Genomic DNA, 72,089 nt, shown 5'->3' with positions numbered 1-72,089 from the left:
ATTATATGTTAAATTATAGATATAAGATAATTCTGAGCACATTATAATTACCTAATAAAAACACATTTGTGGATTGGTCAGGCTAGGTAAAAACTCCACTTGCATTGAATAAGCAAGGATATGAAAATTGTTCACATCACTTAATTTAAATGAAGCTGAAAATTATTGGAATTAATAAGATTCACAATGAACACCTGGCCTAAGGTTAAGAAATTTAGGGGTTTCACAGTATTTGGTTAACTCTTTTTTGGTTCAGTTTCCCCTTCAAATCGGCTAAAGAACTAAAACAATTTAAGAAAGGTTCTTTTCAAAGTGTTTCTGTGCCCACAAATCTTACCAGTATTAGTAACAACCTTACGAGCACAATCAAATGGAAGCTATAAATAAAAGGAACACAGTCTAATAAGAATTCACAAGCACATGTTGACCTCTAAGAAGACACAGCTCAACTTGAAACTCTGTCTACACATGACTCCATGGTCGACCCCAAAAAGCCCAAAATTAATTTTAAAGTTTCCCATCCTCTGTTGTCTCTTGATAGTTTATACATCTGAACTAAATCTTCAAAATCCATTAAAAGTCCCATTTCTTCCAGCAAGCTCTCTTCTACTCCAAAAGGTAATTACTACCCCTGTCTTCTACAAACCGCAATTAAGATTCTACACTACCTTAAAGAGTATTTGTTTTCATAAATGCTTTACATTTAGTCCTTATTTTTTAAAAATTTGGTATATCTGTACAGAGCTTAACACGTAGAGCTAAACACATAGGCACACAAGAAAAGTTTGCTAATCAAATACGATAATTCTATCACAAATAATTCTATCTGCTAATCAAAGAGATATACTGACTAAAGAAAAGTAATTATGTGCTTATATGTAGTAAGACAGGATGGAGAAGGCAATGGCACCCCACTCCAGTACTCTTGCCTGGAAAATCCCATGGATGGAGGAGCCTGGTAGGCTAGAGTCCATGAGGTCGCTAAGAGTCGGACACGACTGAGCGACTTCACTTTCACTTTTCACTTTCATGCATTGGAGAAGGAAATGGCAACCCACTCCAGTGTTCTTGCCTGGAGAATCCCAGGGACGGGGGAGCCTGGTGGGCTGCCGTCTATGGGGTCGCACAAGAGTTGGACAAGACTGAAGCGACTTAGCAGCAGCAGCAGTAAGACAGAAAGTTTTGGAAGTAAAGTCCTTACTGATAAAAGTGAAGATTGGGGAATGTGGGATAAAAATGATGTGATTTTGCATCTCACAAATGTTTGGGGTCATACATTTTTCTGAAAGTAGTCAGGATAAATTTAAGATGCATATATGAACACACCAGCTTCTATGTTGAAGCATCGGCTCTAAGGAGAAGGCAAATGATCTGTATTTGTAGTGCAGAGTCAGTCTAGTAAGTTCAACTCAGAGTTACACATTTCCAAAATCAAATGCCAAATCCTTTCACATCAGCCTCCAAAACCGTCAAACAGCCATCAGTCTATCAAATATGATGGAAGAAGTTTTAAAATTCCTGTCATAAATATCATTCTGGGTATATTTTTTTCTTGTCCTATGGGAAGACAACACAAGACTCAATATTATTAGACAACCTAACATTCCATATTTCATCACAGTCAACTCATCCTGAGTGCACAGACAAGTACCACACATCTCACCCCACAACCTATACTCCCCAGTTCCCAGTGATTAAAAAAAAAGAACTTCACCCAAGTTCTGCTGACGTCAATGGTGTGTTTGCGTGCAAAGACAGTCTTGTGGATGGATTGAAGACAGTGATGTTGTAACTTTTCTTAAGGCCTCAATTATTCAAAAAAAACCTCACTTCTAAAGGGAAGTGTCAGAAAGTCCAGAACTCTATTTCAAGGAAAAGGCAGCAAGTAAATCTTAAAAGAACTAAATGTGTTTCAAAGCATGTCCTTAAACTGAAAGTTGACATTCATGTCTTGGCAATGTCCTAAACCCCATTGTAATAAAAAATGATAATCACACCTCCTTAGGGGGAAAAGAAGGTAAAGGAAAAAAAGCATAAATAAAAATAGAATCACAAGGATCCATAACTTTTCATATTGTGGATTTTTCCCTTTGTTTCTTCAACATTTTACTTATGCAAAATATCATCTATGAATCTAAGTTCTCATAGAGTTTTCTGACTAATCAGAAAATTAATACTAGACATTCTGGTATCTACAAAGAGCCAGTTGCTCAAATAATAAATTAGTACTTATTAAGAAATAAAAATGTCACATGTTGGACTTTGCACTACATGGTGGGGAATGGTGAGTATCTAAAAAAAACTAGAGAGAGAAACTCTTGCTCTCAAACATTCACAGTCTACCAAGAGGGACAGGTATAAATTCTGCTTTTTGTTAATTCAGAAAACATTTGCTACCAACCAGATATGTAGTACAAAATAACTGAATAAAGCTTTAAACATCAGTTGACCAATAAAAAGCAATGAAAGTCAGAGTCCCAAGTGCATTCTAAGAAGGGTGCACAGAGGTTAGTGGATATCTGGGGGCAGGAGTGGGTTGCCCCTCAAAAAAAGTTGTATTTGGTCCATCCTTAAGATTGTTTATTTCTTGTACTCTACCCCCTTATAAACAACAGGGTGGGAAAACATCTCTGCAACTTGGAACTGATCTTATTTACAAAATTCTGTCAACCAGAAGTTCAAAATAAGAGTGTTCTTTTTCAATTTCTACATGAAGAAAGGAATCCTTTCATTCCAGGAAAGACAGTGTTACCCAAATGAATCACAAAATTGTTGCTTTGACACACTTCCAGATTTGTGGTTGTTAAAGGCAAGTTTCAAGTAGAAAATGCTGTCTAATTGTCAAGTAGCTTGTTCCTCAGAGCCTTTTCTGAAGCATAGGGTACAAATCAGCTGACCAGTTGTTTCAATTCATTTCAGTCCCATAAGCCATGTAAAGATCTGTTCTCAGGGCTGAAGTGACACATACAAAATGAAGACAGAGCCTCCACCCCCACCTCCCCAGTGGACTCACTTCCACATAGAACCATGTTTGGTGCCCCCACACAACAGGACACCAGCCAATCTGGTTATCTTAGCCACTCTAGCTCGATTTTTTCATGCATAAAAAATGCCATTAGAGGGGGATGTGATAATCAGATAGGCTATGCATGTGTGGGGACTTAGGGGAAATCTCTACCTCCAGCTAATTTTGCTGTGAGCCTAAAACTGTTCTAAAAAATAAAATGCCATTAGATAAGCTAAGTGTTTATATTCATCATTTGAATTTTACTACTTTAGTCAGAAAGGATTAACCTATCTACACAGGTGTTCTCTGAATGCTCAGGAGAGCTTATCTAGAATTCTCACCAGATGTTGACCTTCTCTATACTTTCCAATCACTATTGTCAGGGAGGTGCTGTGTTTGCAAGTTCACTGTCCATATCCTCCATTAGAACATAAGCTGCATGAGGGCAGGGCCTTTGTTTTCTTCACCATCACAGCCCCAGAGCTTGGCACAGTGCCTGGTACTGAGTAAGTATTCAATAGAGTTAACCACGATCTGGCAAAGAGAATGAACAAACTATTGGAGAAGAACCACAGAGCCACCCTTCCTGATTCTACTCTCTAAGGGCAGGATGCCTGTGGGATGATTCTCTAAAATCAGAAAAAGACATAGTAGGGATTCAGTAAATGTGTGATGTATCAGTGAATTAAATCACAGCATCTTAGAGTCCCCCTAAAGGATAGGCAGGTATCCTTATGCAGCACCCCATCTGCACAATCATTCAGCCCCTCCTGGATGCTTCCAGTGATAGGGAGTCAGAACTTCCACTACAATTTCTACCCTTATGTTAGCATGACAAATAAGAATTAATTATATCTTTATTCAAACACGGCACTGTTCAAATGTCAATTCATTTGACATTTTGGGGCCTCCCTAAAGAGGCCCTTTTCTAGCTGAGTATCATCCCTGAGCCCAAGTTGATGATTCCTCTGGGTATACCCTGGTATGAGTGGATAACCTAAGGCAGTGTCCTCCACAATGTGTGTGGACCTCTGAATCCTCTACGAGCCTCAGAAAAATACAAACGCCTATATTCCTCGTTAGACTTCCCGAATCAGAGCACCTGGGGGAGGCCTCCAGGTAGACACAGTTAGTCAACCAGAGCTGAAAAACACTGAAATAAGGACAGTTTTAGTTTCAGGTTCAAGAAAGAGAGATGTCTGTGGCAGAGATCCTTTAAATCTTGAGTGGGAGAGAAAAGGGCTTGAAGACATTTCTCTGCCCTGCTCCCAAGATGGTTTGGGCTCCCACGAGGACAGCAGAGGCAGAGGTGGGAAGGTTGAGGAGACACTGTGATACAGGGAGGGAAGCCAGCATGCTGAGGCAGCACAGACACTGGAGGCAGCTGCTGCAGCCTCCAGGGAGGCAGGGCAGGGGACTCAGAACAGCCAGAGGTCACAAGGGGACTGTGGTTGACAGATGGACTTGAGCACATGGTCGACACCCTGCTGGGGACTTCCAGACTGGCTGGGGAGAGAAGAACCCTGCAGGCAGTCATTCTTTCACCTAAAACATCTTTGCTGAGCACCTACTATTTCCCAGGCACTGTCATAGGTTCTAGGGTTACAGGAAAGAATGGAAATAAGTATAGAATCAACCATAGCTTTGCCAAGTGAGGACCTCAAGAATCAGGAATGCAGTCTTAATAGCTAACATCAGATTAGATACACAAAAGTTCAAAAAAAAGGTCTGCTTAGTGAAAAGAAGTTAGAGAAAGACAAATACTCTTTGTCGTCACATATACTTGAAATCTAAAAAATAAATCACATGAATATAGATAACAGAAACAGATTCACAGATGTAGAGAACAAACTAACAGTTACCAATGGAGAGAGAGAAGGAGATGGGGGCAGGACAAGGTATAGGATTAAGAGAAAAAGTCTGCTATGAATAAAATAGATAAGCCACAAGGATGTATTATGCAGCACAGAGAAATTTGGCCTCATTTTGTAAAAACTTAAAATGGAATACAACCCCAAAAATAGTGAATCACTCGGTTGTACACCTGAAACTAACATAACATTGTAAATCAAGTATACTTCAATTTTTAAGAAATAGATATACATGAAAAGATCTAGTGAGTATTTCTCTTCCTGGCCTCTTACTTGAAGAGAAGGGAAATCACTCTTTGGCTTGCCTATATTTTTATAAAAGTACACATCCGCAGCACACCCTGGCAGTTTCTCTGGGATTCCAGGCATCCCTTCTACACAGAGCCACCCTCAGTTCCCACTCTGCCCCACAGCACTCAGGAGAATGGCAAGTGGGGTGCAGCCTTCCCTTTGTTCTGGCCGCAGCTGTCTCTACGGGGATGAGCCCTCTAAAAGCCCAGGGTAACGGTCTTGCCCATAACTGCTCAGGAAAAGCTATGAAAGGCTAAACAGGCCGCCACATGAACACGATGCTCTTTAATTACGAGGTCCCCCCATGGAAGGAAGGCCGGCAGACAGGCAGACACATTCCAATTACGCTAATACACCTTGTAAACATCAAATATTTTTATTCTAAGATTAAAGAGAGCCTGTATCCTCACAGCGCTCCTGAGACGACCGTGCATCTCAGGGCTGTTGCCAGTACTGCTGGGGAAACAGGATTTCCTCTGGTTAAAATAGACTTTCACAAAAATAACAGCCTCGAGTCTGGAGGTGGTCAAATGTGACTTCCACTGCAAGCTGTCCAAAATTTCAATCACAGTACTCAAAACGCTTACAAAAGGACTGAGTTCACATTCTCAGAGGAAACTGATCAGCCTCCCCAGTGTTGTCCCAGCCTTTACCCCAACCATGCAGAGCCTGTGGTCAGTTCCCTTGGTTAAGCCTGATGGTGGTAGGCTTTCAGGCTTCAGTCTGGTTGCCATGTGGGTCACTCACCTTCATCAGTGTCAGCCCCTCCTGGGCAACACACACACACACACATACATGCACACACTGATGTAACTAACTCAGCCACATTCTCACATTCAGGTCAGCTAGCAACCAGTAACCTGAATGTACCAGGTGAATAGTCGGAGTCATCAGCCACTGGTTCCAAGCTAATCTGAGAAGTGGGTAATGAGATTGGAAAAACCCACACATAAAACTTTCTGAGAGCAGGCCTTTTGGTGGGTCACCATATGAAAAAAAAGTCCTTGAAATTCCTATTCTCTATTACAAATAAGTGTTGTAACAAATAAACTCCCTAAGGAATAGGTTTTTCCATTTGAACCAGTAAAACTCAACTCCTATAAAATGAAAAATCCTACTTAGCGCAAACAACTCCACATTGCAACAGTAGCTGTTTATGGTCTGCTAAACAGTTGCAGGCAAATCAGTCTTTATAAGGGCATCACAGTTTCAACACCTAAGAGAGTTCAATACACAGAGAAGAAGGCAGAGAATCATTGAAAACTCTTCTCTGGTGACGTGAGCAATCACTCCTAATTTCTCTATCACGTTAGTATGAATTTTTATATACCAGTCCCTCAAAGTGAGTGTTCCTGCTACACACTGGGGGAAAGTAAACTTTATGGGTCCCTCTACAAAACACAGTCTCTCTGAGGCGAAGGAGGTAATGAGAACCAATGACTTTCACTTTAAGGGGCTCTTACAGCAAAACCCTGTCCATGGAGTCGCAAAGAATCAGATATAACTGAGCAACTAAACACACATATATACAGCAAAACTCTAAGATACTGGGGGGCTACCTGAGTGGCTCAAAAAGCAGGAAGTGGGCAAGTTGACCAAAGACAAGTCTGTTCACATCCTCCTGTCCTCCCATCCCCTCCATTTCATCTTGGGCTTTTATACAGATGCAAGGGAGCCTCTGAAGGGCAGGTCAGTACTCAGGGCATTGAGGAGTAAGAGTGAGGAAGGCAGGGTCCATTCCCCCATGTACCCCACATTTGGGTTAGGGAGAACATAATAGTGGGGGTGCTTTAGGCTCATTGCTGGCACCCAGGAAGCCAGAGCATTCACGGCTTTGTTCACTCAGTAAACACCCTGACTACTCAGCTACTATGGAACTGGCACCGGGGTGAGTTCTGGGGTTGGAAATGTGAATTGGACAAAGCCCTCAGCCTCAAGCTGCTGAGAATCTGGTACAACAAATATATAAGGAAGCACATTCAAAAATAAACAGTATAAAAGCTCATCCTAACATGATGTGAAGAGAATATAAAGTACAGAAGTGGCATAGAGGAGAAAAAGATCACCTGGAGCTGGGTGGGAGCAGAGTGGTTGCGGTGGGAGGAAGGGGAAAGGGAGGTGTCTTGGCTTTGGTGATATGAGCCAGACTTTAAAGAATAAAAAAGGACCCCACCAAGGCAAAATGAGAAAATAAAATTCTAAGCAGAGGGAACAATCTATGGAAAGTGCTGGCATGTACAACAGTACAGAGCACTTGGGCAACACCACGGCCTTCAGGATGGCTAACTGTGCTGAGGCTAGATGCAGGAAGCCAGGCCATGGGGACCCTTGAACCTCACGCTAAAGAATCTTGGCTCTAACCCACAGTCTTGGGGAGCCACAGAAAGCTGGGGGGCAACAGAGTCACTGAATCTGCAATGTGCTTTACTAAGATCACTCCGGCGGAGGAGGAGAGAACAGATCAGAGCAAGGCCAGACTGAGAGAAATGAAGTTATGGCACAAGCTCAGGGTAAAGCAGCAGGAGCTTGGGCTAGGGCAGTGGCCATGGAGACGGAGAAAACAAGAGAGGTCGGAGTCAACTTTACAAGGTTGAACAGGAGTTAAGGAATGAGGAGGAGGAACTGCATCTAGAAAGACTCCCAAGTTCTTGGGTGCTGGAAGAGGAACACAGGGGAGACATTTTGAGGGGGTCGTGTAGGATGAGTCAAGATTGGGATATTTTGAGTCTGAGGTTCCTGTGGCTCGTTCAAGTTTGAAATGTAGAAGAGAGGTCAGTACTGAGTAAATATCTCAGAGCCTCATCTCTTCCAAAATTGGGCAGAGCCTCAGCATAGAGGCACCCAGAATATATTTTTTAACTAGAGAAGAGTCTAGTGGAAAAGTCTGATAAAAATGGGAATGCCAAAGGAACACCAAAGATGAAGAGACTGTCCACTCAAGGACTGGGTAGATTTCTGCTCAGATTTACTGTATTTGAGTACAAATACCAAATTTTCACTGTCTAGGAAACTTGGTAAACCTCTTCTAGGTAAAGAAAAAATATATATATATACAGAAATATATATATATATATACAGAAATATATATATATACATACACATATATTTATGTTTCCCTTTTTCTTAAACTTTATGTGGAAATCACTGCATTAAGACTGACAAGTTACTTCACTTTCAATTCCAAACTTGTTTTTACTTTTCATAAAAACTGAAAGTGATGCTTCTGAGCAGAAATGGATGAGCATTTTAAGGATTGCCTTCTTTTATGAAATCTAGCCCATATCAAACATTTTTTACTAGAAATTACTAACACATTACAAAGACTCACATTTCCTTAAATAGAAAAATAAAAGTCCACTTTCCCATAACTTAGATCAGAAAGACTGCTTCTTGTTTGCTGGGGGGTTTTCATAGTTGCAGCTTAAATTCGGGATGATTTTTATGAGGCAAGGAAGACGTAGATCCTTCTGCAAAAAGAGGAACTTTCACAATTAGTGAAAACCAAGAGTGCTGACATGAGGGGCTGGGGGGGAAGATGATGTGACCACAGCACTGTGGCGAAGGGAAGAAGAGCGCCAACCCCCCTTCCCAGCCTGCATGCCAGCCCCACACGTGCCCCCATGCTTATGGATGCTCCTCTGTGGGCTTCATCTGATTCCCAAAGCAGGTACCACAATAAAGAGCCGAATGCCTCTCTCTGCTTCTAATATTGAAACCAGCTGTGTTTATATCTCCCTGACCACCTCTTCTGTCTCCCCTCATAGTCTGCACAGACAAAATGTTTTCAGGCCAGCCAGGCAACCTTTCAACTTCATGGAGCACGTAACTTCTTAACAGCAAAAGCCTTTTGTAAGCTTGTTTTCAAAAACTGCACGTAGCCAGTAGAAGCCAAAGTGATATACAAAAGGACGTTCTCCTCTTAGCAGGAAAAACTTCAAAGCAATCCCTGACATACTAGAATTCACTGCTTTTCCAGTAAATATTATCTGTTTTGGCCAGAGAATTCTAGGTTTGGGGATAAATTCAAAGATGAAGAGCCTGTGTTTGGCATAGTCTTTCTATTTATATTCTAAGCTGAAAACGTCATCCACTGGCTATGTATAACCTAACAAGGTGGCCACTCAGGGGGAGTGGAGTGAAAGCTCATTTTGGCTTTGCAGACTCTGCCCTTAAAGAGCCATTTTGGCAAGTACATGGGCAGGCGTTGTAGCAACGGAAAGAAAAAGCAGGTGCGAAGGGAAGTCTGTTCCCAGGAATGTTCACCACTCAGAAGCAGGGCAAGCACCCTTGTAGAAAGGGAAGTTAAAGGATTATCCAATCCTTGGATAAAGTTGCATAACTTTTAAAGATGAAAAAAATACTGTAAAATAATTGCCATATTATTATGAGTATTTTATACATATTTGTTAAAGAATTTAATTAATGAACCACAGGGGTTTGGGGCTTTTGTCTGTTTTGTGTGTTTACTCAATTTGTGTCCTCAATTCTCATTCATAAGATGTCCTTTCTGTCTCCAGCCGAGGTTCCAATTTCACACACTCACCACAATCTTCCCTATAAGCTTTATCAACAGCTCTGTTTGACCATTGCTAGATTTTGCTGCTGACACAAAGTACCTTCTGTACTTTGTATCATTCTACAGAGCACCAACCTCAACAAAGCCCATGAACATCTTTTTCATTTTTTTTGATGAGAGGAGGGGGAGCAAACTTTTTACTCTTTGACTTAGAGCTTTGACCAGGTGAGATCTCTAGCTCTTTACCTCTTTATGATCATAGCAAGCATGTCTCACAAACTCTGGTCTACCATATGCAAAATGATATCTCAACATCTCAACACAAAGGAATTCATGAGCCAATCAGAACCAAGGCAATAAAAAGACAATGTCTAAAGGAACAAAATGTAGATAGAGCCACATTGCCAATTGGAATAATTGAGATTTAATTGGGCTGAATACAGGATAAGAAGTTAGAGATATGGGCATTTGAATCCCACTTTGCCATCAATTCACAGGGCACCTGTTCACATCCCCTTTGCCTCAATCTCTCCATGGTGTAATTCAAATTACCTACCTATCTAAGACACACAAAGTTATCCACTTTTTTGGACCAAGTTTTATATGTGGTTTTAGTGTGAAAAGCAGCATTTGGCGGGGGAGAGGGAGATGGAATATTTACTTCCTAGGAGAAAATTTAAGTCTGCAATCCTCTTAGTATCCAAAGAATAGGGTTACTTGGGAATAGACGCCCAGAGACCCCCGTGAGCATCCCTGAGCCCCCTAAAGCCCAGACAAATGATTCTTTTCAGCTTCGAAAGCCTAGCTGGGAGTTCCAGATTGAATCTCACAGGCATAGGTCCTTGATAGATCCACTGTGGTTTCAGAGCTCAGCCTTCAGAAACTCAGCTTCAATCAGCTGAGCCAATGGGGATCCAGCTGGAGGCAGTGGGCTCAGGCTGTCTAAACCCATGAAGAGTAACTGCTGCAACAGCACACAAATGAAATGGTAAGATGGTCTCATGTGACGAATGAGTCCACGCATCTGTGGAGGTTTCCCTTTCCCGGATGGTTAGCCATCCAGTAGGTTCACGAGGAAACTCCTGCTTAGCAAACTCCATTTTCCATCAAGAGCAGCTGGTCTTTGTCAAGAACTAGTTCCTACTGGAAACACTCTTACAGAAACTGCTCCTCTCCTCCAAGGAAGCTTTCTATACCAAGAACTAAGGCTGGCTGACCTGAAATCAAACACATTCTTATCTGAATTCAGCTGGATAGATTTCTTCCTTGGTTTGCTTTTTCCTAGCCCTTCTACGTAGCACACCCTTCTATTCTTGAAGCCTAACAATTAGTCAAATTGAAATGCAGCTGAGTAGTTCACACTTTCTCAATGTGCTACATTTCTGGATTTTTCTGATAACATCTTAGAATCATTGGTAGCATTTTAACAAACCATCTCTTAAGTCTCCTTCATTTCCTGTTGATCCTTTCCAACTACGGTTTCACAGGACAGGGGCCCTCAATAGGGCCCCCAATTTTGAGAATCTGCCTTCAGAGCCTGCTACTTTCCAAGAGATTGACTGTGTAGGCAAGCCTCTTGGCATGAAAGAGAATCAAAACAAGTCTAACATGTGACACATGCAACTAGGCATTCTTAAATGACTTACACTGTGTAACAAGAGAAATCAGACCCACCAAGGCTATAGTTAACTTTGTCTCAGTAAAGAATGCTACCCTGCAGCGTACCAGTAATATACTGTCCTTTGGGAACAGTAAAGAATGTTCCCAAAGGACAGTCCTTGGACCAGTTGATTCAACTGATTCAAAATCTATACAATTGTTCAAAATATATATTCCCTAGTCCCCACATCAAACATACCAGTATTAGAACTTTTTTGGCAAGATCCAAAAACCTATATTTTTTTAACTTTCCTGAGCATTTCTTTTTCTTTCCCCTTTTTTAGCTAGAATCTTAGCTCTGCCATTACTTAGGAACATACACTGGGGAAGTTACTGAACCTCTCTGAGCCTTAGTTTCCTTCTCTGCCAAATGTTTATAATAGACACAACTTAGGATTTTAGTGAAGAATAAATGAGATGATATGAGGAAACTCCGATACAAAGTAGGCACTTTAGACTTGGGAGCTATCAGCAACAGTAATAAAGGAGCAATGCAAATAAGAATGGCCGTGTGTCTGGGGCAGGAAGGAAACCAAGAGGGACCAAGCGAAACACTGGCTCACACACTGAGGGGCAGGTTCCCCTGAAGGTGCTCGGACGCCATTCATCCCAACAGGCACAGCTGTCAGCATCCAAAGGCAGGTCCAGCTGTCAGCGTGAGAAGCACAACAGGAAAGAGCAGGGATGTCTTGGGACATCCTAGGGAGAAGCCCTTGGGACTAGAGGGAGGAGACCAGAAGCAAGGAATCCGAAAGTCTCAGAAATCAAGTCCAACAAGTAGCCTCAAAGCAGCAGGCAGTCATGTGATCTGGCAATCCCAATTCTGGAGTTATATCCAAAGGAAATAAAATCACTATCTCGAAGAACTATCTCCTCTCCCATAATACCACAGCATTATTCACAATTGCCATGATTTGAAACAATCTAAACATCTGTCAGATGAATGGATAAAGAATATGTGATGATATATACATGCACACATCTGTATACATGTATACATATTTAGCCATAAAAAAAGATTCTGTCATTTTTGACAACATGGAAGAACTTGGAAGACTTTATGCTAAGTGAAATAAGCCAGATATGCAAAGACAAGTATCACATGATCTCACTTATATCTGTAATTTAAAAAATAGGTTGAACGTATAATTACAGAACCACTCCAGTACTCTTGCCTGGAAAATCCCATGGGTGGAGGAGCCTGGTAGGCTGCAGTCCATGGGGTCACAAAGGGTCAGACACGACTGAGCAACTTCACTTTCACTTTTCACTTTCATGCATTGGAGAAGGAAATGGCAACCCACTCACTCCAGTGTTCTTGCCTGGAGAATCCCAGGGACGGGGGAGCCTGGTGGGCTGCCATCTATGGGGTCGCACAGAGTCGGACACGACTGAAGCGACTTAGCAGCAGCAGCAGCACAGTTACAGAAAGCAGAATTGCAAAAGACTAGAGGATAGGAGGAAAAGACATTAATCAATATTGATCAAAAGGCACAAATTTTCAGATATATGGAAGTTGACTGATTGATATTAAGAATCAAGTGTACAATAAAGCCAATACCCAGGGGATGGGAGGAGGACAGAAATAGATGAGGGAGAGGAAGAGGTACAAACTTGTAGTTGAAAAATACATGAGTCACAGGTATGAAATGTACAATGTGGGGAATATAGTCAATAACCAAGCAATGTCTTTGTGATGACATGTCTAACTAGAATTGTGATGATTATTTTCAAATGCATACAAAGAAAATCACTATGTTGTGTAATGGGAACATTGTGTTCAACAAGCATATAAACAAACTCAAAAAAAAAGAGGTCAGATTTGTGCTTACCAGCAGTAGGGGGCTGGAGAAGGGGAGACTGAAGCAGACAGTCAAGAAAGGTACAAACTTCCAGTTATAAGATATATAAGCACTAAGGATGCAACATATAACATGATAAATATAATTAACATTGCCATATGTTATGTAGGAAAGTTGTTAAGAGACTAAATTCTAAGAGTTCTCATAAAATATATTTTTTCTACTTATTTAATTTTGTATCTATAAAGATATAAAATTTTAAAAAATGGCAACCCACTCCAGTACTCTTGCCTGGAGAATCCCATGGACAGAGGAGCCTGGTAGGCTATAGTCCATGGGGTCACAAAGAGTTGGACACGACTGAGTGATTTCACTTTTCACTTTCTATATAAGATGATGAATGGTCTCTAATCTTACTCTGATAATCATTTCATGATGTATGTAAGTCAAATCGTTATTCTATACACTTAAATTTATACAGTACTGTATGTCAATTATATTTCAATAAAACTGGAAGAAAGAAACCCAATACCTATATTCACCATTGTATGTAGCTTGCTTGTACTTACAAAATCTTTAGAATTTCTTTCGTAAAACATTCACAGCAGAAGTGTTCATTTTACTTGCCTATTTCACCTCTAAATTCCACCACAGCTATTGGGATTATGTGAGGTAAAGAAATAAACACAAAGACTATTAGGTCAACTTGGCCACCTGGAATTCTGATAGGAAAGTTACCTACAGCCATGTCTTACAAAGTGCTTAAAAGCTCAATCTAAGGACTTAAATACATAAATTTTAGATGTACAGCATGGTGACTATAGTTAATAATGTATTATACACTTGAAATCTGTTAAAAGAGCAAATCTCAAGTAGCCTCTACACACACAGAAAAGATAAGTATGAGAGGTGATGGATATGTTCATTAATCTGGTTGTGGAAATCACTTCACAGTGTGTACATATATCAAATTATCACGTTGTATACCTTAATTATATACAATTTTTATTTGTCAAAAATAAATAAAAATTAAACCAAAACCCACAAAAGCAGCAGGCCGCCAAGCCGGGGTGACCCCCTAGGTGACCCCACTAGAATCCACAGCAGGATTCCGGGCCCTTAAGTCAGAACAGAGGACTGTGGAGCAAGCTTCTTCCAAAGACCGAGACTTAGGAACAAAGAAAAGGACAGAAGCCAAGATATCAAACAGCTCAAAATAAGCGACAAAGGACAGGGCCTAGAGCCCCACCACCTTCTTCAGAGAGCGTCAGCGTCAGTCTTTGTCATAAATTGGTTTGACTCAGCTGGAAGCCACAGTATGACTGCAGCAGCTGAGACGGTGGGGCCGGATGGATCTAGGCAGCAAGTCACTGGGGCTGTTACCCTGCAGAGGCAGCTGGCAGAGCAAAACTCCTCATCCCAACAAGTGCAGTGAGGAGGGCAGGGAGGGGAAGGCCGAGAGCAGGTGAAGAGTGCTGAGATGGGGGAAAATAAAGGATTTCTCCTTCCCGGGTCTAACAGACCCTTAAAGTGTTTCTTCATGTGAGGAGAAAAAGACAAAAAGCGCACCCATTTATGTTCTCTAGGGAAAAGCAGAACAACTAATTACACTGGCTGGAGGGTGGCCAGTGTGACAAACTGGGAGGCAGACACTGCAGGGTCTGAAGCAGACAGGAGAGGGGATCGTGAAACAAGACAGCGGGTACTAAGTGAATGTGGTCAGCAGTCGAGGGTGGAGAGTGAGGGGCTCGCTAACGTTTGGGAGGACTTGAGAAGAGGGCAGGGCATGTACAGAAGAATTTTGAGCTATGTTCTAGAAAACGTTCCAATGTTAGCAAGCTTAGAGAAAGATGGAAATTCCTGTCTGTGCTTCTTTAAACACAGAGCTCAAGACTGACCCACGTGGCTCTCAGCTGTCCAATGGCTGCATTATAAAGAGCAGTGCAGGACAGAGAGCTTCGCCCTGCGAGACCTCTCCCGTGATCACATCTAGGGAGTGTAAGCTGGATTTGTTGGGGAAAAGAACAGGCACCCCTACCACAGCCTTCTGGGCTGAAGAGGCCCAACCTGCCCAACCTCAGCTCAACCTGGAGTGCCGGCCACACTGGCCACATCCAGTCCTGTTGCATAACTTCTTGCCTCTCCCCCATAGTAAGTGTCTTTAGGTCTGAGAGCCAGCTAAGCACCCATCCTCCCCAGAAGGGAAGTCTGAGGATTGATAACCTCAACCTCAACCTGAACCTGCCCCAGCCTTTCTCCACTTCACCCTGCCAGCAGCTTCCAGCTTTGGCTTCACTCATTTTATTCATAGCCTCATCCCAGCAACCCCTGGGCACCCCAGGAGTTGGCCCCTCACCACCCTTGTTATGGGATTCTGCTTCAATCAGACAATCAACAAGGAAACCCAAATCCAGACCCAATGGAGAAAATAAAGGGAAAGGAGATCAACTATTCCAAAGGCCAGATCAGCTCAGTGCAGTGAAGGAAGGAGGAGGATGCAGGCTACACCAGAATCCTGGGTTCTCAGCTGGACCACAGACACCAGATTGGAGGCAAGAAGAGTGGCAGAGGCGTTAATTTCCTGCCTCGTCAAGCATGGCTCACGAAGTCGGCAGCTTAAATCCCCAGCAGCAGTAGGAGCTGGCAACAGGCAACCTGCTGTAAGGGATAAAGATGGCAATGTCTGAGCACCAGCAACTTGGAGGGGCAGAGGTCAAGGAGGCCAGTCCCGGGGAGAAGCTGCAGGAGTTGGATAGGAGAGGAGAGATCTCACGTTTGTCAAGGCCCTACCAACTGCAGGGCACTGGGAGATGCTTTACATATGTCATCAACATCAATCCTTAGGCAACTCTGGGAAGCATCTCCACATCACAGCAGAGATGCCTGGACCTCAGTTTCTCCTCAGTCACAGCTAAGGAGCGATTTAACACCTGTGTCTCATTCTACATCCTGGGTGTGTTCCCACAGCACCACTGAGCGTGAACCAGACACCACAGCACAGCACAGGAGCCTGCCCCAAAGTGCACCTTGGGTGAAACCAAATGACATCTGAGATCTATGTCAAACATCACCTGGGGGGTGGTGGGTGGTGAGTGGGAGGAGAGGAGAAATAAGACTGGCCACGTGTTCATAACGGTTGAGGCCAGAGGAGGGCTGAGCCGAGGCTCAGTGTACTATCCTATTTTTGTATGTGTTTGAAATTTTCCATAACACAAAACAAAGTCTCTGCTGTATGAAGTCAAGTTAACACATCATTTCCCCTGGCCTTACCCATCACTAAATGCACACTCTTTGGTTTGGGGCTTCCTTTTGGTTACAAAACTGAATATTCACTTTAGCAAAGAATTCTCACTTTCCTAGGAACTTCCTTCTGTGTGGAGTAAGCAGAAACAGTAGGCAGAGTTCCGCTGAAGAAAATGCTTTCAGGAATTTCTTGTTCCATGAAAATAAGAGACTTTTCTCATTAAAATATTAAAGGGGAAAAAACAGGATATAAAACCACAACTGAATCTTAAAAAGGAATTTGATGTAAATACATATATAGAAGGAAAAGCACTAACATGAAAACCATGGAATTAATTTTCTGAATTTTACACTGGACATTGAACATGCGTTTGTTTTGAGGAAATATTTTTAAAACAGTTTTTTTTTTAATGGGCTTTAGAGAAACAGAACTGGACTAATTAAAGTCTTTGGTCTGTGTTGTCATTGGTCTAGCAGTACTTTTCCAGTCATTAGTATTGAAAGGTAACTATTAACAGCTATCACGTGCCAGGCAAGGCACAGGTTATTTCTAATCTTTACAACAATCCTGCAATCTGGATGATTTTGCACTGATTTTGAACTCAGACCTGCTGGTTCTGAAGCCTGTCTTGGTCCATCACACCTGACCTCCTGCCTCTCAGCTCTTACCTTCTAGAGTGAGAAAACACCAGAGGCAGATTCCTGAAACAATGGAACTAAAGGCTTATACCTGCAGCTGTGTCTTGGGTTTCCCTATGCCGTCACAACCCATATTGCCCAGTAGTCTCGGTCTGGCCAGGATGGAGCTGATTAATCACTATCTGCCTAACAAGACAGACTAGACTAGCCTGTTTCTCCTTCCCCTGAGCTGAGAGAATGTAATCCCAGCACTCTGTGTACCAATGACTTCTGATTTATATTGGAATGTGACCATTCTCTCCAAATAATACTCATTTAGCAATTTCCCTATGATTTAGTTATGGTCCTTGGAAGGGTGAATTCTTATCACAAAAAAATTATTTCATTATGGAAGAAACGGCCAAGATTACCTCTCCCTCCATAAGACAGCAGAAACCGTGACATGGCAACCATGATGAAGTACGAAGAAGGAAGAGGATTCTCTAAGGGGGCTGGGGGCAGACGCTAAAGCCAGGGGAAAGTCGGGAATCTAAGCCAATGAGAAAAGAGGTTTCAAACAACCATCTGAATGGGCTATCGGCACTGGCAGCCTCTTGAGGTAAGAGGGCAGAATGAGCTGTTTGAAACTGGCCATCAAGGAAATGATCCAGTCGGCAAGCCAGGTCGGGGAGCGCATAGGCTGGGAGTTGTGAGAGCTGCTTTCCTCCAGCTATCCCCCCACCACCATCACCACAATCTGAGTGACTGTGAGGCCTGTGAAAGCTGTTCAGTTGTGTCCGACTCTTTGCGACCCCATGGACTATACAGTCCATGGAATTCTCTAGGCCAGAATACTGGAGTGGATAGCCTTTCCCCTCTCCAGGGGATCTTCCCAACCCAGGGATTGAACCCAGGTCTCCCATTTGCAGGCGGATTCTTTACCAGCTGAGCCACAAGGGGAAGTCCAAGAATACTAAAGGGGGTAGCCTATCCCTTCTCCAATGAATCTTCCCAACCCAGGAATCGAACCGGGGTCTCCTGCATCACAGGCGGATTCTTTACCAACTGAGCTGTCAGGGAAGCCCAATGAGGCTTGAAGCAAACTTAATTCATTTTTCTGTTGGTGAAACATAGAGACACCTGCTCCTTGACAGGAAGGTTTCTTGTTCTATGAAGTGTATTGAGCAATTCAATAAAAAGTATTCTATACACAGCTCTATTTTACAGCAAATTTCCCCAGAAATGGCCAAATCATTTCCCCTGGTAACTAAGGCTGCCCACCGCACACCAATTCCCCAGTGGTAGGTTAACCACTGTGGCGGCACAGCTGTGGGGGTGGCCTCTCACACCTAAACAGCCCTGGCGGGCGCTCCGCCAGATCTGTTCTCGGGCAGTCAGAGACTAGGGTGTTGTGTGCTGCCTATTCTTGGTCTCTTCTTAGTTCTACTCAAATGACAGTAACCAGAAGTACATCCACCCTTCACAGCCTCCTCAGCTATAAGAATAGGTAGGGATCCAATTTGGGAGGAAAAAGAAAAAACCCAGGAAAATATTCAGAACCACTTTCTCATGAAAAGAAATGGAGATCTATGAAGGTGGCATCTCTTATAGAAAAAAATCATCCACCTAAAACAAAGTTATTGCTGAAGACACTGGCGCCTGAGTCTCTGAGAGTGGGCAACGAGAGAGACGTCAGCAAAAGGATTAAAGGAATTCATTGGTTAATGTTGAATGATATGGCTACTATAACCTTAATTGTCAGGCTATTTGGATAACAGTCTTAGTGGCCGTTTACCTCTTGCAGGTTTCCCGGGCAGCTGAAAGACTTCCATCCACTTTGGATTTGATCATCTCACCTTGTATTTGTCTGTGATCCCAAACACTAATCCTGCAATCTACTATGTCATAAGGTAATTAGAATAAAAAGACATTTGAGGCTTAGGAATTCCTGCTTTCCACTATTTTGCCAAATAAAGTGTTGCTTGCTCTATGTTTAAGAGGCAAGGTATTTTCTAAAAGATCTAAGATAACTGAAAGGACTAGGCATCAGTTTTGGTTTGATTTTACCTTTTAATGATTCAAAAATTACTAGCCACGAAAATAATGAGTAGACAAATCAGGTGCTTTTACCTTCAGAAGCACCTTTGTGTGTAGTGGTTTTGGTTTATGTGGGTCTTCTGTTTTTGTTTTGAGGGTTGTTTTTTTAGTATAAAGGGAAAATGGTGGGGAAAATACATATTGTATTTTATCAAACCCCAAATGTGAAAAATAGTTTAAAAGACTGCTGACGCAATTGCAGCTGGGCTCATTGAAGCCTAATTAAAATGCCGGTAACACATGATCCTGCCCAGAAGTGCTGACTACCGCCAGGCAGAAACCAGGGCCATTTGGCTGTACAATATTAATAACAACAGCAGCCAGAACATTATCATAAATGTTTTGAGTGAAGCCCCCAACCTCTATTTCAAGGTTTACAAAAATCAATGATTTTCCAGGCAGTGGTAACCACAGAGAAACCAGACTTAATTACAGAATAAGAAACCAGCAACTGAACATATATCTTAGACTACTGGACTGCTCAATCACTATGATTCCATCCTTCAGTCAATGTTGCAGCAATGCACTAGAAACTGGGGATACAAAGTTAGGATAAGGGCATGATTCGTGTTCTCAAGAAGGTCAAAGAGTTAAAAATCTTGAACTTAAAGCTTATGTTTTTTGAGTCACAAAAAAGCTCCTAGAGAAATGAAAAATTAACTCCAGACAGAAAAACAACATGAATGATAACAGAAGATACAGGAAAGGAGTTATATACATACATCCCTCTGCTGTGTGCCTCAGTGTACCTGGCATTAAACTGGTAACAGTTGAAACAGATTTTCTTCCTGCTCTAACAGTAAGAGTGAACTGAAATAGTGTCTACTATATGCCACATGATATTCTAAGCACTTTACAAATATTAACTTATTTAGTCCTCAGTTTTGATGTAAATAACATTATCATCCTCATTTTACAGATGAGGAAATTGAGGGGATAACAATTCATCCAGGTTTATCCAGCTAATAAATGATGGAGCCAGGATTTGAACTGAGGCAATCTGGCTTTATAGATGGTATTCTCAACTATGTTATGCCTCTTCTCTATAAAAATGGTTATGTTTAAAACAAAGGAACTGTACCTAAACACTGTACCCTAGTTGCTAAATTTGTTTCTCATGGGGATATAGGTTTAACAATTCTGAAACTGTTTTACATTTATGTTGCGGTGGTTGTTGTTGTTGTTCAGTCACTCAGTCGTGTCTGACTCATTGTGACACCATGGACTGCAGCACGCCAGGCTTCCCTGTCCTTCACCATCCCCCCAAGTTTGCTCAGACTCATGTCCATTGAGTCGGTGATGCCATCCAACCATCTCATTCTTTGTTGTCCCCTTCTCCTCCTGCCTTCAATCTTTCCCAACATCAGGGTCTTTTCCAATGAGTCAGCTCTTTGCAACAGATGGCCAAAGTATTGGAGCTTCTGCTTTAGCATCCATCAGTCCTTCCAATGAATATTGAGGTCTGATTTCCTTTAGGATTGACTGGTTTGATCTCCTTGTCATCCAAGATTCTCAAGAGTCTTCTCCAACACTGCAGTTCAAAAGCATCAGTTCTTTAGCACTCAGCCTTCTTTATGGTCCAACTCTCACATCCATATATGACTACTGGAAAAACCATAGCTTTGACTATACAGACCTTTGTCAGCAAAGTAATGTCTCTGCTTCTTAATAAGGTGTCTAGGTTTGTCATAGCTTTTCTTCCAAGGAGCAAATGTCTTTTTATTTTATGGCTGTAGTCACCATCTATAGCGATTTTGGAGCCCAAGAAAATAAAGTCTGTCCTTGTTTCCATTGTTTCCCCAGCTATTTGCCATGAAGTGATGGGACAAGATGCCATGATCTTAGTTTTTTGTATGAAGAGTTTTAAGCCAACTTTTTCATCTTCCTCTTTCATCTTCATCAAGAGGCTCTTTACTTTCTCTTCGCCTTTTGCCTTAAGGGTGGTGTCATCGGCATATCTGAGGTTATTGATATTCCAGCTTGTTATTCATCCAGCCCAGCATTTCACATGATGTACTCTGCATGAAAGTTAAATAAACAGGGTGACAATATACAGCCTTGATGTACTTCTTTCCCAATTTGGAACCAGTCCATTGTTCCATGTTTGGTTCTAACTGTTGCTTCTTGACCTGCATACAGGTTTCTGAGGAGCCAGGTAAGGTGGTCTGGTATTCACATCTCTTTAAGAATTTTCCACAGTTTGTTTTGATCCACATAGTCAAAGTCTTTAGCATAGTCAATGAAGCAGAAGTAGATGTTTTTCTGGAATTCTCTTCCTGTTCCTATGATCAAATGGATGTCGGCAATTTGATCTCTGGTTCCTCTGCCTTTTCTAAATCTGGCTTGTACATCTGGAAGTTCTGTGGTTGAACAAATATTAAATGGACAATGAACAGTGGGAGCCAGGTTTCCTACTATTGGAGAAGGAATTATAGATAAGCAAGAAAGACTGGAATCAAACCTATGGTGCTGTATTATAGTCAGAGACACCACTATAAACTTATGTTTAGCTTAACATGTATCAGTTCAGTTCAGTTCACTTCAGTCGCTCAGTCGTGTCCAACTCTTTGTGACCCCATGGACTGCAGCACACCAGGCTTCCGTGTCCATCACCATCTCCTGGAGCTTGCTCAAACCCATGTCCATTAAGTCAGTGATGCCATCCAACCATCTCATCCTCTGTCATCCCCTTCTCCTCCTGCCTTCCATCTTAACAGGTATACAGATGGTTAAATGCAGAAGTAGCTATAGACATGTGTTTATACAGCTAATACATGTACATTATTCCCAGGTCTGTCTGCTGACAGGGCCTGGAAACAGTGGGGCTCCAGAAGCAATGAACACACCCAGTACCAAAAATGGTGGTTTCTAAACACCACTTTTTCCAGTTAAAGGAAGCAGAGTCCCTTGAATAAATGGCTATTTCTGGGAGTGGGGCACGGATATACCTGAAACATCTTGCAGTACCAGAAGAGAGAGATGTGTTCAAAAAAACAAAAGGATGGAGACATAGAAAAGGGAGACAAGAGCCAACCTGAAAGAACTCCATGGGAAAGCTTGAATAACGTAAGTAACAGAATAAATAACATTCTATAGAATTATCCTCCAAAGTATAAAATAAATATATGTGAGTCCACACTGACACAAGTAAATGGTTAAATAGACAGGCGAATGAAAAGTGACTTATCTTCCTTATAGAAGAATTCTAAATAATTTATGTAGATACTCTTCATTCCAGGAGGTACAGCTTTATCACTCCCTATTTGGAGAATGAGTTAAACTTAGTGACTGGCTTCCAAAGAATACAGTTGAGAAGTGAAAAATATACCAGTGAAGAAATCTGCCATGCACATGCTACTTTAACCAAGTCATGGAGGTTAATATCCTCTGTGATATTATGTGGGTATCACGTACCCTGTCATAGGATGTGACAAGAACACTCCACTGTCGTATTCTTTCTAAAAACCCATAACCCTGGTCTAATCATGAGAAAATATCATACAAATCCAGACTGGGGGGGGGCACTCTATAGAGTATCTAGCCAGTATTGCTCAAGACAGTAAGATTGTCAAATTCATAAAAAACAAGGAAAGACTGAGAAACTGTCACAGACCAGAGGAGACCAGGGAGACATGTCTCATTGCAATGTGGTTCCCTGGATTGAATTCTGGAACAAAAAGAGAACATTCATGGGGAAAAGTGGTGAAAAGCAAATAAAATCTAGAGTTAGACTGGTAGTAATGATGTGCCAATGACAATTTCTTCATTTTGACAAATATAACATGGTAATATAAGATATTGGAGAAGGCAATGGCACCCCACTCCAGTACTCTTGTCTGGCAAATCCCATGGACGGAGGAGCCTGGTAGGCTGCAGTCCATGGGGTCACAAAGAGTCGGGCATGACTGAGCGACTTCACTTTCACTTTTCACTTTCATGCATTGGAGAAGGAAATGGCAACCCACTCCAGTGTTCTTGCCTGGAGAATCCCAGGGACGGGGGAGCCTGGCGGGCTGCCGTCTATGGGGTTGCATAGAATTGGACATGACTGAAGCGACTTAGAAGCAATATAAGATATTAACATTAGAAGAACTAGTAATGGACATTTAGGAACTCTCTGGGCTATCTTTGCAAATTCTTTGTAAATATATAATTTTTCCAAAATAAAAAGTTTAAGAAAGTATTATATATTCTAAAATAGCCATTCTATGTAAAATAAGTAGAGGAGCAATTAGGTATCATGCCAGTGAAAGGAAGCTAGAAATAAGAGCATAATAATTTTTATATTAATATTAGTTTTCTGCTCCCCAGAACTACTTATAGTACTGTTGTTCCTTTCCTATGATACTTTGGGAGAAACACTAAACTCATCTGGAACTCATTTAGTTCACAAATGCTTACTGGGTAAATAAGCACCAGGCACTGTCCTAGGCTCTACAGATGCTCTGATGGACAAGACATGCTTCCTGTGTGCAAAGAACATCCAGCTTCATTGATGTCAACACAAAATAATACACAGCATGATAAATCCTGATGAAGAAGAGGTAATTTCAAGATGATAGGGGAACACCCAGGAGGAGCATCCGACCAATTCAGTACCATGGCACCATGGAGGACAGAGACAGACACCTGGAAAAGCCCATGAATGATCTATGTCTTATGACCATCACAAGGATCCCTGGTGATAGTGATATACACCAACCTCCTGTCAGCATAAAATGCATTTTGGAAATGCAAATTTAATTATATTACCTCTTCCTAAAACTCTTCAAGGGCTTTCCATTACCCCAATGTGTGGCACATCCTCACCCTGTGTGATGGGTAGTTTTATATGTTAATTTGGCTACATTATACCTCCCAGAAATTATCTACTAATTGAGGTGTTTTTGTGAAGACATTTTAGATATGCTTAACATCTACAGTTAGGCCTTCCCTGGTGGATCAGATAATAAAGAATCTGCGGGCAATGCAGGAGACCCGGTTTTGATCCCTCAGTCGGGAAGATTCCCTGGAGAGGGAATGGCAAGGCATTCCAGTATTCTTGCCTGGAGAATCCCATGAACAGAGGCTACAGTCCATGGGGTCACAAAGAGTCAGACACAACTGAACGACTAACACTTTCAACATCTACAGTTAGTCAACTTTAAGTAAATTCCTTGATAAAGTAGTGGGCCTCATCCAATCAGTCGAAGGCCTTAAGAGCAAAAATCAAAGTTTCTCAGAAAAGAAAAAACTCTTAAGAAGAAATTCTACTTCAAGATTGCAGCATTATCGCCTGCCTGAGTTTATAGCGGCCTGCTTGCTTGACCTACAGACTTCAGACTTGCCACCTCTCTTTATTTAAATATATTTCATTTGGGTTATATTATACATAGGATTTACAGAGAGAATTACATGTAAGGTATACATTATATATATATATATGTATCCTATTGATTCTGTTTATATATATATATAGTGATGTGTGTCTTTTATTGGTTCTGTGTCTCTGGAGAACCCTGACACACCATGGTCATGGGCTCCAGGCTTCACGGCTCTTACCCTTCTCATCAGCCACACCTTTCATCCCACTCCTCTCACTCTCTCTCCCACTCACAGTGGCTTTTTCTCATCCTTTTCTCATCCTGCATCCTTTCAGCTCCTCCTCCTGCCCTCTCCTCCCACAGGCTCTTATCTCTGTCTGGGCCACTCTTCCTTCTTTTCCTGATTGACACCTACTCTCGCCTCAGTCCTTAGCTCAACTACTGCTTCCTCAGGGAATCTTCCCATTATCAAATTCTCTTAGTAAGCCTTCAAAGCACTTCACATCCCTCCTGGGTAGTTGGACAAATTGCCACCTCAGTCTTCATGATACATAAGCCCCATGTAGGTGGGAACGATGTCCAGTTTTGCTCATTTTTTTTGTAATTATATCCCCTAGCACAGTTCTTGGGACATGAAAGCTTTCAATAAGTAATTTTTTAATGAATGTCCACACAAATGTGAGAAGAGCAGAAAACTGCCCCTCTCCACAGCCACAGCCTCTGAAGCTCTCACAGGTAGAATCCAGTGACCCAGTCCTTTTGACAATTCATAAAGCTGAAACTTAAGGTCAGAAAAAAAGGGGAACTTGGAAAGGCAGTCAAAGCAGGCAGAAGGAGGGGGCTTTACTAGCTGGAGACAGAAATGTCTCTGCAGATGGGTTGGAGGTGGTCAGTGTGGCTGCAGCCTCAAGTTGACACCGACTTCTCCAAAAATACCACCTGCCTCTTCACCCAAACTGGAGTTTATGTAATCACATTTCCCAGTTATTACCAACTGCCAAATGTTGAAACTCTCAGAAGCACCTTTTTTAAGTCTTAAATATCAACTCTAGCCTATTAAAGAAGAGAAAAAGGAAATGAAGATATGTTCTTACCAGATTTCTTTTTACAAAGAAAAACTCAAACCTGAAAAAAAAAATTCCCCAAGTTTAAGTACTAAGATTTTATTAGGAGACACAATCCCAGGGTAACAAGGGTGAAGGGAAAGGCAAAGCAAAGCAAATGATATACCCAAATGATCAATACATTTCTTCTTTAGGTTATTTTTACCATGAATGACCTGCACTGAACAAGCTGGCAAATTTCTCAAAACATCAGGCCACTAGATCATGTTTCTAAAGGCAGTAGCCACAGCTGATTTCTTGATTCATATATATGGCGATTTTAAAGCATATCTTCAATTTTATTGACATTTTTCCTAGTGACAGATGGGGTCTGTATCTTGCTTTTGAACCTGGGAAGTTTGTGACTTATACTTATATCCAATAACATGTGTTGGAAGTTCTGCTGGGTTTGCTTATTGACATCAATGTGGTTCTATCTTATTCACAGAGATTGTCACCACTGGAGCCCAGAGCCAGCAGTTAAGAAGTCTGATAGAAGGTTGCCATGCTGTAAGGAAGCCAAGTCACACAGGGAGGCTGCAAAAAGGTGCTTGAGTTGGCAATAGCAGTCTTCAAGTCCTCCTTTCCAAGTGCCAAATATGTGAGTGAACAAGTTCTCAGATGACTGTAGCCCCCAGCTATTGAGTCAACCCCAGACATGGGGGAGGGGAAGTGCAAGCAAGCCATCCCCATTGTTCCCCTTCTGAATTCCTGCCCCAGCGCATACAAACAAACATATTGCATTGCACTTCTGTGTTTGAGGGAATGTTTGTTATGTAGCAATGGTAACCTGAACAATATGGAAAAATGGGTATTGTTTCTTAGGTGTCAAAACAAGTGTCTAACTTTCCTCCACAAGAGTCAATACCCATCAACAGCTTTTATCTCTGACAAATCTCTCAAATGTAAACAAACAAGTAAACAAGTAAAAGCTGGCCTCAGCACCTCATGAAAGGAGTAGAATCCAAGCAGAGAGAGAACAGAATTGTCTTTGAGAAAAGAAGTGCTCAATGTTTGATGAATGAAGAAAGGAATTGCCCAGAGAACCATGAAATATTTAGGTGAGTATATAGCAGAGGGCACAGGATCATTTTCCACAATCAATGGCAATCTTAGTCCCCAGTTCGAAACATGCAGTCCTTCAGAAATTTTTATGGCTTAGCCTTGTGTTCTCATCCTTTAATATTTAACGGCATTTATCAACAACTAAATCACATGAAAAATGTATACTTGTATACTGCACATTTTCTGATGCAAAACTAAGCTGGAAAACAACATCTTCTGATGCAAAACAAGCTGAATGACAGAAAGAATCAAAATTATTTTGACCAGGTGGAAAAATGAAGCAAGATAAATATAAGTGGCTGGAGTAAACTTATCCCAGCAGGCAGCTGGGGAGACTGTACGAAGACCTCAGAGTCTTTGGGGGGAGTGTTGGACTCATTCTGAAGATGATAAGAAACTATAGAATACTTTGGATAGGGAAGAACTGTGATAAAAAAAATTAATTCGAAAATTAACTTCAACATCTCTTTAGGTGATGAAGTCAAGGACGACAAATAGAAGGAAGAAAGGTCACAGTGTGTAGCATAAGTTTCTAGTCCCACAACAATAAAAAATGCATACATCTGGGCTGGCATGACCATAGAAAGAGGAAAAGAAGGGCACAGGTGATTCAGTGGTACAACCAGGGAAACTTGGGCAGCTGATGGGGTATGGAAAGTACAGAAAGAATTAAAGAAGACTCAGAGGCCTGGAGTGAGAGGTCAGTAGAGCTGATGGAGAGAGAAACAATGGAGGATGAAGCATTTCTTCTTCTTGGAGAAGAAGAAAGAGAGCTCAGTAGGAACCTATGGCCTTTGAGATGGTGCTAGAAAGACATTTAGGTAAAAAGAGCCAGTGGATAATAGGAGACTTTGGATTAAGGTTTAGGGGAAGACACAGGCCTAGAGAAGTAGATTTGGGATTCATCAGCCTCCAGACAATCCCTAAAGCCGTGAATGAATTCCCATAGTGCACCATATTCAGTTCAGTTCAGTTCAGTCGCTCAGTCGTGTCCGACTCTTTGGGACCCCATGAATCGCAGCACGCCAGGCCTCCCTGTCCATCACCAACTCCCGGAGTTCACTCAGACTCACGTCAATCGAGTCAGTGATGCCATCCAGCCATCTCATCCTCTGTTGTCCCCTTCTCCTCCTGCCCCCAATCCCTCCCAGCATCAGAGTCTTTTCCAATGAGTCAATTCTTCGCACGAGGTGGCTAAAGTATTGGAGTTTCAGCTTTAGCATCATTCCTTCCAAAGAAATCCCAGGGTTGATCTCCTTCAGAATGGACAGGTTGGATCTCCTTGCAGTCCAAGGGACTCTCAAGAGTCTTCTCCAACACACCACAGTTCAAAACCATCAATTCTCTGGCGCTCAGCTTTCTTCACAGTCAGCGGCAGCTGGGAGGAGCAACCCCACGTCCAAGGTGTGGTGGCTACGTGGGCACAGGAGGGCCTAGAGGAGCTATCCCACATTGAAGGTCAGGAAGGGCGGTGGTGAGGAGATACCCCTCGTCCAAGGTAAGGAGCAGCGGCTGTGCTTTGCTGGAGCAGCCCTGAAGAGATACCCGATGCCCAAGGTAAGAGAAACCCAAGTAAGATGGTAGGTGTTGCAAGGGGCATTAGAGGGCAGACACACTGAAACCATACTCACAGAAAACTAGTCAATCCAATCACACTAGGACCACAGCCTTGTCTAACTCAATGAAACTAAGCCATGCCTGCGGGGCAACCCAGGGTGGGGGGGTCATGGTGGAGAGGTCTGACAGAATGTGGTCCACTGGAGAAGGGAATGGCAAACCACTTCAGTATTCTTGCCTTGAGAACCCCATGAACAGTATGAAAAGGCAAAATGATAGGATACTGAAAGAGGAACTCCCCAGGTCAGTAGGTACCCAATATGCTACTGGAGATCAGTGCACTATATTAGACTCTGTTAAATCTTGAGTCTTTACAGCATTTCACAGCTCAGGGTGAAATATTTTGAAAATATACTGAATCCTTCTTATGCAGAGGCTGCATAATTAGGTCTACCACAGCATAGCCACTTTATTGATCCTTTAATTATTAAAAAAAAAAACTATGAAATGCCAAGAATACCAATATATGAATTTATTTTGACTCTCAATATATTTTGAACTATTCCTCCTACTCACTTCAACTGACAGGACTGGCCCCAGAAATGAAGAACCATTTTTAATGCTTTTAAAGAATATCTGGGTGGGCCACTGTCCCTATGGCTCTCCACTTGAATAAGTTGTAAGAACACCAAGAGCCTTTGTAGAGCCAAAAAGAATCAGAGAATTTGCAGCTGGAGGTATCAGCTGCGCGTGTCGAGTTCTAGCCAAAATAACTCCCCAGGGTGTCCAGCTGTAGAGAGAGAAAGAAAACCAGAAAGAAGACAGTAACTCAGTCAGGGAAGTCAGCAGTGGCTGAAGAATCCTGTAGGCCACAGAGCACTATTACAGTTGGGGACCAGAAAACGTGCTGCAGCCACCACGCTCAGGTTGCTTACAACTGCACAGTGAACATCTGTGGCCATCTGTCTGCAAGCAGGCTGGGGGTCAGAGGCAGAGTGAAATATAGACCTGAAAGTGGACTGAGATAAGCTTAGGAGAGGAAAATATGTAAGGCATCTAATAGATTTCACTTAGAAAAGACAGCCAGTTGAAAGAAAGTATGGATGGGGTCTCCTTAGATAAATTATGACTCAGCAAGTGCCATTTTATCTGCCTAAGAAAATAATTACAGGAAAACAGTGTTTCCTGAAAAGTCCCTGTGAATGAGCTCTTCTGGAATAGCACCAGAGTTTTCTGGCAGATGGGAGTAGCTCTGCAGGACTTTGGAGATGACCTAGCCCAAGCTCTGTCAGGTAAAGAACTGAGATGTTATAACCATGCCCTTCTAGTGGCACTGAAATCTGCTTTCCAATCCTTCCATGACAACTAGCATATTCCACTTGTGGCTTGCCCTTTAACCTGACTTTTACAGGTTTTTCTCCCTCTACTTGTTTCTTAATCCCAGAGTTCCTCTGGGCTCTAAGCCCTCCTCTTTTCTGATACACTCTCCTTAGGGGATGCCATCTGCTCCATTGTCCTTACAGTCATTTATGTATTGATGACTGTCAAATATTTACTCTCAACCAGACCTCTTGTCTGAGCTCAGACCTGGACAGCAACTGCATATTGCATATCTCCTCTTGTGCATTTTACAAATTCAACTTGTCTAAAATTGAACCCACCACTCCTGGAGACTCATGCCTTCTCTATTGTTAACCCAAGTTGGCCACCTGGAGCCCTCATTTGAATGCTCTTTCCCTTGGCCCACACTTCACCCACACACTGCTGGCCCAAATTAACCCACTGCTCTCCAACCCCATTTCCATTAGCCTAGACTCAGGAACCACTATCTTTCATTATCACAACAGCTTTCTGAGTCATCTTCCTGTCTGTGATCTTGACTCTGCCTAACTGCATCCCCATTCCATTGTAAAGCACTCATTCTGAAATAAATCCTATCACTTCACTTCTTCAGCCCAAAACACTTCAGTGGGTTACTACTGCTCTTAGGATAAGGTCCAGAGCGGTTAGTACCATCTGCATAACTTGACCCATCCCGTTGTTCTACCCCTCACCAATGCCTCCCTTTACAGTCCAGTTGAGTTTTTTCTAGTTCCTTGAATCTACCAAGTTCTCCTTTAACAACAGACTTTTGTACATGCTATCTGGCATTCTCTTCTCCTTTGCTCTGCCAAACAATGACTATTTCTCCTTCAGGTTCCAGTTTAGACAAAACTTCCCTTGACAAGCCTTCCCTGTCCAGTCTAGTCTGTTTTAAATGGCCTGAAATGAATTCCCAAACACGAATGAATTCCCAAACACGCTGTATTTTTCCGCATCAAATCACACTCTGCAGTTAATACCTACATATACGGCTTTATCTTTCACTAGACATTGAGCTCAGTGAGGATGGGAAGCATATCTGTTGTGTGGGCAATTGTACATCCAGCACCCAGCCTAGAATTTTTGTATGTTGTTTAAATGATTATATAAAATATTGGATTTATAGGCCCTCTGATCAGCAGCAAAACTCTGCTAGGTCTACATCAAACAAGGTCCCCTCAGAGAATTAGAAAGATTTTCAAGTTCCTTTGTCTAAGTTGAGCCTGGCAGCTGCAGCACCTCCAGGAACATTCGTTCCCTGATGTATGGCCAACAGAAGTCTACTGAGGGATTCTCAGCTGCAGCTCACTACAAAGCTCTTACTCCAAGCACAGAATAATCTCTTCACTTCCAATGAGGGACATCAAGAAAGAAAGAATTTTCCCTTTGGTGTCAGGAGCCTAGTAAGGCAGAATATAAAGCAGAAAAGTCTACATGAACTCAGAGTCTTTCTAGAGAAGACTGTATTGGACTGTACCCTAGGTCAGTGGTTTCAAAACTTGAATCAGAATCACCTGGATGACTTGTCAAAGCACAGATGTCTGAGCCTGACCCCCAGAGTTTCTGATTCAGTGGGTCTGGGATGGGGCCAGAGAATTTGCATTTCTAACAAGTTTCCAGGTGATATTGATGCTGCTGATTTGGGGACCACAACCTTGATAACCACTGCACTAAACATCTGAGTCACCCTCTTAGTCACACAAACACAAGAGAAATAGGCACCCCTTGTCCTGAGAGAGGCACTCTTCCCAAACTCTGGAGAGGAAGATCTCACTGCTGGGCAGGGAGTAGGGAAATTTGCATAGGGATTCTAGAGCCTCTGGGAAATAAGAAATCAGAAAAATGAAAACTCCAATCCCTTCTGTATTGAAGTTGAAGTCTGCTAGAACTGCTCTGATAACTTAGGACAGTTCAAATTATAATAATTCTTCAAGAAAAGGATATCAGGGACATTGGGATGGAAGTGCTTACCCAGCAGTCTTTCACTGGGCACAGACCTATTGGTCTGTCCAGTGAATGTGCACACACCCAACCCACATAAATTGGCTGGCAAGACACAGGTTGATCTAATGATACTCAGCCTCAAACAACTGCTGAAACTGTTGGAACAGAGACCTTTCCCTTCTGGTATTACAAGACAGATAAGCAGCACGTCTGGGGCTTCTGGTGGCCAGTGCCAAGAGGGAAGAGCAGGGCGGAGAATGACACTCACACTGAAGAAAACTCAGCCAAGAAATAAGACTCCTGATAACATCATTTGAATCCTGCAAGGCCTAAAGTTACAATATCTTGAGCTTGAGCTGAGTTTCTGTCAAGAAAGTCTTGACTGATGGAATTCTACTAGCAAACCAATAGATTGCTCTGGTCGAGAATGTTCAAGTAACCATCTGTTCTAGCAGTTTCTCTGGAGATAGATAGAACTGCCAGACCTACAGCTTTGCCAGCCCCTCTGGGATTCTGATTTTCTCCCAACAAATCCCTAGCATAGTATATGTGTGCTGTCACTTAGTCGTGTGCAACCATTTGTGACCTCATGGACGCCAGTCTCCTCTGTCCATGGGATTTCCCAGACAAGAATACCAGAGTGGGTTGCCATTTCCTCCTCCAGGGGCTCTTCCCAGCCCAGGGACTGCACTCATGTCTCCTGCATTGGCAGATGGATTATTTATCACTGAACCACCAGGGAAGCCCACTTTAGCATAGTTCTTAGCCTCATCACTGCTTACTTGCCTTCATTCTCTGTGAGCTCCTTGAATATATGTTCTTTATAACAATTTTCTTGATTGCCAGGCAGGGTAGCTGGCTTACAGATGCTCACTTTGCAAACAGCATTTAAATGGAAAATAACATTTGGGTCAGATTAGTTTGCATGAAATAAAGGGAAAAAAGAGAAGGACAAGGTACACTGGAAGGAATATAAACTAAACCAGGTAACAACCCACAAAGGTGGGCTCCCGGAGTCAGGTAAACCTTTACTCTGCCCCAGAATATTTCGAACTGAATCTCAACTCCTACTAACAGCTTCAGCATTTTTCTTTTCTTTGGGGGAAAAAAAAATCATGGGGGAGGGGGTGCCAGAGAATGACAAGTGACATGGTGACTCCCACATAAGTCAGCTTCCTCTTCCCCAAATCTGTTTCCAGAAACTCTGCCACATCATGCACTGAGAACCCCCTGGCTTCCAACTCAAAAGAAAGTCTCAGAGGTGTCAGGCACAGATGGCAGGAGCCCTCCTTTGGTGGTTCTCAATGATAAATAGCTTCCTGCCAGAGCGCTCCCCAACTCTGAACTCCTGGAAGAAAATTACCACGTGAGAAACAAAACCCAGGAAAGGGTTGGAAGCATACCCTGAGTAGGGTTTGTCACTCACATCTTCTAGGTTAAATGTGTCTGGAAACCCCTGGACACAGCTGTGGTCATGAATGTTCCATCCAACAACTGGACCCAGAAGTGGCCCATTTTTCTGACATAAGAGACCTTCCATGGAAGGAAAACAGAAACAGCACAGATGGAGCTGCCTTTTCAAATCCTTGTGGATGTCATGAGATTAGCAGCTTTCCTCTGAGTCGGCCTCAAAGACTTCCTTTACAATTGTTCATAAGCTCGCTCAAGGGATAGGCAGTGAAGTTCACTCAAACAAAAACATAACCTCAAACATCGAAAACAGCTGGTGGAAATTGTGACTGTTATAGAGGAGCTGACTTATCTAGCTGAGTCAAAACAAGTGTGAGTGCTTCAAACAGGCACGAGATCAGAAACATAATTAGGTGTTTATTGAGTGCTGTCCTTCTTGATTTTTTTTTTTCCTCCCTTGCAGGACGTGAATCTCCTCTTTAGGCTTCATCCTGACATGGAGTAAAATCCTTTATGATATCAGAATTGACATTTTTGAAAATTTATTTGAAAGTAATTTTTTCTAATTATAAAAGTAGTCTGTGTTCTTTGGGGAAAAATTAGGGAACACAGAAAAACCACGAAAATAAAAATCATGTGTAATCCCACTGCCACTCTTTCCATTTTGTTCTTTTGACTTTGGGTGTTCTTTTTTAAAAAAATAATTTTATTTATTTATGGTTGTGCTGTGTCTTCACTGCTGCGTGGGCTTTCTCTGGTGGCAGCGCATGAGCTTCTTGTTGTGATGACTTCTCTCATTGCAGAGCACAGGCTCTAGGGTGTGTATACTTCAGGAGTTGCAGCTCTTGGACTCAGGAGTTGCAGCTCCCAGGCTCTAGAGCACAGGCTCAATAGTTGTGGCGTACGGGCTTAGTTGCTCCATAGCATGTGGGATCTTCCTGGATCACAGATCAAATCCATGTCTCTTGCATTAGCAGATGGATTCTTTACCTCTGAATCACCAGGGAAGCTCAACTTTGGTTTTTCATACACATATACACACCACACAATTTTAAATATATATTTAAATATGCCTGTGTTAGTCACTCAGTCGTATCTGACTCTTTGCGACCCTGTGGACTGTAGCCCACCATGCTCCCTGTCCATGGAATTCTCCAGGCAAGAATTACTAAAATAACTCCTTTTGATCCTGATTTTCACCTAGTCCATATGACCATTTCCCCATGTCACTGATATATTCTTTCCCACATTTTTATGCCTGCATATGAACACTATAAATTATTGAGCGAATGCCAATTGTAGATATTTGGGATATTCTGCACTATTGTAAACAAGGCTGTGAAGAATACCCTTGTTGATAAATCTTTGCACATGTTCATATTTAGAAAACTTACTTTCTCTTTCAAGGCACTGAAATTCAGGCTATAAAAGAGATTGTAATTGATATTGAAAGAGTATAGCTCCTTTCTCCCTGAGAGTTTCTGCCAATTGTCTTTTTCTGCATGTTTTGAGTTGAGTTAGCTCCTTTTGGAGGAGGAAATGGCAACCCACTCCAGTGTTCTTGCCTGGAGAATCCCAGGGACAGGGGAGCCTGGTGGGCTCCTGTCTATGGGGTCACACAGAGTCAGATATGACTGAAGCGACTCAGCAGCAGCAGCAGCTCCTTTCAGGACCTGCAGGCCTTCATGTATTCACAGAAGACTTGCTTTCAATCAAGTTAATGGTCTCTCCAGGTTGCAATGCAGAAACATTGAAATAACTGTTTTTTAAATGTATGACAAGAAATGAAAGCAATAAATATTAGAAAAGATTACTAATATTATTAGGAAAAAGAAAATATAGATGTGTAATTCCATCAAAAGAGGTATCAAACTGATTAGACTGAGTTACTCAAAACTTTGTCTTCTGAAAAGCTCTCAAGTTGAAATGATTTGTAGCAGGTTTTACAACTGCAGGAAACGAGCTAAAACTTTCCACTTTCTTATTTTTCCTATTTTTCTAATCCAAAAAGTGAAATGAAACATTCTTTAAGGAGAAGACTCAACTGGCAATATCATCTCTCATTTGAAATTTACTGCCTGCATTGAACAATCGCTTCTGTACTGGCACAAGTCATTCAGTCACTCACCATTGGGGGATGAATCACTCCCCATGAAAAATCATTCCAGAATTTGGGTAACAGAGAAGTTTGCCTCCAGCCAAAAGTTCAACAAATGTTGGTAAAATTTAGGAAAATCATTATCATGAAAGGCTGCCATGGTTTCAAAGAGCATCTCTTAGTAGTTACTGCACTCTCTGACCTCTAAAAAAAAGTGCAAGCAACTTCATGCACACACACAGCCCCTGCCAGTTTCCCTTAAAAATTTCATTCCCTTCATCACCACTGAGTGGAATTAAAAACAGTTGGTCAAGCTCCACTAATCGACAGCTGCTTGCAATTAGATGAAGCATTTAAAGCCATTCTCTTAACTACCTTCCCAACTGCCTAAGCATTCAGTATGAGCAATACACCGTGATAATTTGCCAGAATGTTTAACTTATCTCCATCTCTAGTGGTTTCTATACCTTCCTATTTTCTCCAGTCTTCCCACACACTGTCTGACTCTTCCAGTTCCTCTTGTTAAATTAGGGGTGTGCAGAGATTAGTTGAAACCAGGTCGAGCTGTTTTGTGCTAAGATGGAAAATTCTACCCAGGCAACTATTAGGGGGCAAAATAAATCTTGATGTTTTGCAGAGAGAAAAGACTCCTTTTTTCCTCTTTTTTTATTAAACAATGAACTGGAAAGTTCACTGTAATTTTTCTCATCAAGGATGATGAAGAAAAACAAAAGTTCCTAGGCTTTTGTAAACTCTTTCCAATTCTCAAAACTCACAAACACTAATTTTGGAGTAGGGAGAAAATGCACAGATCACTTTATCCAATTTTTGTCCTTTACAAACTGGGCATCAAAAGTCAAGATGCTTTTCCCAAGGTCACAGAAAAGAGTGGCAGTGCACGGCCTGAATCCAACTCTCTGACTCTTGGTCCAGATGGTTTTCTGCTACTTAAACTCCTTTTGCTAAAGAGAAAATCTTCCCACCTCTTCTAGAAGGAGGCAGAGACCATCATGGCTACCCCACTTGCCTTATCCAAGGGGTAGAGCAGCTGTTCTCCCCACCCTCTGCCCCACAAGCCTCTCCAGCCAGGAACTCATCCTGGGGCTTAAAGGGCAGAAAAAAACAGACATGATATGACTTCACCTGTGCACTCATCTTTCTCACTCCATCCCTTTCAGCTCCCCCACCTAAATAAGAACCCCCAACAAAACCACATCCATGGGCACATAACCATGTTGTTTTTCTGTCTCATATTCCCTGATGCTTATCTCCATCCTATACCCATTTGACCTGTTGTGTGGTCAGTGAAGGAAGGGGATGAAGGGGGTGTTGGAGGAAGGAAAGAGAGAGGAAGCAAGAGAGGCAGAAATGGACAATCAGTTGAAGCAAGCAGTTTTACCTCAAAACTCAAGAAGCAGAGTCAGTGTCTAGACAAGAATGGGAGCCCTAGGACTCCTTGGTGGTTCAGTGGCTGAAACTCCATGTTCTCAGTGCAGAGGGCTCAGATTTAATTCCTGATCAGGAATCTAGATCCCACATGCCACAACTAAGACCCTTCACAGCCAAATAAAATAAATAAGTAAAAATAAATATTTAAAAAAAAAGAAAGGGAGCCCTCACACCCCAGACCACTCACCCAAAGCTCTGGCTTTTCTTATCTCTGTTCCTCTCAAGGCTAATCCCTTCTTTTCCAGACACCTCCTATATTCCAATCTAGTGCACTCCTCTAGACAGTCACGGACTCCTTCTTCTGTCTCTGAGGACAATTCACTTTCTCCTTAAACTCATATTTCCACTATACTCACAGCAATGAGTTATCCTTATATTTTTTTCTGGTTCAAAGTCTTTTTGTTGATATTTTATAATGTTTATTATGAACTGTTTATTATGTTGATCATTTTTTATATAAATAAAGGCTTCCCTGGTGGCTCAGTGGTAAAGAATCTATCTGCCAATGCAAGAGATATATGGGTCAGGAAGATCCCCTGGAGAAAGAAATGGCAACCCACTCCAGTACTCTTGCCTGGGAAATCCCATGGACAGAGGAGCCTAGAGGGCTATAGACCATGGGGTCAAAAAAAGTGTCAGACACATTTAATGACTAAAACAACAAAAATATATATGTATACACACACACACACACACATATATATATATATATATATATTTCTGTAGAGTTAGAGCCATATAAATAAAGACAGAGAGAGAGAGATTGAGATAATTTTTTTTAAGTTTTTCTATGTTAAAAAAAAATACTATTCTGCCTCTTGCCCATCTTGCAAGATGGTGGATGAAAACACAGAGGAAAGCTGGATAATAATAATAAGAAACATAAAGCCAAGAAGGCTGATGCCAGGGCAAGGTTAAGAAGGGTAACCTCAAGCCCAAAACACCTCAAAAGGGGAAATACCACAACAACCAAAATCCCATCCTAGTCAGAGGAATTGGCAGCTTTTCCCCATCTGCTTTGTGTTCCAGCAAAGTCGTGGAAAAGAGGAAGTAATCATAAGCTACATTTAAGATTGAAATTAAAGAGAAATTTCTTTCTACTACACAAAACTAGTTTGGGTGGGGGTGACAGAAATGATGATATCCAAATGGCTAAGCTTCACCAAACACCTGGAGACTGCTCCACTGAAGATGTACCTTGAAAGCTGGTGAGCCTCAGGAGAAAACCCTTCCATCAGATGTGAGGAAGCTGTGAGCTAGCACCACTCCCAGCATCATTCCAAGCATCCTCACTGGGTACCACAGAGGCACAACGGTGGTTTTCTTAAAGCAGCTGAGCAGTAGCATGCTGCTCGTGACTGGACCTCTGGTCCTCAGTCGAGTTCCTCTGTTAGAACACACCAGAAACTTGTCATCACCACCTCCACAAAAACTGATGAGTGGTGTGGAAATCCCAAACATCTCCCTGAGACTTATTTCAAGAAGAAGCAGCTTCATAAAGTCCAGACACCAGGAAGGTAAGACCTTCGATGCAGAGGAAGGGAAATTCAAGCTCACAGAGCAGCACAAGGTTGATCTGAGAGACCTGGACTGACAAATTCCGCCAAAAAATCAAAGTCATCCCTCAGTTCCATACCTGTTCTGTGTTTCTGCTCACAAATTGGTGTCCTAAATATCTTACAAAGAACTGATACATTGACCCCAAAAAATTATTCTGGGTGGTGTAGGTATTATGTTGATCACAAATATAAAGCTCATCAACATAACGTAAATATATTGTAAATTTTGTGGATAATGATTAAATACATACACTGTATCAGAAATGAATCTCATAATGAGTTCCACAACCGTGTTTTTATCCCAATTAATTTATGCATCTATGATTTGATAGTACCTGGTGGCTCAGAGGATAAAGCGTCTGCCTACAATGCGGGAGACCCGGGTTCAATCCCTGGGAGGAAGATCTCCTGGAGAAGGAAATGGCGACCCACTCCAGTATTCTAGCCTGAAAAATCCCATGGACAGAGGAGCCTGGTAGGCTACAGTCCATGGGGTTGCAAAGAGTCGGACACGACTGAGCAACTTCACTTCACAATGCTAAATTATGACAGTTTTCAGTTATTTCTTTTTCTAATTTTTCATATTTATAGAGGTAAGAGAAAGTGCTTGTTTTATCCACCTAGAGGAAAGAAAAGTTTTGTTAAGGAATGACATTAGCTTCCATAAGGCTAGACTCTCCTTTCTAGTTATATATCAAAATAACAAAGTGATCCATCATCAAAAATTACTTTTAATGCCCTACCTGCTGACAACTTATTTAGGGCCTCCTTCAATTTTGTTGAAAGCCAAGAACTAGAGACCAACTGCCTTGAGAACAGGTTTTATTTTAGTTCCATGATAAGAGTAATTCACTTTTTCCCCTTTCAACACCAAGGTTTTTTGAGTTTTTTTATTGAGTTATTTTATCTTACTGAGTTGTATTTCAAGTTATTCCTTAGTTTATTCCCCAAGTATTTTATACCCTAGGGCAAGATACCCTAAGCAAGATTCACTAGGAGATAAGTTGGCCTTTATTCATAAAAAGAAAAGGTAAATGAGGGCTACCACAATATTGGCCCTGGGTAGATCCATTTGAAAAGAGCACAGAGTAAGATGAGTCTCCTAAACATTACATGTGCCTGCATACCCGTTAGAAAGTCTACATACTCTCCAAGAACGCACACATTCCAATTTGAATGTCATTGCACTAAAGAGCCCACATGATCTAGCCCGTACCTACTTTCCAGTCTCAATTCAAATCTTTCTCTCACTCATGCTTTCACTTCCTCTGGGTCATTGATATGATGTTCCTGCTGCCTGAAAGCTATTTTCTCAGACATCATCCCTAACTATCCAAATCATAATAGTTTTCTCAGTTCTCTCTCTCTCTCTCACACACACACACACAGTTCTGTATTCTTCTTTCTCCTAACACTTGTTACAAACTGCCATCAGATATTTATTTGTATTTATTTAAGTAGCTCACTAGACCAGTGCCTAATGTGGTCCCTTACCGGGATCTTTAGCTTCAGTTGAGAACTTGCTAGAAATGCAAAGTCCCAGGGCCCACACCATACCTAATGAATGAGAAATTCTGAAGCAATCTGTAGTTTATTAAGTCTTCTAGGTGTTTCTGATGCTGCTAAAGCTTGAGAAACCCTGTGCTAGATCATAATCTCCAAGAAGGAAGAGCATACATCAGTTTTTTCATCACTATATACCTAGAATTTTGCCCAGTGGCTGGTATATAAGAAATGTTTTGTAAATTTGTATTGTTGAATAAACTCAAATCAAACAAAAATTTGCCCACAGTAAGGGATATAGGATGGCTTATATGCAAAACTAAAACAAATGATACAAGAGAACTTATTTACAAAACAGAAACAGACCCCAAGACTTAGAAAAGGAACTTATGGTTACCAGAGGGGAAGGGTGGGAAAAGTGATAGTACTGGAGTTAGGGATCGACATGTACACACGGCTGTATTTAAAATGGACAAGCAACAAGGGCCTACTGTATAGCACAGGCTACACTGTCAACGTTATGTGGCAGCCTGGATAGGAGGAGAGTTTGGAGGAGAATGGACACATATATGTGTATGACTGAGTCACTTTGCTGTCCACCTGAAATTATCAGCTACTTTCTCAGTTCAGTTCAGTTCAGTCACTCAGTCGTGTCTAACTCTTTGCAACCCCATGGACTGCAGCACGCCAGGCCTCCCTGTCCATCACCAACTCCCAGAGTCAACCCAAACCCATGTCCATTGAGTCGGTGATGCCATCCAACCATCTCATCCTCTGTCATCCCCTTCTCCTCCCGCCTTCAATCTTCCCCAGCATCAGGGTCTTTTCAAATGAGTCAGCTCTTCGCATCAGGTGGCCAAAGTAGTGGAGTTTCAGCTTCAACATCAATCCTTCCAATGAACACTTAGGACTTATTTCCTTTAGGATGGACTGGTTGGATCTCCTTGCAGTCCAAAGGACTCTCAAGAGTCTTCTCCAACACCACAGTTCAAAAGCATCAATTCTTCAGTGTTCAGCTTTCTTTATAGTCCAACTCTCACATCCATACATGACTACTGGGAAAACCATAGCCTTGACTAGACGGACCTTTGTTGGCAAAGTAATGTTCTTTTTAATATGCTGTCTAGGTTGGTCATAACTTTCCTACCAAGGACTAAGCGTCTTTTAATTTCATGGCTGCAGTCACCATCTGCAGTGATTTTGGAGCCCCCAAAAATAAAGTCAGCCACTGTTTCCAGTTTCCCCATCTATTTGCCATGAAGTGATGGGACCAGATGTCATGATCTTAGTTTTCTGAATGTTGAGCTTTAAGCCAACTTTTTTACTCTCCTCTTTCACTTTCATCAAGAGGCTCTTTAGTTCTTCTTCACTTTCTGCCATAAGGGTGGTGTCATCTGCATATCTGAGGTTATTGATATTTCTCCTGGTAATCTTGATTCCAGCTTGATCTACATTCTAATATAAGGTAAAAAAGTTTTTTTAATGAAATATATTTCTATAGTGATCCATTAAATATATGGAAATATATATATATACACATTTCACAAAATACTTACTACATGCCATAGACTCCAAACATTCGCAATCCTATTCTATTTGTTTTATTTATTTTCTTCTTGTTTTTCTAGTAAGAAGACCTATAAATTTATTTTATAGTCTGCTAATGGATCTTATGGAGAAGGAAATGGCAGCCCACTCCAGTATTCTTGCCTGGAGAATCCCATGGACGGAGGAGCTTGGTGGGCTACAGTCCCCGGGTCACAAAGAGTTGGACACGACTGAGCGACTTCACACTTCACAATGGATCTTATGTGCAGTATGAAAACCCTAGTCACTAAGCTGTTCTAAAGAAATCCACACCTATGCCCTTGTTATTCTTTTAACCTGGAATTCCCATCCCTCTCAGCTCCTCATGCCCAAGTCTCACTGATTCTTCAAGGCCCACCTCTCAGAGTAGATTTCTGTGCTGTGAAGGTAATCTTTCCCTCTTTTAAATTCCCACCATATTTTTTTCTGTGCTCAGCTCTTATACCTTTTCTTACATGTTCCTTTTAATATATTGTTTATAGAGTATCACTTTTCCTATTAAAGTTAATCCTTCAGGGCAGAATCCATATCTGATTCATCTTTGGACTCTTCACAGCATTTAGCATATACCTTCAAATAATGTTTCCTAAGTAAATTGGACTTTCAAGGTTCCAGGGCGAAATATTTCTAAAGGAAATAGGATTTCAATGGGTGGCTGAGAGAGGAAGGGCAGATGAGGAAAAAGGAACCACATGGCTTGGTGCCAATGACAGAGAAGGGAGGCACGTGCAAGCCACATTATATGTATGGTGGAGGAAATGTGGGTGGGGTCAGAAGGCAGAGCACCATAAGTGACCCAGACTATTCTGCAAGGAAAGCAGAACTATCACAGGTCTATGGGTGAACTCTTGTTTTGTTTTGTTTTTTTGCTTTTTTAATGACAACTTTGGTGGCAAGATAAAAGTGGTATAAGGGTACAGAGGCTATGAACATATGTCTCTCAGATCTCCTGAATATTATACCACATTCACCAGCACCCACTTGCTACCCCCGTGGGCCCACTGCTGTGTTCATGCTGGGGACACTCTTTCCCAGCTGCCCCCAACCAATCGCTGTGGCAAGTAGCACTGATCCCTCCTGGGGACATAGGCTCAAGGATTTTGGCTCAAGGATTCCTGCTGCTGGGACACAACTCTATGAGAAGAGCACTGTGTGGAAGCCTTCGTATGCTGTCTCCTCCTTTTCTCCAGCAAGATCTGCTCTGCAGGGTGACATTCTTCCTACCACTCCTGCCTCTTCATCATAAATCTTCCCAGGCATTTCCCCCCGCAAATATCTCCTGCACTTCTAATCCTATCGTGGTGGCCACTTTTCTGGTAATATGAACCAAATGTAGAGGAGCAGATAAGACCAGAAAGGAGGTAAGAGGCAAAGAGCTACGATGGACGTGCCTGGGTATTAGAACACACATATGTCTGAAAATATACCTACATGTTCCTTAATGTACACGTAGATACTGAATTGCAGTGGATACACTTAACTGAAATGACCAAAACTGAGGGAAGGAAGAATTCACCTAGACAGCCACTGTTAAGAAGAAAGGCAGATCTTTCATCAAACCGTATTTCTTAGTAGGCATAAATCCAACTAAGGTCAGATAACACAAGACAATCTCTCACAAAACGTGAGATGCGCCACGAACTAGAACTCTCTTGCCCTATCACGCGCTACCAGAGAAGCTCGGACCACAACATACAAGCAGATGTCAACACTTTCACCTTCCACTTTCTAAATATCGCTGATTGGGCCAAGTTTCATTTCACTTAATGGGCCACTTTCCATGTTGAGGGAGAAGAGTTGAGAAAGGGAGGAAGAAAGTGTTAGGATTCAAGTTTCATATCTGCTTAAGTAAACTGATGTTGCTTACTGCTGGGTTTCAAGAGAAAAGCTTCCCTAAATCAGCCAACAGTTGCTCAGAGGAACACACAGACCCAGGGTAGGCAAGTGTTTTCTGTAAAGCGCCAGATACTAAATATTTTTGCCTCTACTGGTCATGAGGTATCTGCTGCAACTACTACTCTGCTATTATAGCCCAAAAAGCAGCCATTGACAATACAAAAATCAAACAGGTGACTGCATCCCCCAAAAACTTCATTTACAAAAACAAACAGTGGGCCAGATTTGACTCACGGACCATCATTTGCCAACCCCTGATGTAGAGCACTAGGAATTCTTCCCCAAAATACCCTCTTCTGGTTTGGATGTGGATGTTCCACCTGCTTTCTAATCTTTTATCTACTTAATATAAAAAGCACACAATTAAAAAATGTAGTTGAAAATGATCAGCTATATTAAACACCTATGCTAATGAGGGAAGAGGCCATGAAACAAGCTCTGGCCTGGAGGAAAGTGAAAGTGAAGTCGCTCAGTTGTGTCTGACTCTTTGTGACCCTGTGGCCTGTAGCCCACCAGGCTCCTCCGTCCATGGGATTCTCCAGACAAGAATACTGGAGTGGGTTGCCATTTCCTTCTCCAGGGGATCTTCCCAACCCAGGAATCAAACCCGGGTCTCCCGCATTGCAGGCAGACGCTTTAACCTCTGGAGGAAGGGAGCCAAAATAATCATCAGACTTCAACCTGAGATTACTTTTATCTACTGGACCATCGATTCTCAAAGTGTGGTCCTTGTACCAGTAGCATAAGCTGCACCAGGGAAATTGTTGGAAATAAAAAATTCCTGAGCCCTGTCCCAGACCTACTGAATCAGAATATTTAGGAGTGGGGCCCAGTGTTTTAATAAGCCCTCCAAGTTATTCTAATGCAAAGTCAAGCATGAAGGAGAAACATGAAGCTCTCTCTGAAGCTGCCTGTGCCTCAAATTCTCCAGCACCAAGAGGAATATTGAAATTTTGTTATTTTCTCCTATCATTAATATCACAAAGAGATTGCCAAGACCTGGCTAACACACACTTAAAAGATGCTTCACTACCTGAAGACTTATTAGTGATTAAGTCAAATACAGGCTCTTTTTTTCTTTTTTGAATTTGGATAATCTAACATTTAGAAGAAAATATTATGTAGTTCTAAATCAAATATATATTCATAAATATTTTCTTTAACTTGATTTGCAGAGTGACCAATAGAGTCCATAGAACTGTAGTGATAACGTGTATATACCTTGTAAGAATGGAGATTGGAACCCATGGTCCAGAGCCAAAATTTGTGTATCACTGGTTTGTGGAATTAGGTAATACCCAAACCCCACTCAAGTACTATTTGCAGGCCTAATTTACATGAGGACCAATGAAAATCCTGAGGACTATCTCAAGCCATATCTATGACTATGCATCAGATATCAGACACATATCTGGGAGACTTGACAGAGTAGGTGGGAAATGGAAATGGAGAATGAGAGAGGAACAGAAGGCAAATTTCAAGTCTCCCCCTTCCCCACATCATGCACACACACAAACACATGAAAATAAAATTCACCATTACTAATGGAGAGTTCTCTGACAAACTAGCAATAGACATAACCCTCTAGAATGCCTTTTGGAGCCTGAACACCGAGCACAGTCAGGTTCCGGATGCTGCTGGGCGGCGTGTGAGCCATATCCCCCAGCTCTCCTAGAACCACAGATGCACCTAGGGATACCCAGTGCCTGGGCTCACTGGGCTTGTACATGGCAAAAACAGGCTCTCTAGGGGACTTCCCTGGCAGTCCAATGGTTAAGACTCTGAGCTTCCACTGCAGGAGGCACAGGTTCCATCCCCATGTGCTGTGCAGGCAAAAAATAAATAAACTTTAAAATTCTGAAAAGCTCAGTAAGTCCTGTAATGTTCCAAATTCTATGAAGTTCCATGGGTCCAAGAGAATCAATCCCTGATCAGCAAACTAAAATCCATGGCCAAAAATAAATAAATTAAAAATTTTTTAAAAGCAAGTGTGCTAAGTTCTGTAATATTCCAATTTCTTTAATGGGGAACTGGCAGCACAGTGGAGGCCAGTAGTTTTGCAGTCAGGAGTACCACAACAGCGTTTATTAGGCAACTTTCAGGGACTTCCTCAATACCTGTTCTTTTTTCTTAAAACCTAAGGGTAAGAATGTCTTCATTCATACTTAATTTTCTAACTTGGTCTGCCCTTCCTCCCACCACCCCTATCCTCCCACTAAGAGACTTTGGCTTCTCTGAACTGGTGGTTGCTGCTTTATTCTGTTTTCTATTTCAGGCTTTAAAACTCTAAAAGATCGTTTAGATTGCAGGCAAAATTAAAGGAGAATACTTTTACTAAGAGACAGAAAATAAAGTAAATGCAGCTAAGATTTTCAATATAATCTATAGGTTAAAACAGTCTTATTTAGAATACAAATTCTTGGAACTCAAAGAGTTGAGAATAGGGAGAGAGTCCCATTTCTGATACTCTTTAATCAAAAATAGAAAAGGATGGAGGTATGGATTAATTTTTTCACCTGGGATAGTCATTTAAATTTCTTGGTCATAAATATGAAAATGTCTTAGTCATAGTTGGCACATGGACCACCTCACAGATCTCCTCAAACATTCCTATTGATGCTGGGCACCCCATACCATCAACCTTCAATACTCTTCTGCCCAAGACCTCCCCAGATGTGAATCATGTTTAAGACCAGAAAATAAAGCTTCTTCTTCAAATATAAAACCTTTAAATGCTATCAAAAATACCCTTCAGGACTTTTGTCATCATTAGGCCAAATTCGCAACCCATGCCACTCTCAAGGTTTGCATCCCTGAGGATAACATCTGGTTCTTTGCTGTTGAACCACCTTGTTTTGATGACATTGCACTGTGATCACAGTGATGTGATCATCCAATAAAAAAGTATCACTTTGATATTATTTCAATATAAGAATCAATTAATTTGCTGAATAAATGATCTTGTTGAACTCAAGTTACATAAAAGTTATTCAAACTCACCTTCTCTGCCTTCACAAATGTCTTTAACAGTAACTCAGGACCCACACAGATGTGCTAGGAAAGGAAACCTCAGCTCATTTGACTTTTCCCAGAAAAATGAAATGGCTGAAATAAATAAACCACCTATATAATTAAAAGAATGCATAATACTATATTTTTCAGCTCTCAAATGTGGCTATGTTCTGGCTAACAAAATATAAACTTTACAAATATTTCAGTTTTTCCTTAGTTTATCTAAAAACAATATAATCCCTATAAAATTCCTTCATTTTATTTTCCCTAGAGTAGACAAGTTGATTATAAAAAATTATTGATTCTTCTGGGACTGGGCATTAAAAGAAGACTTTATCCCTTTCCTCCTTCCTATTGTTAAAAATGAGATGACTGGAGCTCTAGCAGCATCTCAGGCCATGAAAGTTCTTGCAGATGAATGCCTTACGCTACGATGCTAGACCAGGAAAAAAGAGCTTAAGCCATGGATGATGTTAGAACCACCATGCCAACACTGAACTCCTACATTCAACCTCCTTTTACCAGAAAAAGCAAATTCTTTTTAAACATAGCAAGCTATTCTGTTTTTTGTTTTTGTTTTTGTTTAATTAACTAGCTATTCCTAGTCCTATCAGATGCAATATACCATTGGCCAAATAGCAAGCTGGTATCATTTGTGATTCAAAATAAATTCATTGTTTCGGATGTTCACAACTCACTTTGAAATGCGCCCCCCCCCCACCGCAAAATAAGATAGAATGATAAATGGATAGAGGAATGGAGTGAGGTAGATAGAAACATGATAAAGTAATAAATATAGCAAAATATTAATGTAGAATAGAGATGGCAGATATGTGGGCATTCACTATATAATTCCTTCAACAATTTATAATAAAATAGTAAAAATTCTATTGACAAGCCATCAGCACCATTTAATATGTTTTTAAAAGATAATCACTAGTAAGGAGTTTTATAGCTTCTTTTCTCTCACTAACAGGGCCATTTCTCTCCCTGTTCTATAAACACTATTGTGGCCTTAAAATCTTAAAAAAAAAAAAAAAAAGAACTGGAAGTACTGCCAATGGGACAAACTGGGTGCAAGTAAAAATGTTAAAGGCTGTATAAACAGAAATTCATCTGGAAAGATGTTTTCTCCAGAAGCACAGTAAAAAGCTAGAATAGAATTTCCTGATATAGATGTACTGTTTGACTCTCTACAGATCCCACTGGGTATAAGAGAGAGGCATCGTGTTCTTTAATTTAAAAGTAACTTTCACTCATAAAATGAGGTTAGGAATGTTAGAATTTCAACTCAGCTGAGCTCAGCACTAAGCAACATCATTTTCTTCCCCTATTAAGATTCCCTTCTCCTTCCCCATCAGTACAAGGACACATCTAAGGAGATATAATTTCAGTTTGGTCTTCTGAGCAACTTGAAGCATTTCTGCTAAAAAAGTAACAATTGTGGTGTTGGATCTTTTCCCATCCGTCTGTATTCCAAGCAAAGAAAGACTGGAAATGAGTGTTGAACAATTCCTGGCAAGAATGCTAAAGTTTGCAGAAGCATTGCCTGCAAACTGCCAATATAAAAGAAAAAGTCTTTTCCTATTCTCCAAGATGCAGTAAGAATGTGAATCAGGACTGCTGAAAACAATGGCAAAACACTGATTTGGACTACCGTGTCTACTAAAAGAATCTATTTGTTGGGACTAAAATGCAATGCCTTCAGAAAATGATACAAATTTAATTCCAGAAAATTAGCTGAGAATTCATCCAACAGTATGCACTTATTATATTTATTGAGGGATATGAGAGCAGATACTGAATAATGCAGATTCACATAATAATCCCATAGAGTCACTTGCTTATGACTTACTGAAAATTTCTGCTTCTGAAACATTTTTCAAATTTGATCTCATCTCAGAAAGAATGCTCTTACAAAGCCTGGAGAAAACATCCTCAACTGTGTTTAAGTTATTCAAGGATGAAAAAGTACAATTTACATATGTATTTAATTTTTGTAGAAAAATCACCTGCAATAGATGGCATTTTATAGCATAGTCTTCTGGGAGAGGAATAAAGGATGGGCAGTCCAGATAGTATAGACATTGTCAGTCTAGGGCAGAGGGTTAAGCACTTTACATGGATTATCACCTCTGATCCTCACAAAGTCTATTAAGATAGGAATTGTTATTCTTTCCATTTTATGGATGAAGAAACAGTTACTTAGAAATGCTTGCCCAAGGTCACCTGTCAGTAAGTGGTGCAACCAACACTGGGATGCAAGTCTGACTGATGACAGAGGCTGGTCTTTTAACCATCATCTGAGATGGCTGTGATCTTTGAAAGTCAAGTGCCCCACAGAACATTCAGTGAGAAAGTGAGGGAGAAGAATGGTGAAGGGGAGGAGGAGGAGGCAGAAAGGGAGGGAGAAGAATGGTGAAGGGGAGGAGGAGGAGGAGGCAGAAAGGGAGGGAGAAGGAGAAAAACTTGTCTAACATATAGCTTGGGAAAACTGTAAAGAGGCAATTAAAAGTTATATATATGAAATATTTCCCATCAAATCTGGATGATTTCTTTGCTTCTTACTTACTTTTTTCATTCTTCATTTCTTCCATGTATCATTTCTTCTGGTAAATTTTTTTTGTAAAGAGGAGCAAGTACTTATATCTTAATCCATTGTAAAAGTGATTCATTGTAAACTACCTCTTCCTCCCTTCCACTTTTTCCAAATATTTATCAAACACCACTGTGTGCCATGCCCTGTCATTTACGTTCTGCCTTAACTATAGAATAAGTCAAACTTAATTTACTTTTATTAATTAAAAGGAAAAAAATACTTTAATTACTGACACAGACTAAGGCAATGAGGCACTATGCCAAAAAGCAACAAAGAATCTGTCAGAATATTAAAAGTGTTGACATGAAAGGACTGGATGAAGTTTCATGTACATGAACCAGACCAGATGCCCAGCTTGAATGACCACTTTCCTTGGCCTTCACCATGTAAGACAGGCAACCATTACTGACATTAAAGCCGCTTGAGAAGGGCCTTTTATGGGAAGGAAAACAGATAAAAGGAGTGGACAGGATCCAGAGAACCAATAAGAGTTGACAAGAAAAACTGAGCATACCTCATTTTCACTTTGTTTACGGCCTGATGGTTCTGTGCGTTATGAGGAAAGAGTCAAAACCTTGTCCATCTTGCTCACCATTGTATACACAGCACTTGGCACTCTACCAAGAATATAATAGGCACTAGCTTTAAAAAAAAAATTGGTTGAATAGATTAATCAATGAATAAGCCAGAAAATGACCAAGAAGCAGTGACTTTGATAAACAACAAGGTCCTACTGTATAGCTCAGGGAACTAGATTTAATATCCTGGGATAAACCATAATGGAAAAGAATATTAAAAAGAATATGTATGTCCATACACATATATATTTTTTTCAATTAAACACAACATTGAAAATCAACTATACTGCCATTGAATAAACAAGTAAAAGAAGCAGTGAGTTTATTGTCTCTGTCATTTGACACTAAAGGAATAGCTGTCCATCCAAAAAATGTTGAGGTCTCTTTATCCAATTTATGTACATCCAGAAACTCTGACAGTCTAGAAATTCTATTATGAATTCACATCTCACAATAACAGCAATTTAAAAACACAGTAATCTATAACTCTAATATAAAAGATACAATCATAGATAAGCGAAGAAAAAAGGCAGTACACGGCACAGATTACTCACTTCCTTACTTCTAAACCTGTTTGGTTTCATAAAGAGATTCAGTCACCCTCAAGATTTGTCATACCCGTGAGGGAACGTTCCTTTTGGAAAGATCACCTTGTTGGGTTTCTGTTAAATGACCCCATTGACCACTGCCTTCCAAGCATACTATATTAAGAAATGATTGTGAAATGTGGGGAAATCTTGTTTAGCTCAGATCACAAGACCCTAAAGCCCTCACCAATAGTCACTGATATTTAGTCTGATCAAGTGTAACAGGAAAAGCAAATATTCTGCTCAGTTCTCCTCATTGATGTCACCTGTTTCTCTTCCTACCTTACCTCACCCCACCCCAAGGGGGTTTTATGTAATAGAGTCATAACAGTTCAATATAAAAATATTAAAACAGGTCAAAATGACAATATATTTTAGTAGTCATTTTTATTTCAGCATTTTGAGTCCCACAGCACATATTTGTTCCCTGTCTAATAACAATCCTCAGAAGCCACTGAGAGTAATTGCCCTGGATCTACTCCATCACAACTGAAGAAAAGTCAAGACATGACCCAAAGGAGCAAAAGAGAAGCAAGGTTCAGTGGAAGTGAGAAAGCACAGGGACACAGAGTAGAGGGGCACAGCATGGAATACAGGGCCCCTGAGAAAAACAAATGGACAAGCAGAGCCAAATGGGTTATAAGAAATTGAGGTCTTGGTGTGGTGATAATAGAGAGTAATAGTACCCAAATAAAACATGAAGAAAGTAGTATACAGACAGACGGGAGAGAAGAAAGAAGCAAAGAGAAATTTAATACAATGTCAGGGACTTCCCTGGTGGTCCAGGGGCTAAGGCTCCACACTTTAAATGCAGGGGGCCCAGGTTCAATCCCTGGTCAGGGAACTAAGATCCCACACACCATAACCAAGAGTCCGAATGCTGTAACTAAAAAGATCCTACATGCCACAACAAAGATTGAAGATCCAGCGTGCCACAACTAAGACCCGGGGCAGCCAAATAAATAAATAATTTTTCAAATACAATGTCAGAGTAATCCAGAATTAGGTGACAAAGAACTTGACTAGAGCTGTGGTCACAGAAAACTCAAGAAGGGACCAGACTGAAGGCTCGCCAGACTGTGTGCCCTTGGGGCTGCATGTTTCTGGCACCACCGTGCACAAGACATTTTTGTTGAATGAATGGAATGGAGAATGAGAAGATGAAGAAGAAGAAAAGTGACAGGCTCAGTAGCTATTGGATGTCTCTAAGTATTGAGTCCAAAGGTTAAGAAATGGAGAAATACCTGTGACAAGATGGAGAAACATGGCACTTGGCCATGGGATTGACTTAGCGATGGGACTTCCATATAGAGCTGCCCAACGGGCAGTCAGCAGTATGGACATTCAGTCCATGACAGAATCAGTACTAGAGATGGAAGCTTAGAGGTGCAACCTAACGCAGGCATGTGAGTGAGATCGTAAGAGAGAAGACGAAAACAATGGGCAGAGCTTTAGGTATGGTAGGAAAGGGAACTAGCAAAAGAGACTGAGAAGAAAAAGTCAAACAAAAAAAAGAGAGAGAGAGAGAGAAGAACTAAGAAGATGTGGTGAAGAAATTATCAAGGAGTGGTTTGTGGTATGTTGAGGACTCAGACCTGAGAATGAGGGAGGCTGAACTTGAACACTGGCTCTGCCAGAAGCTCACTTTGTGATCTGGGACAAATGTCCAAATCTATGTCACCTCCACATCATAATCTGCAAGTGACCCCTGGGCGGGGGGTGCGGTTATGCCAGGTCTCAGGATCCCAGGGTTCTGAGAACTGAAGGAGCCAGAGATCAGGACAGTTGGAATGAGGAAAAGAGAGTGGTAATTAATCTCAAAGCAAAAATATCTCTAAGGGCAGAAACTAGCAGGCAAGAACTGAGAAGAAAAGAATAGATAGGACTTCGAGACTTTGCAAACAAATACACATGCCAAAAAAAAAAGCAGCATGATCAAAGGGAGTTTTGTTTTGATGATAGGGGAGACTAGAGTTTGTTGAAACCAAGGAGAAATTAAAGGTGAAAATCTGAGACAAACATCTTAGAGAAGATAAGTGAGAATGGAGTCCAAAGTATAAGTAGATAAAAATGAAAGAACATTTTTGTTCCTGGGGTGCAAAGGAGAATGGTATCATACAGTGCAATGTGGACAAAAAATTTTAATGGAGACTATTTATGTGTGGAGCTGACTCTTTTTACAATATAGTCTAAAAAGGAGGCAAATTGTTACACTAGTTACTTTTTGCAATATTACAAATTACCCCAAAAACTATGGTTGAAAACAAAAATTATAGTTGATAAGGGGTAGGAATCAAGAAACATCTCAGCTTGCTTGTTATGGCTCATGAGGCATGTAGTCATGATGTTTTTCTGGGCTGCAAGCATCTGAAGGTTTGACTACAGCTGGAAAACCCACTTCCAAGATGGCTAACTCACATAATTATTGATTGGAGGCCTCTGTTCCTTGTCATAGGTACTACCTTTCCTCATGTGTGTCACCTGACCTCCCCCCATCCTCACCCAGAGTAAGTGATAGAAGAGAGTAACCAACACGGAAGCTGCAATGTCTTTTACAACCTAGTCTCCAAAGTAGCAGAGTCACTTCCACCATATTCTGTTCATCAGAAAAGAGATACCAAGTACAGATCACTCTCGGGGAAAAACGAAATAGGCCCCACCTCTTGAAAGAATGAGTATAAAATAACTTGTGGACAAATTTTAAAACTACCACAGTCTTTAAAGAACATATGGATTAGGAGGAGGGTTGACAATTTAGAAAATAATAGCAGTAGAATATCCACTGAGGGGGTATTCCAGGGGTTATTGAGTGTAGATCAAAAGGTTCCCCAAAAGGTTATACTAATGCTACAACAACAACAAAATGGCCTTTCACTAAGAGTAAAAGCCATGATATGACTGATATGACTTTTTACCAGGAAGAATGCTATTGTTATCAGACTAAGTAAAACCTCAAAAAGAGCCCATTAAAGGTCATAAAAGGTAAGAAACTAAAACCACCCCAGACACACCAGACATACTTGTCCTCTGTAGAGTTAGAGAGGAAACATTGATGGATTCACAGGATCTGGTACACAGCTATCCTCACTGCAGTGGTCAACCAACTCCAATTTGGTTGTTTGCCGCAGTGCTCATGGCTCCACTGAATTAATTATCTCCTGAAACCAACTTAGACCAAGAATCATACTGTTATTGTCATTACTGTTTATATTAGTATCCCCAATGTTAGTGTAACATCTGGAGGAAGAAAAGCATAGAGAACACGTAAATATCTATTTGATAAAAAGATGTGTCTACAACACCAAAGAAACCAGAATTGAAAGAGACACATGTACCCCAATGTTCATTGCAGCACTGTTTACAATAGCTAGGACATGGAAGCAAACTGTGTGTCCATCAGCAAACAAATGGATAAGGGAGTTGTGGTACATATACACAATGGAATATTATTCAGCTATAAAAAGAACACATTTAAGTCAGTTCTAATGTGGTAGATGAAACTGGACTCTGTTACACAAAGTGAAGTAAGTCAGAAAGAGAAATACCAATACCGTATATTAATGCATGTGTATGGAATTTAGAAAGACGGTAATGACAATTCTATATGCAAGGCAGCAAAAGAGACAGAGATGTAAAGAACAGGCTTTTGGACTCTGTGGGAGAATGTGGAGGTGGGATGATTTGAGAAAATAGCATTGAAACATGTATATTACCATATGTAAAATAGATGACCAGCGCAAATCTGTTGCATGAAGCAGGACACTCAAAGCTGGTGCTCTGGGACAACCCAGATGGATGAGGTAGGGAGGGAGGTGGGAGGGGTGTTCAGGATGGGGGGAACATGTCTGCACCCATGGCTGATTGTATAGCCAAAGCCATCACAATATTGTAAAGTAATTATCCTCCAATTAAAATAAATTAATTTTTTAAAAGATGTGTGTATGGATGGATGGATGAAATTAGTCCAGACAGAGAAGCTACAGTATGTTATTTCCCTTTGTGTACTTTGAATGTTTACATTTTAATGGGACCAGAAGGCACTGCATTCATTTCTTCTTAACCTTGGAAATACTGGTAGTTTATGAAGGATCATATAGTATACAATATGGTAACCAAATACACATTCCAAAATAGGAAACAATTAGCAAATGTATTAAGAGTGCTATTATGTTGAATAATTAACAAAGTTATTTACCAGCTGAGCCACAAGTGAAGCCCAAGAGTACTGGAGTGTATAGCCTATCCCTTCTCCAGGGGATCTTCCTGACCCGGGAACTGAACCAGGGTCTCCTGCATTGCAGATGGATTCCTTACCAACTGAGCTATCAGGGAAGCCCCTTTGTTAAATTTTTAGTATATTTTCAATTGAATGCTTTATTTATCTTTATTTTCTTCTGCCTGTCACTACTATTTAGTGATAAGTGTATGACAGATATTCTTAACCTTATATTTTCAAAAAGAAGGAATGCAGACTCAATTAAAACTTTCTTAATCTAATTATTCTTCAGGTTATCTATCTTCCTTTAGGTAAAACTGATGATTTAAAACCCATGTTTATCAAAAATAAATACATAAACAAGAAAGCCAGTTAGAATAGTAGCTAAATTCTTCCCAATTATAGATAGCTCAGGTGTACATGTTAACACATAAGCAATATTACTTCTCCCCTTTCATAAAAGTATAATAAAATTATATCATCATAAACACATATTTAATCTTATTGAGGATCTGTTATAAATAAATAGGATATTATAGTGGAAATAAAAAGCATATGAATATATTCATTTGAGTAAATAAAACAGAAATAACTGTTTGGTATATAGCTAGAAAAAAAGTTGTCCAGACCCATAGTTAACATGGCTATAACTTTTATGCACACTTTAGTATATCACATAAAACAGCATTAAGTTAAATAAGATTAAGAGAAAAATAGGATGCTTGTTACTTTAATATTAATTTTATTGTAACCTTATTTTAAAATATCATATTCATGTTTGATAATTTTTATACACATGGAGATGCATAATATATCACATAATGAACTATGAAATGTATATATAGAATGCTGATATTTGTAAATATTAGCAGGTCAAATGGTCTTAAGAAAGAAACGCATTTTTTTCTCTGAACATTTGTAGGAAAAGACTAAAAAGATTTTCTTTGCTGTTGGTCAGTCACTCAGTCATGTCCAACACGTTGCAACTCCATGGACTGCAGCATGCCAGGCTTCCCTGTCCTTCACCATCTCCCAGAGCTTGCTCAAACTCATGTCCATTGAATCGGTGATGCCATCCAACCATCTCATCCTCTGTCGTCCCCTTCTCCTCCTGCCTTCAATCTTTCCCAGCATCAAGGTCTTTTCTAATGAGTCAGCTCTTTGCATCAGTTGGCTAAAGTATTGGAGCTTCATCTTCAGCATCAGTCCTTCCAATGAGTATTCAGGACTAATTTCCTTTAGGATGGACTGGTTGGCTCTCCTTGCAGCTCAAGGGACTCTTAAGAGTCGTCTCCAACACCACAGTTCAAAAGCATCAATTCTTCAGCGCTCAGCTTTCTTTATAGTCCAACTCTCACATCCATACATGACTATTGGAAAAACCATAGCTTTGACTAGATGGACCTTTGTTGGCAAAGTAATGTCTCTGCTTTTTAATATGCTGTCTAGGTTGGGATCAGCAGATGCAAACTAGTCTATATAGAATGGACAAACAATATCCTACTGTGTAGTACAGGGAACTATATAGTCAGTAGACTGTGATAAACCATGATGGAAAAGAATATGAAAATGAATGTACATAAAGTGATTTCATGTGTAAGTGAGTCACTTTGCTATATAGTAGAAATTAACACAACATTGTAAATCAACTATTGTTGTTGTTCAGTCTCTAAGTTGTGTCCGACTCTTTGTGACCCCATGAACTGCAGCACACCAGGCTTCCCTGTCCTTCATTATTGCCCAGAGTTTGCTCAAACTCACACCATTGAATTGGTTATGCCAGTTCATCCTCTGCTGCACTTTTCTCTTCCTGCCCTCAATGTTTCCCAGCATCAGAGTCTTTTCTAATCAGTCAGCTCTTCACGTCAGGAGGCCAAAATATTGGAGCTTCAGTTTCAGAGTCAGTCCTTCCAGGGAATATTTAGGGTTTATTTCCTTTAGGATTGACTGACTTGATCTCCTTGCTGTCCAAGGGACTCTCAAGAGTCTTCTCCAGCACCACAGTTTAAAAGCATCAATTCTTTGGAACTCAGACTTCTTTATGGTCTAACTCTAACAACCCTGATAGCTCAGTTAGTAAAGAATCCACCTGCAATGCAGGAGACCCCGGTTTGATTCCTGGGTTGGGATGACCCTCTGGAGAAGGGAAAGGACTCATTCCAGTATTCTGGCCTGGAGAATTACATGAACTGTATAGTCCAAAGGGCTGCAAAGATTGGGACACAACTTAGCAACTTTTGCTTTCTCATAACCACACATGACTACTGGAAAAACCATAGCTTTGACTATATGAACCTTTTGTCAGCAAAGTGATGTCTTTACTTTTCAATATGCTGTCTAGGTTTGTCTCTCAATGTCATGGGTACGAGCCCCACATTGGGTGAGGTTTTTGATGGTTCAGATGGTAAAGAATCTGCCTGCAATGCTGGAGATCAGGGTTTGATCCCTGGGTTGGGAAGATCCCCTGGAGAAGGGAATGGCAACCAACTCCATTACTCTTGCCAGGAAAATTCCAAGCACAGAGACGCTTGGTGGGCTACAGTCCATGGGGTCACAAAGAGTCAACATGACTGAGCAACTACACTTTACACTTTTTCTTCCAAGGAGCAAGCGTCTTTTTATTTCATGGCTACTGTCACCATCCGTAGTGATTTGGGAGCCCAAGAAAATAAAATCTGTCACAGTTTCCATCTATTTGCCATGAAGTAATGGGACCAGATGCCATGATCTTAGTTTTTAAAATGTTGAGTTTTGAGCCAGCTCTTTCACTCTTCTCTTTCACCTTCATCAAGAGGCTCTTTAGTTCTTATTCACATTCTTCCATAATGATGGTGTCATCTACATATCCAAGGTTTTTGATATTTCTCCTGGCAATCTTAATTCCAGTTTATGATTCATCCAGCCCAGCATTTCCAATGATGCACTCTGCATATAAGTTAAATTAGGAGGGTGACAATATACAGTCTTGTCATATTCCTTTCCCAATTTTGAACCAGTCAATAGTTCCATGTCTGGCTCTAACTGTTGCTTCTTGTCCTGCACACAGGTTTCTCAGGAGATGGGTAAACTGGTCTGGTATTCCCATCTCTTTAAGAATTTTTCATAGTTTGTTATGATCCAAATATTTGTCAAAGGCTTTAGTGTAGTCAATGAAGCCAAGTAGATTTTTTTTTTGAATTGCCTTGCCTTTTCTGTGATCCAATAGATGTTGACAATTTGATCTCTAGTTCCTCTACCTTTTCTAAATTCAGTTTACACATCTGGAAACTCGTGGTTCACATATAGTTGAAGCCTAGCTTGAAGGATTTTGAGCCATTACCTTGCTAGCATGTGAAATGAGAGCAACTGTATGATAGTTTGAACATTCTTTGACCTTACCCTTCTATGGGATTGGAATGAAAACTGACCTTTTCCAGTTCTGTGCCCACTGTTGAGTTTCCCAAATTTTTTGACATATTGAGTGCAGTACTTTCACAGCATCATCTTTTAGGATTTGAAATACCTCAGCTGTAATTCCATCACCTCCACTAGTTTTATTCATAGTAGTTCTTCCTAAGGCCCACTTGACTTCACACTCCAGGATGTCTGGCTCTAGATGAGTGACAACACCATCATGGTTATTAAGACCTTTTTTGTACAGTTCTTCTGTGTATTCTTGCCACTTCTTAATATCTTCTGCTTCTGTTAGGTCCTTGCCATTTCTGTCCTTTATTGTGCCCATCTTTCCATGAAACGTTCCCTTAGTATCTCCAATATTCTTGAAGTGATCTCTAGTCTTCCCCATTCTATTGTTTTCCTCTATTTCTTTGCATTGTTTACTTAAGAATGCTTTCTTATCTCTCCTTGCTATTCTCTGGAACTCTGCACTCATTTGGGTATGTCTTTCCCTTTCTCCTTTGCTGTTCACTTCTTTTCTTTTCTCAGCTATTTGTAAGGCCTCCTCAGACAACCACTTTACCTTCTTGCATTTCTTTTTCTTTGGGATGATTTTAGTTACCACCTCCCATGCAATGTTACAAACCTCTGTCCACAGTCCTTCAGGCACTCTGTCTACCAGATCTAATCCTTTGAGTCTATTCGTCACTTCTACTGCATAATCATAAGGGATTTGATTTAGGTCATCCCTGAATGGTCAACTATACTTCAATAAAATAATTTTTTTTAATGGTTAACATCACTTTTCCAAGTTGAACTTGGAATCCTTATCTAATTCAGATCCTGATCTAATTTCTCCCATAGCACTATACAGGTGTACATGACTACATCAACTCTGATATTATTTTATTCCCCATATCAAACTCCTATATTTAGGTACAGGGTAGTTACCAAAAAGAAAACACACCTAAAATACACCTTGCTTCTCTAAAGCAAGAGCATAAGGCCAGACTAGAACAGGTAGCAGAGAATGTAACAACTTCCAAAAATGTCAAACACAAGTCTAACTTCAAAGGGAGAACAGTTCTCACACAGGACCATCCTTGAAGCCCAAACAATAAGAGCTAATATTTTCTAGTACTTCCCACTGGACAGACCCTGTGCAGAGAGGTCTACTGGACTGTCTCATTCCACATTATAAACAGCTCCATGAAACAAATGCACTGCCTTAGTACTTCCATTTTACAGATGATGAAACTGAGCCTTACAGGTTATGGTCCTGGTCCAAGCTTATATAGTTGGTAGCAAGATGTAATTTAAATGTCGACAGCCTGCTTCTAGAATCCAGACTTCTAACCCCTGCACCAGAATTTAGGCTGGGGTCACAAAACTGCTGGTGACTGGGAAATTTAATGTTTGACAGGAGAGTTAAAGCAGAAGGAAAAAACCTTCAAACCTTTTTCCTGCAAACTGTTCTTTTTTTCCCCTTTGAAATCTTCAAGGTCACCCACCCAGATCTGGGAGTTAGGGTGGAGGTAGATCTGGGAGGAGCATTCTGTATATTACTTTCTGGCACTGGAAAAAATGTCTTCTTGGCCTCAAGCTCTGCTCTCCCCACACCTTGCAGGGTTCCCAAGTTCACACTCTTCCAAGAAGTCCCCATTGTCTTGACTCCAAAAAGGCTCTGTAGTGCCCGTTCAGTTGAGTCATTCGTTCATGTCCAATTCTTTGCAACACCATGGACTGCAGCACGCCAGGCCTCCCTGTCCATCACCAACTCCCAGAGTTTACTCAAACTCATGTCTATTGAGTTGGTGATGCCATCCAGCCATCTCATGCTCTGTTGTCCCCTTCTCCTCCCACCTTCAATCTTTCTCAGCATCAGGGTCTTTTTAAATGGGTCAGTTCTTCGCATCAGGTGGCCAAAGTATTGGAGCTTCATCTTCAACATCAGTCCTTCCAGTGAATATTCAGGACTGATTTTCTTTATGATTAACTGGTTGGATCTCCTTCCTGTCCAAGGGACTCTCAAGAGTCTTCTCCAACTTCATAGTTCAAAAGCATCAATTCTTCAGTGCTCAGCTTTCTTTATAGTCCAACTCTCACATCTATACATGACCACTGGAAAAACCATAGCTTTGATTAGATGGACATTTGTTGGCAAAGTAATGTTTCTGCTTTTTAATATGCTATCTATGCTGGTCATAACTTTTCTTCCAAGGAGTAAGCGTCTTTTAATTTCATGGCTGCAGTCACCATCTGCAGTGATTTTGGAGCCCCCAAAAATAAAGTCTCTCACTGTTTCCACTGTTTCCCCATCTATTTCCATGAAGTGATGGGACAAGATGCCATGATCTTAGTTTTCTGAATGTTGAACTTTAAGCCAACTTTTTCACTCTTCTCTTTCACTTCCATCAAGAGACTCTTTAGTTCTTCACTTTCTGCCATAAGGGTGGTGTCATCTGCATATTGGAAGTTATTGATATTTCTCCCGGCAATCTTGATTCCGCCTTGTGCTTCATCCAGCCTGGCTGTTCGCATGACGTACTCTGCATAGAAGTTAAATAAGCAGAGTGACAATATACAGCCTTGATGTACTCCTTTCCTGATTTGGAACCAGTTTGTTGTTCCATGTCCAGTTATAATTTGTTGCTTCCTGACCTACATAGAGATTTCTCAAGAGGCAGGTCAGGTGGTCTGGTATTCCCATCTCTTTTAGAATTTTCCAAAGTTTGTTGTGATCCATACAGTCGAAGACTTTGCCATAGTCAATAAAGCAGAAGTAGATGTTTTTCTGGAACTCTCTTGCTTTTTGGATGATCCAACAGATGTTGGCAATTTGATCTCTGGTTCCTCTGCCTTTTCTAAATCCAGCTTGAACATCTGGAAGTTCACGGTTCATGTATTGCTGAAGCTTAGCTTGGAGAATTTTAAACATTACTTTGCTAGCATGTGGGGTGAGTGCGATTGTGCAGTAGTTTGAGCATTCTTTAGCATTGCCTTTCTTTGGGATTGAAATGAAAACTGACCTTTTCCAGTCCTGTGGCCACTGCTGAGTTTTTCAAATTTGCTGGCATATTGAGTGCAGCGCTTTCACAGCATCATCTTTTAGGATTTGAAATAGCTCAACTGGAATTCCATCACCTCCACTAGCTTTGTTTGTAGTGATACTTTCTAAGGCCCACTTGACTTCACATTCCAGGATGTCTGGCTCTAGATGAGTGATCACAGCATTGTGATTATCTGGATTGTGAAGACCTTTTTTGTACAGTTCTTCTGTGTATTTTTTCACCTCTTCTGAATATCTTCTGCTTCTGTTAGGTCCATACCATTTCTGTCCTTTATTGGACCCATCTTTGCATGAAAATTTCTCTTGTTATCTCTAATTTTCTTGAAGAGATCTCTAGTCTTTCCCATTCTACTGTTTTCCTCTATTTCTTTGCACTGATTACTGAGGAAGGCTTTCTTATCTCTCCTTGCTATTCTCTGAAACTCTGCATTCAAATGAGTATATCTTTCCTTTTCTCCTTTGCTTTTCGCTTCTCTTCTTTTCATAGCTGTTTGTAAGGCCTTCTCTGACAACCATTTTGCCTTTTTGCATTTCTTTTTCTTGGGGATGATCTTGATCACTGCCTACTGTACAATGCCACAAACCTCTGTCCATAGTTCTTCAGGCACTCTATCAGATCTAATCCCTTGAATCTATTTCTCATTTCTACTGTATAGTCTTTAGGGACATGATTTAGGTCATACCTGAATGGTCTAGTGGTTTTTCCTACTTTCTTCAATTTCAGTCTGAATTTGGCAACAAGGAGTTCATGATCTGAGCCACAGTCAGCTCCCCGTCTTGTTTTTGCTGACTGTATAGAGCTTCTCCATCATTGGCTGCAAAGAATAAAATCAATCTGATTTTGGTATTGACCATCTGATGATGTCCATGTGTAGTCTTCTCTTGTGTTGTTGGAAGAGGGTGTTTGCTATGACCAGTGTGTTCTCTTGGCAAAACTCTGTTAGCCTTTGCCCTGCTTCATTCTGTATTCCAAGGCCAAATTTGCCTGTTACTCCAGGTGTTTCTTGACTTCCTACTTTTGCATTCCAGTCTTCTACAATGAAAAGGACATCTTTTTTTAGGTGTTAGTTCTAGAAGGTCTTGTAGGTCTTCATAGAACCATTCAACTTCAGTTTCTTCAGCATTATTGGTTGGGGCATAGACTTGGATTACTTTGATATTGAATTTATTCCTGTAATTATGTATAACAAACAAAGGCAAAGACAGTGATTTCAATAAATGTTTTACCTACACTCTCTTTTGTGATATTCCAGGTATGCAACAATTAACAGAAGTTCTCCAAGGTGTTTTAATTATAAACTTCTTTCCAGGGATGTGGAAGGAAATGGTCGATTTCACAGATGAGTACTTTGTAAAACTTAAATGTCAAATTGATCTGAAAATGAGTTCAATTATTTCACCTAGTTCTTTTCATGTCCTTGGAACACCAGCATATCAGACTAGAACTTCAGATAATGCCCATCAGCTGCTTCCTTTAGTGGCCAGTTTGGGTTTAAGATTAGAAATTCATTGGAACTAGTAACCAGCCTTTTGGGTTTCTAGGAACATCGCCCTATCGACTGTCATCTGCTCCTTTTTAACTCACCAAAAAGCTGAATGTCTTGTTTCATTTTCTCCCCAGCTCTAAGGACTGGAGTACTATCAGTGTGTTCGTTTGCTGGGGCTGTTATAACCAGGTCCCACAGAAATGGGTGGCTTAAACAACAGAAATATATTTTCTCATAGTTCTGGAGACTAAAATTCCAAGATCAAGGTGTTGCAGGGTTAGTTCTCTGGAGGCCTGTAAGGGAAGGATCAGTTCCTGACCTATCACCTTGACTTACGGAGGGCTGCCTTCTCCTTATGTCGTCAAACTCTTTCCCTGTGGACATGTCTGTCTCAAATTTCCTTTTCTTGTAAGAACATTAGTTGTACTGGATTAAAGTTCCTTCTAATGACCTCATTTTAACTGAATTACCTCTGTAAAGACTCTGTCTCCGACTACAATAATATTCTGAAGTGCTTGGTGCTCAGACTTCAACATATTTTTTAGTTTTGTATTTTGTGGGAGCCATAATTCAGCCTGTAATCATCAGTGTGTCACCTATAATCAGCATACTGTCCTTTCCACATCAACCTAAATAGCACATCCGCTCTTGACAAATAAAGCCCCTGACATTCAAAAACTGTAGCTACCTCACTCCACCCTGATTGAAGACATTCAAAAATTGTTTTTTTGTTTTCAAAAAGAAAAGGAAAATGCAGAGGGGGGTAGTAAAACAGCTTATTGAGGAAGCCTGAGTTTCAAAACTAGTCCTCGGATAACAGAACCCCAGGTCCTAATCCTTAGACATTCCTCCAAATTACTGTTTTTCACTCTTTAGAACATTCATTTTTGTGGTTTCCTTTTTATATATTCCCCAGGGAGAATTTTCCCAATTGGGTTTTCTTCCTATATTTATCTTTCCCATGGCTTTGGATGATGTCCATGTGGGCAGGTCTAGTTGGAGAGAACAAGATGAGGCCAATACAATCACCACACGCCAGCAATAGCAAATGAGTTTCCTTTCACAACATTTTTCCTTGAGTATCATTTCTTACTTTAAAACAGCGAGAGAGAAAGTTCCTGTTAATGCAAGAAACATTATTACTGGCCCATCCACTTTGTTGGCAGAGGATGAGATGGACTCAATGGACATGAACTTGAGCAAACTCCAGGAGACAGTGGAAGACAAGGAAGCCTGGCATGCTGCAGTTCATGGAGTCACGAATAGTTGGACATGACCTAGCGACTGAACAATAACAACATCCACTTTGTTATCACCTCCAATTCCAACCACTACAAAATACACATTACAAAAGGTGGCCAAATGGAAGCTCAGTGTATGTAGATCAGCTGAATCTATATGTTTCATTTTACAGAATCGGTTGGCTAACGATTCAAGAGCAAAATGTAGGGATTCAAATAATAACTAGTTTGTGTAACCTTAAAGAAATCATTTCGTATCTACACCTCAGATTTCTTATCAATAAAATTTGAGTTATATCATCCAAGATACTTATTTTATAGACTTTGTGTGAAAAAGATAATACATATTTTAGAAAAAGAAATGTGCATTAACAGAGAAATGGATAAAGATGTGGTACATAAATACAATGGAGTATTACTCAGCCATAAAAAAAGAACAAAATCATGCCATTTGCAGCAACATGGATGGACCTGGAGATTATCACAGAGTGAACTAAGACAGAGAAAGACAAACATCATATGATACCACTCATACATGGAATGTAATCACTAGAAATGATACAAATGAACTTATTTACAAAACAGAAACAGACTTATACAGATGTTGAAATCAAATTTAAGATTCCTTAAGAGGAAAGATGGGAGGCAGGAGGGATAAATCAGGAACTTGGCTAACCAACAAGGACATACTGTATAGCACAGGGAACTCTACTCAATATACTGGAATAATCTATATGAGAAAAGAATCTAAAAAAGAATGAATATATGTGTAACTGAATTACTCTGCGGGACACAACTGAGCAACAACACTGGGGCTGAACAACTGGAACATTTGAAACTAACACAACTTTGTAAATCAACTATACTCCGATGAAATTTTTAAAAAGGGAAAGCAGCAGCTATTTTCAGCTTACAAACAGGCTCTATTCCCAAACAGACATTGACAACTCAATTGCTGAGAATTTGGAATGCATTTTCACTGAAAAACAGTATAACAAAAAGGGTTCAGTTTGCAGGCGCCTCCAGGGAAGCCTGAGCATTCCATAAGCAGGTGAAGTGAAAGTGAAAGTGCCAGTCGTTCAGTCACGTCCTACTCCTTGCAACCCTGTGGACAGTAGCCTGCCAGGCTCCTCTGTCCATGGGATTCCCCAGGCAAGAATACTGGAGTGGGTCGCCATTCCCTTCTCCAGGGGACCTTCCCAACCCAGGGATCAAATCCTGTCTTCTGCTTGGCAGGCAGGTTTTTAACCCTGAGCCACCCAGGAAGCCCTAAATAATAAAGGCAAGGGACCAAACAGTATGTGTTTTAAACAACAGTAACGTAGTACTACATAAATACACTTGCTATATAACAGATTTGTAAAAGGATATCAGCTCTGGTTGCCTCAGAGGAGTGGGAAGATGAATTGATAGTAAAAGGCAGAAAGACAAACCTTACTGTTTTATCCTTCTGTGCTATTTGATTTTTATCACAGTAAAAATGACTTCTTTCATTTTTTATTATGGTAACATATACATAAAATTTAACACTTTAAATATGTTTAAGTGTATAGTTTAGTGGCATTAAGTACTGTTGTACAATCATCACCACCATCCATCTCCAGAAGAATAGAGAAAAGCTGAAACTCTATATCCATTAAAAAATACCACTCCATTCCCTCTTCCCCCAAAATGACTTATAACTTAAGAGACTCTCATAGGGAAACTCTTTCCACACAAAACAGTCATGCTAATTCACTGCTAACGGCACTACCTTTAGAAGTGATAAACATACTTAATCATTTTTGATAGATATAGTTCAGTTCAGTTCACTTAGGTTGCTCAGTCATGTCCGACTCTTTGCAACCCCATGAAATGCAGCACGCCAGGCCTCCCTGTCCATCACCAAACCCTGGAGTTCGCTCAAACTTATGTCCATTGAGTCAGTGATGCCATCCAGCCATCTCATCCTGTCGTCCCCTTCTCCTCCTGCCCCCAATTCCTCCCAGCATCAGAGTCTTTTCCAATGAGTCAACTCTTCGCATCAGGTGGCCAAAGTATTGCAGTTTCAGCTTTAGCATCAATCAGTCCTTCCAATGAACACCCAGGACTCATCTCCTTTAGGATGGACTGGTTGGATCTCCTTGTAGTCCAAGGGACTCTCAAGAGTCTTCTCCAACACCACACTTCAAAAGCATCAATTCTTTGGCGTTCAGCCTTCGTCACAGTCCAACTCTCACATCCATACCTGACCACAGGAAAAACCATAGCCTTGACTAGATGGACCTTTGTTGGCAAAGTAATGTCTCTGCTTTTGAATATGCTATCTAGGTTGGTCATAACTTTTCTTCCAAGGAGTAAGCATCTTTCAATTTCATGGCTGCAGTCACCATCTGCAGTGATTTTGGAGCCTCCCAAAATAAAGTCTGACACTGTTTCCACTGTTTCCTCATCTATTTCCCATGAAGTGATGGGACCAGATGCCATGATCTTCATTTTCTGAATGTTGAGCTTTAAGCCAACTTTTTCACTCTCCTATTTCACTTTCATCAAGAGGCTTTTGAGTTCCTCTTCACTTTCTGCCATAAGGGTGGTGTCATCTGCATATCTGAGGTGATTGATATTTCTCCCAGCAATCTTGATTCCAGCTTGTGCTTCTTCCAGTCCAGCGTTTCTCATGATGTACTCTGCATAGAAGTTAAATAAGCAGGGTGACAATATACAGCCTTGACATACTCCTTTTCCTATTTGGAACCAGTCTGTTGTTCCATGTCCAGTTCTAACTGTTGCTTCCTGACCTGCATATAGGTTTCTCAAGAGGCAGGTCAAGTGGTCTGGTATTCCCATCTCTCTCAGAATTTTCCACAATTTATTGTGATCCACACAGTCAAAGGCTTTGGCATAGTCAATAAAGCAGTAGATGTTTTTCTGGAATTCTCTTGCTTTTTCGATGATCCAGCGGATGTTGGCAATATGATCTCTGGTTCCTCTGCCTTTTCTAAAACCAGCTTGAACATCTGGAAGTTCACGGTCACGTATTGCTGAAGCCTGGCTTGGAGAATTTTGAGCATTACTTTACTAGCATGTGAGATGAGTGCAATTGTGCGGTACTTTGAGCATTCTTTGGCATTGCCTTTCTTTGGGATTGGAATGAACACTGAACTTTTCCAGTCCTGTGGCCACTGCTGAGTTTTTCAAATTTGCTGGCATATTGAGTGCAGCACTTTCACAGCATCATCTTTCAGGATTTGAATCAGCTCAACTGGAATTCCATCACCTCCACTAGCTTTGTTTGTAGTGATGCTTCCTAAGGCCCTCTTGACTTCACATTCCAGGATGTCTGGCTCTGATCACACCATCATGACTATCTTGGTTGTGAAGATCTTTTTTGTACAGTTCTTCTGTGTATTCTTGCCACCTCTTCTTAATACCTTCTGCTTATGTTAGGTCCATATCATTTCTGTCATTTATCGAGCCCATCTTTGCATGAAATGTTCCCTTTGTATCTAATTTTCTTGGAGAGATCTCTATTTGTTCCCATTCTGTTGTTTTCCTCTATTTCCTTGCATTGATAGCTCAGGATAGATATAACTTGATAATAAATCCATGCTGTGAAATCAGACTAACAAGCAGGTTTTGTAGGTTCTGTTGAAATAAGAATCAGACTCTGTTTCTGAAACAGGAAATTCCATACACAGTATCAGATTGAGCATTCATCTGTAGACAATTAATGTATGCAATTTATTAATCATCCCTGATGGGGAGGTTTTTCTGCCTCCTAATTGTTCTGATTTCTGATCATGGCCACCTCCCAGCATTCGGGAATTTAGAAACACCATAAAACTGACCTGTTAGTAGGGTAACACAGGCTGCATGCTTCACTTACCCTTCCCAGACCCTCTTCCCTTTGCTCTTCCTAGTCACAGGCCAACAATGAATCCATCCAGAGGGGAAAGACATTTTATTTCCAGAAATGTGTGCCAATTTGCTCTGAAAAGGGAGCCATTATACAACATGTACTATATGTATTCAGGGGCCACTTAAGAAGGAAACACTAGCCCAAGGCAGGTGTGGGCAGGTTGTGTGGGTGAGCCATGGGTAGGGGGTGTGACACGGGAAGGGCCTGGGGAGGTCCAGAGTGCAAGAACACAGCCAGGGGCATCTGAGGTGCAGATATGAGGAGTTGGAGGAGCCGAGATCTGGCTGAGGGTCAAGAGAACAAACAAGAGAAAGCTCAGCATCTGGAGATCTGTGCTGTGGCGCTACCCTTGGACAGTGGGCTGTTTGGTTCATTGTAATCAATGGCCCATTACTTAACTGGTCCCACTACTAAGGCAAGAACATGATGTAAGTTTTTTCAGGATATTTTGTTCCTCACGTGTCTGCTAGATGTGGAGGGAAAAGAAATTAGACTTAGTACTTCTTTTCGATTTATAAAGATAAATCAAGAATTTTCACCTATCTGCTTACTCCCCAAGAAAGCATCTAAGAAAATCAAATGCAAAGCCAATGATATTAGCCATGTACAGAGAGTAGTGAGCAAAAAATATGAGGCTGAGGAACTGTGAGGCATCCAAAAGCAAGATGGTTAATGTGTGACCTCAGGGAAGCATGTCCAGAATGAAGTTACAATTAAGAAAGCTGAAAACTAAATACTTGACTTTCCAGGAAAAGTCTCTGGAAAATTTTTTATTTAACTTTCCTCCCCAGTAATGTTGGGAGGTTAAAATGAACTAATAAATTAACCAGTCTATGTGGCAGGTAGTTCTCCCTGAAAGCAGACACTGAGACAGAGTTAGGAGCGAAAGTGGTTGATCTGGGGATAACACCTCTGCAAGATAAAAGCAGGAAGAAGCAGGGTCAGGCAGGGAGTCTTCAGACCACAATGTGTAATCTTGTCATAATGTGATGATGTTGGGAACCTAAAAAGCAAGAAATTTCAGGGTGGGGGTAGAGAGGAATCCAGATCCCAATCTTTTCCATTCCAAAATTCAAAATCATTAGTACTTCTTAAATGAGCTGTTACAGTCTCGACTGGACCCCCATAGGGGAACTCAGCATGAGGGGGACATCTAGACCAGTGCCCCAGGCTCACTACTATGTCTGTGGGTGTCAGAAGAGAGGATGGTTCTACCACTGCTTGTGGAAGCCTGTCCTGAGCAGCCTTGCTGGGAATCTCAGTTTCCAAGGCCCTGATTCAATAAAGAACCTAGATACCAAATAACAAAGTTTTAATTTTTAAAATAAGAAAAGAAAAAATCTTTCCAGCACTGACTTCTAGTTCTACCCTCCAAGATGCATAGACAACTGCTGAAGTTAAAGGAAGACAAAATAAATTAAGAGATGAAAAAACAATTAAGGATTCAAACTTAGAAAAAAAATATGTTCAAAAGATTTAAATGAGTTTAAACTTATTTAAGGTTGATTTGCTTATGTGCCAAAAGAAAGAATGATCCTGGATAGGGAGGAGGAGACAAGGATTTCTCCTAGCCCATCTGAACCAGGCATCAGAGGGAAAATACTGGCTGATAAATGACAGGCTTCTTTTTCAAATATGATTTGTTGAGTAACAAAATCAGAGTCATGGGTATTAGGAAGGCAGGAATTGTTTTTCTCCCCCAAAGTGCCCCAGTGTCACCATTAGGGAGATGAACGTTTGATTCTGAGTGACCTTAGGATCCACTTATTTGTCATCATGGAAACAATAAGGTAACAGCTTTCAAAATACCTGAACAATATAAACAAACAGTTACTTTGACTAATCTGGGATCTACTATTCCCATGAAATCACCTCCAGGACATTTTTAGAAAGGTTTTTTTTTTTTTTTTTTAATCTCCTGACAGCATGAAAGACCTCACCTGCAAACTGGTGTGTAAAAGGAAGCCATCGGTCACACTAATGGCACCTTCAGCTTGCTCCCCTGCACCCTAAGCTGCCCTAGAGCTGAAATGTGAGGCATCTTAAATGCAGGGATGGGCTAGAGAATGTCACCACCCTTTCTAGGCACTCCAAGTAGGCTTCCTCCTAGCAGGTTTTCTTCACGTTTCCTTCCAAGACTACTATAATCACTAAAATAAAGCTCTCAGCTTTTTAGCACCTGAAAAGTGCTGACATGCATGGCCTCAAATGAGAAGGGTGTATAAATCCCTTCTCCACCCCCCACCCCCCACACCAGCAATAGCCATGTGTAGTGTACTAACACAATCCATCTTTTATCCCAAGTGCTGTTCTCAGTTTGTTTTTTCTTCTCCCTGCCTCCCACCACAGGAGTATGTACAAAATTTGAATCACGTTCAGAATCTAAACCAACAGAGTAAGAGGCTCAACATTTTTATTTATCCACTACTATTTCCCAAGTCTGGAAAATTTCTAATGTTCATGTATTTTCCCTGGAGAAAAAAAATTCTCCGTGACCACAGACAGCTTTCATAATCAGTCCAAGGAAATGACAAGTTCTTCTCGGGAACAATTCCTTTTGCTTTCTGAAATCTGAGGTGAGAAATTTCCTTTGTTTTTCACCAAACCAAAAAATGGATGATGTCATTCTTATACCACAGGAACTAGTGTGTAAGTTTTACTAAGAGAGATACGTTCTCATTTCCGACATCGATTATCAAATTATGCATAGTCTTAGTGAGAAAACAGAGAGCAAGTGTGAAAGCCACATTATAATTATTGATTACTCAGAACCATCTGCACAGCTTTCCCGGTATCTGCCTGGGATGGGTTCTAGGATGACCACAGATACCAAAGTCTGAGTTTGCTCGAGTCCCTAATATAAAGTGGTGTGCAGTACAGTGGGCCCTCTATCTTGTTGTTTCCACATCCACCAAAATCAACGGAGGATTCCATCCATGGTTGGCTGAATCTGCAGATGTGGAATCCCCAGATACCAGACGCTATCTGTATTCCTATATTTCTCCCTTGTTTTATTTTCTTCTGAAAAGTGTTAATGCAGTATTCGGGGCTTATTGTTTCGTATCATTTCCCCTCAGCTGGAAGCTGCCACATAGTTATCTATCAAACTCCAGGAAATAGTGAGAAACAGGGAAGCCTGGCATGGTACAGTCCATGAGGTCGCAAAGAGTCAGATACGACTTAGCAACTGAACAACAACAATTATCTAAATTAGTTCCAAACAAAAGCAATCTGACTACTGAGAATAAAGGATCCACTTCTTCATTTGGTTTTGTAGCAGGGTTCAGGCATACAGAAATGTCATTGAAAACTGTATCAATCATTTGGTACAAAATCTGCTTAAAGGTCCTTTGAATATTTTTTTAATTACATGAGACTTTTTAAAACTTAGAGGCATTATACAAGTTCGATGCATGAAGCTGGGCACTCAAAGTCGGTGCTCTGGAACAACCCAGAGGGATGGGTGGGGAGGGAGGGGGTTTCAGGTTGTGGGGATACATGTGCACCCATGGGTGATTCATGTCGATGTATGGCAAAAGCCACCACAATATTGTGAAGAAATTATCCTCTAATTAAACTTGATTAATTAATTTAAAAAAAAACTTAGAGGCATTATAGTCCAGCTACACTGTCCTCTCTATATGAAGACCAAACTATGGAGCTTATTTTTCTCAACACTGCACAATTAATTAGAAGCACAATGAAAACCAGAACATTTTCTATTAACACATCTATCTTTGTTGTATGATTATAATGGTGGTCAAGAAATTAATATTTATTGAGTAGAATTTAAACTAGATTTTTATATTCAAAGAAACACTCAGCACTTATTTTCCATTTTTTAAAGTCTTTTCATCAGTCCTATCACTTCCATACAGCTGTCCAGATCTGTCTTCACCTTTGCTGCAGAGCAAATAAATTTGGGGAAATAAAATGAACGGCAGTTTGCTGAACTGGTATTAGACTCAAGCAAAAAACTGATAGGAAGGGTTATTGAATATCACGTTAACCAGGCAGGCTAGTAAAACATTAAAAATTATAAGAGTCCTTGGGGAGAGAAAGTGAAAGTTGCTCAGTCATGTCCAACTCTTTGCAACCCGGATGGACTATATAGTCCATGGAATTCTCCAGGCCAGAATACTGGAGTGGGTAGCCTATCCCTTCTCCAGGGGATCCTCTCAACCCAGGAATTGAACCAGGATCTCCTGAATTACAGGCGGATTCTTTACCAACTGAGCCGTCAGGGAAGCAGAGATTAACTCTCTACCATTTAAGTGTGAAGTGAAGTGAAGTGAAGTCGCTTGGTCGTGTCCGACTCTTTGCAACCCCATGGACTGTAGCCTACCAGGCTCCTCCCTCCATGGGATTCTCCAGGCAAGAGTACTGGAGTGGGTTGCCATTGCCTTCTCCAATTAAGTGTGGGTTGGGCCCTTATACTTGCTTCCAAAGAGCAGAGTATGTACAGTGGGGAAGCCTACAAGTCACCTGCCCTCCCCTGCCCTGTTATCAAGATGAACATTGTGTTGATAGCATGTACTCTTGATATGATATAATAAGAATGGCCCTTCATCTCTGTGGTATTCCTCCCAGAACTCATAACCTGTTTACCCATGAGAAAAACACAAGATAAACCCAAACTGAGGGACATTCTACAAAATGCTAAAACAATACTCTTCAAAACTATCAAGATCATCAAAAACAAGAAAAACACTTGAGAAACTGTTACAGACCAGAAGAGGAGACGTGACAATTAAATGTAACACGTAACATAAATAAAATCCTGGGACAGAAAAAAAGAGATTAGGAAAGAATTAGTAAAGTCTGAATAAAGCATAATTTTGTTAGTAATCTGTCAATGTTTATTTCTTAGCTGTGACAAATACACCACACTAATGTAAAATGTTACGACATGGAAAGAAATGTGTTTAGGGTATATGGGAACTTTCTGTACTATGGTTTCTAACTTTTTCCAAAAACTAAACTTACTTGATTTTTTTTTTTAGAGTATAGAGCAATCTTATGCCTTAGATACATACAGTTCTAAGTATAACAGATAAATGACCCCCCTGGAGTTTTCTTCATCTTG

General features: G+C 40.9%; 1 pseudogene; it reads left to right on the top strand.

Moving 5' to 3' along the window:
* Nucleotides 1–17,639: 17,639 nt before the first annotated feature.
* On the top strand, nt 17,640–38,067 carry LOC120862646 (annotated as a pseudogene).
* The last annotated feature ends 34,022 nt before the right edge of the window (nt 38,068–72,089 follow it).

Source organism: Oryx dammah, unplaced genomic scaffold, assembly GCF_014754425.2.
Source record: "Oryx dammah isolate SB20612 unplaced genomic scaffold, SCBI_Odam_1.1 HiC_scaffold_4, whole genome shotgun sequence".
NCBI lineage: Eukaryota > Metazoa > Chordata > Mammalia > Artiodactyla > Bovidae > Oryx > Oryx dammah.
This window is presented reverse-complemented; position numbering and strand designations above follow the sequence as displayed.